Source organism: Argiope bruennichi, chromosome 3 (assembly GCF_947563725.1).
Source record: "Argiope bruennichi chromosome 3, qqArgBrue1.1, whole genome shotgun sequence".
NCBI classification, from domain to species: domain Eukaryota; kingdom Metazoa; phylum Arthropoda; class Arachnida; order Araneae; family Araneidae; genus Argiope; species Argiope bruennichi.
This window is the reverse complement of record NC_079153.1, coordinates 40,849,243-40,921,331: the sequence shown is the minus strand read 5'-3', so window position 1 is coordinate 40,921,331 and position 72,089 is coordinate 40,849,243. Positions and strand designations below refer to the sequence as shown.

At 29.6% G+C, this 72,089-nt stretch overlaps 3 protein-coding genes across 3 annotated transcripts; 2 read left to right on the top strand and 1 right to left on the bottom strand.

Annotated features, from left to right (window-relative positions):
* The first annotated feature begins 28,869 nt into the window (after nucleotides 1-28,869).
* Nucleotides 28,870-45,242, top strand: LOC129964299 (repetitive organellar protein-like). The gene is made up of 2 exons (XM_056079077.1): nucleotides 28,870-28,955; nucleotides 40,587-45,242. The coding sequence occupies exon 2, from the start codon at nucleotides 40,934-40,936 to the stop codon at nucleotides 44,453-44,455; it is 3,522 nt and encodes a 1,173-aa protein (XP_055935052.1). The 5' UTR covers nucleotides 28,870-28,955; nucleotides 40,587-40,933; the 3' UTR covers nucleotides 44,456-45,242.
* A 5,609-nt stretch (nucleotides 45,243-50,851) lies between these two features.
* LOC129963657 (serine/arginine-rich splicing factor 11-like) lies at nucleotides 50,852-54,404 on the bottom strand. The gene has a single exon (XM_056078152.1). The coding sequence runs from the start codon at nucleotides 54,025-54,027 to the stop codon at nucleotides 51,592-51,594; it is 2,436 nt and encodes an 811-aa protein (XP_055934127.1). The 5' UTR covers nucleotides 54,028-54,404; the 3' UTR covers nucleotides 50,852-51,591.
* Nucleotides 54,405-54,656: 252 nt separating this feature from the next.
* Nucleotides 54,657-55,451, top strand: LOC129963559 (39S ribosomal protein L30, mitochondrial-like). The gene has a single exon (XM_056078018.1). The coding sequence runs from the start codon at nucleotides 54,782-54,784 to the stop codon at nucleotides 55,400-55,402; it is 621 nt and encodes a 206-aa protein (XP_055933993.1). The 5' UTR covers nucleotides 54,657-54,781; the 3' UTR covers nucleotides 55,403-55,451.
* Nucleotides 55,452-72,089: the final 16,638 nt, after the last annotated feature.

The window sequence follows — 72,089 nt, the reverse complement described above, 5'->3', positions numbered from 1 at the left end:
TCAGACCTGATTCTGATTTAATTGGATGCAGATCAATTTAGATAAGGGCCTAATAAGATGCAGTTCTGTTTAGATGCGAATCTCATACGCCCTTAATTAGATGCATGACATATGCTGGCCTAATTTGATGCAGACCTGATTCCGATCTAATTAGATGCAAAACTGATGCAGATTTAGAGATGGATCTCAGATATGGATCTGATGGGGGCCTAATTAGATGCAGACTAGATGCAGGTCTATTTAGGTAATCTAATTAAATCTAATTAAATGATAGATCTGATGCGGATGTATTTGGATGCAGACCTGCTTCAGATCTGATAAGGTTCGGGTCTAATTAGATGCAGATTGATGTCGGCCTAATTAGATTCTAGTCTTATGTGCGCCTAATTTGTTGCATACCTAATGCAGATCTATTTAGATATGGATCCTATTAGATGCAGACCTCATACAGGCCTAATAAGATGCAGACTTACTGCAGGCCTAATTTATTCAGTTCTATTTATTTGTGGATCTAATTAGATTCAGATCTGATGCGGAGCTAATTAGATGCAGACTTGATGCCGGCCTAATTTTATGCGGAATTCATGCAGGTCTAATTAGATGCAGTTCTATATAGAAGCGGATCTTATTTGAAGCAGATATGATGCGAGCCTAATTATTTGCAGATCTAATTTGATCTATTTACATGCAATTCTAATCAGATGCAGGTCTGATGCGGGCCTAATTAGTTATATACCTGATTCAGATCTAATTAAATGCGGTCCTAATTAGATGCGCACCTGATGCCGATGTATTTAGATATTGATCTAATCAAATGCAGACCTAATTAGATGCAGACTTGATGCAGGACTAATTAGATGCTATTCAATTTAAATACGGAACAAAGATTAGATACAGTTCTCCTGTGGGCCTTATTAGATGTAGATTTGAATATATCTAATTTTTTTATAGCTCTAAATAGATGTAGATGTAATTAGATGCAGTTCTGATGCTGCCTTAATTAGATGCAGACCTGATTGAGAAATTATTAGATGCAGATCTATTTAGAATCGAGCCTAACTGGATGGAGTTCTATTTTTATGATATCTGATGGGGGCCTAATTAGATGTGTATCTGATCAGAGATGCACACATGATGCTGTATTATTATCGAAACTCAAAATTAAGATATACTTTTTATTATTTATTGTCCAAGCACCGACTTTCATTATCAAAGATAGGTAGATAGAAACACCCTAGATTTCGGACATGATATCAAACGGCCACATTTGCCTCACCATACGGCAACCGGAGCTAAGTTTTGCTGTGTTAGGTCAAAAATAATTTCAATCTAAGATTTACTTGCACCACTTTCAAAATAAAGAGATTTTTAATATTGTTAAGAGTTAAAACTTCCACCTCCAAAATACTAAAATCTGTTTTTGTTTTTATAATTTAATTAATTTTTTTTTATTTTAAATTGTTTACGCATAGAAAAGATCATAACAAGTTTTATCTATACAACCATTACATCCATTTTTTTTCAAAAATGGACTTGTCCTCTTAACTATATCGAAAATCTGTTGATTTTGAAAGTGGTGCAAGTCCATCTTAGCGATTGAAATTATTTTTTACCGAATATATTACGGTAAAACTTAGCTCCGGTTGCTGTATGGTTAAGCAAATGTGGCAGTTTGATATCATGTCTGAAATCTAGGGAGTGGCGCTCATATTCGATTAATCTTTCTAATTTTCGTGTAAATCATATTCGATTAATCGAATCTTTTCACAATAAAAGTATAATTAATGTATAATGAAATGTTATGATCAAAAATAAATCAAATTATTATTTTAAATTTTGCTTGCATATTGATGATAGAGCATTCTGATTGATTAGTTATATTTCAGAGTCGCAAAATTGTTATGTTAGCGAAGAAAATTGGAGAAAAGCGCTGGTCCAGTGGAGAAGGCTTGAGGGTTCCGTTAAAAGTTTCATTTTGCAGTATAGAAAAAGAGTACAGAGAGCAGTTGATGACCTATATGGGAGTCAAAAACTTTAATCTGAAATAAAAATTGACGAAATTGGTACAATGATTCTGACTGGAAAATTCTGTCAAAGTTTTTCACCGCAGAAGGAATGCAATGGTGTAGTGTTTTCGAAAATTCTCTCAAAAATCGGAGGAGGGCTGGAGGAGGGTAGCTCACTCTTGATGACATATTTTACGATCATGAATTTTCATATAAAACAAAAATTTTCGAAATCGGACCGATGTTTGGAGTTGGGCGGACAGATTAAGTGTTTTTTTATCATGCCGTCATGCCGGGTTTATACTTGGCCAGTTATTATAAGACTTCCAGTAGGCAAAAAGCTGAAAAATGCTGTTCGATGGATGGCAAGCAATTGTTCCGACAACAACATGCCGCTGTATTGTGCGTGCGTGTGTGTGTGTGTGTGTGTGTGTGTGTGTGTGTTATTGTGTATGCGTTTGTAGAATTTGGCGCATTTTTTTAAGTGAAAAAAATTCATCACTTATCTTAGATTAATTCCGAATACCTTCCTCTTTGTTCTTTTAAATGCGAGATAGTGTGTTTTTTCTCATTTTATTTACTTTTTTTTTAATTTTCCAAATTTAGGTATGTTGCTTTTTTTTATTTTACCATGATTTTTTGTGTAAATATCTATCATTTTACTACTATACGCAGTGAAAAATTCAGGAACGACAAAAAGGCATTTTATAGCCAAGCATGGATTGGCGCCTGAATCTATCTTATGAAATTGTAGCAAACATAAATCAGCCCTCTTCTGCGCATGTGCTGCCTACTGGCCGCCTTATAATTGGCCGAGTGTAAATCCAGCATTACATTAAATATCTATTGTAGATATCCAGCTCTAAAATTTATTATATTAATGCTTTTAACTACGTTGATTCAAGATAAGCATCAATGAAAATAATTTGAAAGGATACTTTCTTAACGTGTAAGAAATTAATTAGTTGATTCCCTGACTTTAATTAATTACATAGCAATTTTCTTAATATCAGAGAGAAACTCTTCCAATAAAGCCATCACATTCACTTGAAACTAATGATGTATCAAGAGTTCTTTTAAGATTCCAATTTCTTTCTTCTTTTTTTTAATTTAGATAATATTGTAGAAGGCAAGAAATTAAAAGAAAACTTCAAGTAAAAGAATTGTGTGTATGTTCTTTCATAAAAGAAATTTAATGAAAACAGTTTTTAAAAGCATACTAGAATAGTTCTGAACTTCATTTCTAGAATATCCAGAATTGGAATAGAATTATTTTTATTTTAATTATGGTCAAATCATTCGTTTTCAATTTATGAGTCACTGATACAGAAATTGTAGAATCTCAAAATCATTGACAGGTAGTGCCGAATTGAATGGAATCGAAATTTAATTCAATTAATTGATTCACTGATAATTAAATTATTAAATAGTGTATTATCATTAAGAATATACCAAAATACATTTTTTTTTTATTCCCAGCTTACGAAAAAGAGAAGAAATTATTATGAAACTCCATTTTTGCAAATATGGAACAATAATCAATTATCTCTCTAATAATTTATTTCAAGAAAACAGAATATTTCATAAATTTCATCAGATTGTTGATAATGGATTATTTCACAATTAAATTTTTGCAAAATTCTAAGTTGTCGTTTCGCTGTTTGATTGTTTAAAATCAAAATAGCGTTTCTTTGCAAAAACAGCTGACAAATTCTGCTCAATTAAAACAAATAATAGTTTAATATGATTACGATCACACAGCTTACGAAATCTTATTAAATTTAATTGCGTATTTTAATGCTTTCAAACAAAAGAGGAAATAACTCCAATGGTAAACAATGGTAATATATGTAAAATTAACGAAACAGAAAAAAATTACGAATAACATCAGTGTCTAATTGTAATACTGAATTGTAACTACTGGATTTTTTTTTTTTTTTTAGAAAAAAAATGGAGTTTCTATTTTTGCTAAAGTCGCAGGGTCAGTCCATGGATTTTCCGGAGCAAGTGCGAAAGCCTTCTTATTCATAGGATATTTTGGGTACCGGAGTAGTTTGCTGTATGATTACCTTCGCAGTGGAGGCACATTGGTGGCAAGACCTTTGGTTTTGGACAATCCTTGGATTTATGGTTTCAAGGTTACTTCATGCATACAGGATTGCGACGGCAGAAACAAAATGGTGGAAAAATTCTTAGAAATTATAACATTGTCCTGGAGTTTGTTTCCGTTGGAGGGTCTCTATCGAAATACACATGACCGATGGTCTGGAAGGGTCATTTGAAAAAGTGGTAGATTGGTATTCGTTTGGGCATGACGTAAAGGGTGGCAGAGGATTGGGGTAAAGCCTTCGTAGTTCAACTGTGCTATGATTTCATTAGTATCATAGTTTGAAGGAATTCCTCTGATGACTATCTTAAGTTGTTTTTCGTCGTTTAGTTCATATGTATGCAATTTCAGACCATCTTCAAGGACCTTCTTTTGTATCGCTCTATGAGCATCGCTCGTAAGAGGAAAAATCTTTAGTTCATTACTTGATATCGACCCGTGATATTTTCTTTCGTTAAATTGCACAATATTTGGAGAAGTTTCGGAATATAATTAGGGCCGTCTATTACTATTGGTGGGACGTATTTATTTTTGAATTCCTCATTTTTGCTTTCACTATGTTAGAAAGTTTGGCTATTTTGGAATTGTTTCAGATTTGGTTCGTCTTCCAAAATTGTGTTCTCATAATCTTTTCCAGACACGCAAGCACTATCTTCGTTGTCAGTTGGCATAATGTAATCTATTTCTTCCTGATCATTGTGAGGTGGGAAGTTATTTTCGAGTTTAAATCAAATTCGTAACTTTTTTAGTTATTTTTTCCTCTGGATGTTTCCCTGCGATTTCATTTGTTTTCAATTAAAGTCTGTTTCATTTTAGTTTGTTTCATTTAGTAGGTTGAGCTAACTAGGTTGAATTATCATCACTGCTGCTATCATTATTTGAATTTTTGAACTGGATTTCGGAATTTAATCGTATCAATAAAAATTTTCGATTTTTCGAAGTGCAACTTTCAAAGCAATTTTATCTATTTTATGAATTTTGAGCATAACATCGAGAGTGCTATCAGGTTCATATCCTAAGTATTCAAGCCCCCTATCACATTTCCTTTGTGAAATGTCTAACTCTTCTATGTTGTCATCAAACTTTTGGTGAATAGTGTTTGTCGTATTTTCAAATCGCAATTCGTACTAGTTCTTGTGAAATTTCTATACTTCCAAATTTCCTGTGAAGCTACTTTGTTTTATTTATAGGCCTTCCGGCCTGTGCTTAAGCACACAGAGCGAACTTTTCCTCTGTTGGATTACCTGATGGAACGCATGATGGATAAAATGGCACCTGAAGTAGTACCTCTCAAAACTTTTCTGCTTTTGATTGTAGCCTAGTAGATGTGTACAAATGTACCGACTCTGAAGAGTTAGACGTTATGCAAAATAAAGGTAGAAAAATGCTGTTCGGTCAATGGCAAGTAATTGTTCCAACGGGACAAAATATTTTTTTTTTTTTTCTTGCTGCGCATACATTTGTAGAATTTGCAGGCTTTTTTGGGGTGAAAAAGATTTATCGCGTATCATAAGTTATTATTATTTTTATTTATTTATTTTGCTCTTTTTGATGAGAGACTGTGCTTTTTTTTTCATTTTATTTGCCATTTTTTTTCTATAGATTTCCACATTTAGGTATGTTGACCATTTTTTTATTTTATGCTTCTTTGTGTAAATATTCATCATTTTAATACGATACACATTGAAAAGAAAAATTTGGGGAAGCCAAAACAGCAACTTATAGCCAAGCATGGAATGCCTGAATCTATGTTATGAAATTGTGGTAAACATAAATCAGTCCGTTTCTACGAATGCGCTGCCTACTGGCCGTCTTATAACTGGCCGGCATAATTCAATACTTAAAAAAATGATCCAGATGGAAATATGCAATGCCAGGTTTCCTTTTTACGAAAACAGCACTACAAAATTCCCATGTTTGACTGTTCTGCATAAATAAGTCTTTTAAATTATTGTTATTCCATGAATGTGAAGATTGATGTATGAAATGAAAATGTGAAGGACGATCTATTTCATTTATTTAATATATTATCATATTTGAAATATTTAAATTTCAAATAAACTTTTTCTTAAGAGTTTTTAATTTTTCCACTCTCATGAATAAATAATGAAAATACATTATTTTACTATTGACAGAACTGGTTAATATTCTTTTATTATTATTATTATTATTATTCCAAGTCAAAGCAAATGGCAAATTATTCTAAAAAATTAGTCTATAATATTTTCAATAAAGAATTATAAATTAAAAAAATAAATGCACTTATAAAAATTTAAAAATAAGATGTCATTTTACTGCAAATAACAATTTTTCACATCTTGAAAATAATATATAATATAATTTTTTTTTATTTTCACGTCAGAAGGTTAGAATAAAAATATTCGAATATAATTACTGTATTAAAACCAATGAATAAACCTGGGCCCTTTTGTAGAGAAGGTCGGCTCTGTTTCAGAATTGCATCTAGAGAAGGAGCAAATAGTTTCTGAACAATCATTTCTCTTACCACCCCTGGAAATCTAATGGTAGCCAATACTTGAATTCCTTTCAACATTTTGATAAACAAAATACCGCAGATATGATTTATCAGCAAATCTTTGACCATCGTCAAAAATATCATCAATTTAAACCTATTTTTACAGATGGCTCTGGAGGTTTCGATCACACTTCTTTGACTTGTATTATTTCAAATTATATAGTAGCTAATAGAATTCATTCATTTTGTTCCATTTTTATACAGTAGAAGTAACTGCTATTTTAATAGTTTTATCATTTATTTGAAATTGTTTTGCAGATAGTATAAAATACTCAATGATTCACTCAGAACTCTGGAATCCCCATTGTCTTTACAAGCTCGCAGCCATCTTTTGTTTTTCAACATTTTAAACTTCTATGACAAATTTATCTAGAAAGGCTTTCAAATTATTTTATGCTGCGTCCTCGTACATGTGGGAATTTCAGGAAATGAAAAGGTTGATATGGTAGCTAAATTGGCTTATACTTTATTGACAACACAGATTCCTCTTTCTGATTATAAGAAATATATACTATGTCACATTTTGCATTCCAAATGGCAAACTGAATGGGAACACAGATTCGTAATAAGCTTCATACAATTAAGCCTACAATAGATCTCTAGCGCATGTTAAGCAGCAGAAAACAGGACACAATTTTAACTAGGTTGGGATTGGGCTGGGACACTCGATTCCCCCACCATGGATTGTTGATGGAGGACCCAACACCATTTTGCTCAATTTGTGACAGTCCTATGTCTCTTTTATACATTCTTGTAGAATGCCTACTGTTTTCTTTACAGCGTCTTGCATATTTTCAGAAATCTCACTCTGATTTGGAAGAGCTGCTTTCCAAAACTTCACATGTTAACCTTTTTAGTTTTCTAAAAAATATTGGTTTTTCTAATTATTTATAAACATTAGCCTTGCTTACCATTTTTTACATCATTGTTACGCTTTTTCATGACTCACATTTTTACGCTTTTAGATATTTGGATTTTGTAGATATTCTCTGTTTTGAATTTATTATAAATTGATACAAATATTTTAATTTTATGAATGGAGCACAGCTTAGGCAAAGATGGCTTTTGTGAAATAAAAAACGCAACTCAAAGCTACCAACAGGCAAGAAAAAGGATGATTCTCATAGATGTTCCACTTGTTTAAAAAACATGTAGTGTTGATTGCTTAACGCTGATTGTACCTTACCAGACAACAGACAATCCCCGACCCAAACCATTCCCATTTGTACTACTGTTCATTCAGTTCCATTCCCTTCAGGAAGAATCGTGGTAACATATTGACCATAAGGCCTTTAATCTATTTTGTCATATGGCGACGAATTATATTATGAATTTGCAAATTTTTGTCACTATAATTTTTCAAATTCAAGTCATTATACGATTCCTCTATCAGATCTATGATTGTCAACACTACTGATTTTCTGTATGTGTGAGTTCTACAACACTTCTTTGTCAAATACATATTTTAAATTCTTTTTAATTTTTTTTGTGATAAAAAAATATATAATTCTTACGTATATCTAAAAAAACATTGCAGTTGTTGTTACCATAAATACACGTTCTGCATGTTCTGAATTTGATGCTTGTAATGAAATTTTGTGGCATTAAAACGCAAAATGAAAAATTAGGTGTGCGGTTTTGTCAAACTAAATAATAAGCTCATTATTTATTTGTTTTCACACTTGAGTAGCCTCTTAGCCGATGCAATTCCAGAGAACTGCACCGTTGCCCAGGGAACACCACGTGGAGGTGGGCTACTTTCGTTCCCCGCCCACCCACCCTCCATCGCTGCATCCGAAGACAGTTCTGATCTGAAAACTGCATCGGGCAGCCGACGACAGTTTTGATGTTAAACTGCGTCCTTCTGCGACCGGTATCTCACGGGAATATCCAAGGCTAAGCAGAACTGGTAGATCGCAAAGGATTCTACCACTGGCACTCCGACAGGAGCCATCCGTGCAGGCAAACCCAGAGCAGAACACAGCTTGTAGACCGTATAGGATTCTACAACAGGGATATCTAACTTCTGGGTTGCAGATGGAGCCAGTTTCGCTGGAAGTTCTAAAGCCTGGCAAATCCTAAATACCATGTATGAGCGAACCACAGGGACGGATTCCACTCTAGTCGCAGGTGGATCAGATGGTGTATAAACATCCTGATCCAAATCGGGATCGAAAATCAGATCTCCGATTGAGGGTAAGTGGGGGAACATGTAATATTTCAACAGTTCCCAGATCGCCCAAAAGACGATCCACCCAATGATGGCCGTAGCCTCATTGAAATAAAACGCACTAAGCATAGCTCAGCAAAAAAGTCACACAACGATCAGTTGCAAAAAGAGAAATGATTCTTAACAGAGCAGCAGAAGGTGGATTCATTGTTTCATCTATTATATTGTTTGTATTTTGTGCGTTTTTATAACATTAAACAGTAGTATTTCTGCTAACAACAATAGTAAGAGTGATTGTTGAAACCTTCTGCATCCAATAACAACTGAAATTTAACCACTGATTATTACTAAGTTAACGATGGAATAAATCTATTAATCAAGCATAGAATACAAACAAGATTAGGGGGGGGGCAAAGAGGGGAGTTAATATTTGATTAAATTATGTGGGTTTTAATTTATATATATATATATTTCGATCGAGATTGAAATTGAATAAAATTTGTAAACAATGTATTGAGTAAAATTTGAGAACAATATTATCTTTTCACTTAATAAATTAAGAAATAATTACTTCAAATTACATAAAACTATTGCGTACAACTTGTGGCCGATTGGTATGAGCGAGGATAGAACCTGGGACCTTGTAGTTCGCAGCCCAGTAACATGACCACAATACAAAAGCAATTGCTCGTGTAGCTTAGCTGTCAACTGGCTTATAAGCTTTCACCACAGACTGTCCCTCCAGTGAGTCGAACGATATGGCTGTTGAGTGGTGATGTATTTATTAGCTGTTGAATATAATGTGCCTGTACCCATTTGAGTAATTGAGTAGCGCCAAGCGTTACGGTGAGCGTGTATGGGTTGTTGCGTCAAGTGAGTCTGACGACTTTGGTTGCGGGTAGATGGCGCCACAACAGCTGTACGAAGGTTGAAGGTTCATCGTCCGAGGTCACCAATCGGGATGTGCGAGGATAGAACCTGGAACCTTGTGGGTTGCAGCCCAGTAACATGACCACAATACAAAAGCAATTGCTCGTGTAGCGCAGCTGTCAACTGGCTTATAAGCTTTCACCACATTACAAATAAATTATAGATTGGGTGCAACTGTAATACGAATACAATAGTAAAAATTACCTCAGATTACATACAACGAAAATATTATTCACAACTTGAAAAAATGTAGAACATTTGTTTATTCATAAAGTTTAAAAATTGATATATTCCTCTTTGTTTATTTCAAGAAATTCAGGAATTTATTTCTTATTTGTTAAACTAGAGCCACTGGAAACACTCAAAAAAGGATCTTTCTTGCCTTTATTTCAATTTCTTTCTCTGCTGGCAAGTGCAAAATTAAATTTAAAAAATAATTAGAAATATGATAGAATTTGGTATGAAATGGAAACTTCCAATTCATATGGGAGAAAAATAACTTCTTGAAGCTCTCTTTTCCCTTATTAATAGTGGGTTGTGAATGTACCAGTTTTTAATTAAAAAATATTTATATATAAAAGTACTGAAAGTTAAATCTCGTTCTTCTTCAGGAATTTCTTATGAATGCTTCGTTACGACGAAGCAGGTATTAAATTTTCAATACTATAATCGTTTGTCGTCTGATTTTAACCGTCAGAGTTATTGATGTCATTTTTCAAATTCAAATGAGGTTCAGATGCTACAAAACAATTTCGATCGAGAGCCGAATATTCCTATCGCCATCTATAATACGTGCTATATAAAGAAAGTACCTACTCTGAAAGTACCTAGCCACTGAAGGGAAAAGAGAAGTTTCAATCTCTTAGACAGTAATGGAAAACTCGCTTAACATGGCAAACTACATAGACAAGGAGTGGCGAATCTTTATGGATCAACGTGCCATTTTTTCTAAAGAAATGTTTAATGAGGTACATACGTGTCATCAAATAGTTTTGATTATCAGGAAAATAATGAAACTAAATTTCACGTACAACTCAAAACTCTTTATTTACTATGAAAAAATACATTTTTCACTGTATAGTAGTAAAGTTTTTAGTTATACGTGAAATTCAAATTAAAGTAACATTAATGTGACTTCTACTGTTGCAGATTGGATGGCAAATAGCTTATATTAGGATTGTAAGATGTAACTTTTAACAGAATGCATGCTGAATTGGAGTCATCTGCGAAACGGTCTCTAAGCGAGTCTTTAATGTTATTCATCTCTGAAAATAATGACTCACAGGCAGAGGAAGATGAAAAATTCCATGTTTCCAAAATTTTGTTACTGGCAATCTTACTTATATTCCTTATTAATCTTTCTGTTTAAACTTTTTTCTTGTTTCAATAAATTTTTGAATCCATTTTGAACTAGACTGGAAATCAATCAGTTACATTTCAAATTCTTCAATTTCCAATCGAATCGGAATAAGTTCAGTTTATCAAATGAAGTCACATCAAGGTACGTAATAAACCTTAGGGTTTCCGATCATTCCTTTTACTGAGAAAATATGGCTGAAAATTCCTTGATTGAAGAATCAATTACGGAATAAATTCTTCAATAACTTTTTCTTCGTCTGGTTTCTCATTTACTTCTAAATCTTTGGTATTTTTTTTTTCGAGTCAGGGAAGTATTTATAATTTCTTGTAATAATATTGTTTCTGAAAACATGCAGTTTAGCGACAAAAGCACGAATAAGATCCATCATGATGATAATTATTTTATACGTGCCTTTAAACTTTATGCTCAATTCATTGAAATGTTGACATATGTAAATAACATCAATTTTGAAAGCCAAATAACATCCAACAACTGTAAGTATTTGCCCATCATTTTGCTGAAACTGTCCGATTTCTTCTAAGCAATCAACAAATGTTTGAAGTACGATCCCGCGGCTCAACCAGTGAACATTATTATACCATTAAGCCATTACACACCGAGTTAACTTCATCCAACAAAGCATCAAATTTTCGCTTATTTAAAGCATGCGACGATATGAGGTTGACTTTTTTTGTGATTAACACCATTACATTATCAAGAGATGTTAAACCATTCTTAGCACACAATATCTTCAGCGCGACCGATCACTCGCATTTGTTCGTAATACTTCATAGCGAACTTTGTTATTTTGAACTAAAATGTAAATCGTTTTGATCGGCAGCGTGCTCAAAATATTGTTACGAATCTGTGATGCGGCTTCCCAGCATAGTTGATTCTATAGGAAGTCCCAGAGCTTGACGACGAAGTTGGCGACTTTGGCGCCAAAATAGATTATACCCGAAACATTGAGAATTTTCCCGATCCGTCCAGTAGGAGCCGAGATACGCCTCGTACGTTCCTGATTGGTTGAGAGGCTTCTAGCCCCGCCTCCTGAGACCTATAAAAGAAGCTGCCGCTGCCGGGTCGTCGTGAACCAGAGTAGTCGGGATCGACAGTGAAGAACTGGTCTTCCAGGGATTAGCGGAGCAGCGACTGAGTCAAGCTAGTGCTGAACTAAGCTGTGCGCTACTGTTTGCAGTAGAATTTTGTTGTATGCTGCACGTCTCGGCTGAAGATAATCGTCTTTTGTGCTGTATATACTTGTCGTCTTTGTGCTGTCCTGTGTGTCTTCGTGTAAATAAACGTCGTGGTTTTATTTTCTACTGCTGATTGAGCGTTCTCCACACCATATAACTCCCACTATCCAAACGAACCCGGGAAATTTCGTAGCAATATTGTGTCGCGTGCCATCAATGGCACGCATGCCACTGGTTCGCCATCCCTGACATAGACTATGGCGCCACTCGTCGTAATGATCAGAACAATTAATAAATATGTCACTCTGACTTAGCGGAAATAGTTGACATTTCATTCTTATGATAATCATGCCAAAAACAAGTTGTTTCTTTATCAAATTTTATAAAATTCAAGAAACTATAATAACTTACTACCCATTTTCAACATTTCGGCTCGAACAATGCATTTTTGAACCAGCAATTTTTATCAGTTTGTGTTCTTTTCTGACTTAATTTCTGTATTAAGTAAAATCCCTTAATAATAATTTTGTAATATAAATTGATACATAAAATTAATTCAATAATATTTACCCTTTTTTTTTTTTTCAAAATAAGCATTTTTTTAAATCATTTTTTTTTACTCCAGAGGATAATTAATTTTTATTGATTAAGGTAATATAGATTCAGACAGATAGATAACTCAGATTATTATATTAACATCAACAGCAATCTGTTTTTAATAAATTTATGATAACTCTTATTTAAATTAAAAACGTTTTAAAAATCATTTTTGAAGTTTACTACCTTTTTGAAACCTCAGAATAAATTACATCTTTTTAACTGTGTTTGTAGTATACTATACTCAAAATAATTCTAACACTCAACTGAAAAAAATCAAAATGTCAAATAATTTTATTGAATAAACATAGTAATTAAAAAAAACCAATGAAAGTAAATAGCATTTCTAACGCATAATAAATATTCTATAAAATAAAGTCATATGTAAAGTTCAGGCATTTGATTAAACGATTTTGTTAAATGAGGATTAAAAACTTGACATATAAAAGTTACATATAAAAATGCTCAATGCTTTTAACTTTTAGCAGATGCAAATTCAAGGCAGCTGCAATGATTCAATTCCTAAAATAAATAAATAAAAATTATAATGAAGATTAAATTATTCAATTTTAGTTTCTTTTTTAAATAAACCTCAATCATAATTTCCATATTTAATTATTATGAGTAAATACGACATTTAAATCATTGTTATTCCATGAATGTGAAGATTGGTCTTATGAGATGAAAATATAAAGAATGATTTGTTTTATTTTTAAACAATTTTATTTAACCTATTTTCATATTTGAAAAACTTAAATTTGAAATAAATTTTTTTAAAGAGTTTTTAAATTTTGCACACTTCTGAATTAATAACAACAATGCACTGTTTTCATACTGATAGAGTTTAGTTAAAATTAATAAACTATTTTTGATTCTTACATGTCAAACCAATTGGAAAATTATTTTAAAAAGTTAATTTTATAAGTCCATAACATTTACAATAAAAAATTATAAATAAAAAAAAACATTTACAGAAACTTAAAAATTTATTAAAAAATGCCAATTGCAATGAAGACAACAAGTTTGTTTTGAAAATAATATATAATATGGGGTTTTTTTAACTTCCTCGTCAGAATGTAAATATATATATATATGTAGTGTACGGAGCGTCCCCCTAGCGGCGTTAGCGGTAGGGAGCGTCATCCTAGCGGCGTTCCCGGTACGGAGTGTCATCCTAACGGCGCTCGCGTCGTCTCTCAACAGCCAATAAGAAGCTATCTGATTCCCGCTCTAAGAACTGTGTTCGGTACTGTACTAGCGTCCCTCGATGTAAAGCGGTCCAGCCGTTCGTCTAGTTCATTAAATTTGTTTATGTTTAATTAGTGTGTGATTCTCTTAATATGAGCCATCTCTACGCATTAATCTCAATCGGGCTTTCCCCTAGGGCCCGTGAGAGATATTTAATTTGATATATTATCCGATTAGTAGAGGCATGTTTTTCGAGCCAGAGTTAACATACCTCTACATGTGGGGGCTCGGCCGGGATGCAATGACCTCGGAAATAGAAAAATAATCTTCGATCGTGTAAGAAGCTGGGAATTTCGCCATTAGTTTTCGTCGAATTATCTTCGGATCGGCAGTGGCCGACAAAATATTTCAAGAAAAGTCTTCGGATCGGCAGTGGCCGACAAAATATTTCAAGAAAATCTTCGGCTCGGCAGTGGTCGACAAAAATTTTCAAGCAAATCTTCGGTTCGGCAGTGGTCGACAAATTTTTCAAGCAAATCTTCGCTTCGGCAGTGGCCGACAAATTATGAAGTTCCTGCATATTATCTCAACGGATATAATTGAAGAAGAACAGGTAGGAGAATTTTCTATATCATTTTGATTAAAGAATCTTGCAAGCATTTATTTTAAGATTTGTATATTTGTGAATGACTTTTTCAAGAAAAAGAAACTGCTTGAATGTGTTTATTTTAGAAATTTCTGTTTTGAAGAAATATTAGCATTATTATTATTATCGTTATTATATTAGCATTTGTTATTAAGAAAAATAAAGGCATATTCAAAATGTTTAAAAATACAAAAAAGAAAGATTTAATTATTGTCGCTGAAGCAATAGGTGAGGTAATTCCGGAAAAAACAAATATTGTGAAGCTTAAACAAATTATAGAAAATAGCCAAGCGGCTAAAGATGATTTGGAATTTGTTAAAGACATTATCATTTCAACTGTAGAGGAACGCGAAAAAATAGAAGCAGAGGAACGCGGAAAAATAGAGGCCGAACGAGCGCGTGAAGAGGCAAAAAGAACGCGTGAAGAGGCAAAAAGAACGCGTGAAGAGGCAGAAAAAGCGCGTGAAAAGGAAAGACAGTTTGAATTAGAAAAATTAAAACTAACTTTAGCTCATGAAGAAAGTATGAGAAACGTTCAAGCGACCGGAATAAGTAGTCCTAACGGACCTCCTCAAGAAAATCATGCGGAGTCCATCGAACAAATAATTAAAAGCATCCGCACATTAACAATGCCAATACCAACTAAATCAGAAAATTTCAATTTGTTTTTCAATATTTTGGAACGTGCTTTTGAAACAAAACAGGTTAAAACTGAATACAAAGCCGAAGTCCTTCTAAATTTGTTAGGTGAGAAATGCCGACATGTTTTGTTATACGCGAACGAAAGCGAAATAAAAGATTATGACGAAATCAAAAGAATAGTGTTAAGAGAATTCCAACCATCTGCTAAAGAATGTTGGGATAACTTTCAAGCCGCCAAAAGATTTAAAGGGGAAAATCACGTGCAATTCGTCTCAAGATTAAAAGCAAATTTAGAATATTATTTGGAACTAAGAAAAGTGAAAGATTTCGCGACCCTTTGTGAACTAATTGTAACCGATAAATTAACCAGCACTCTTGACAAGGACACATCCGAGCACATTTTGATCAAACAAGGCTCCGACTGGTTAAAACCGCTGATGTTAGCAAAAGAAATAGACATTTACTTTCGCGCAAGAAATAAAAGTTTGTTTTGGGAAGAGAGTAGATATACACATGACTACAGCTCAAGGCCGCGCGTCAATAATTCCCGCCAAAATAATGATAATGTACACGGTGGAAATATTGATAGGAAAACTTGTTTTAAATGTAATTCTACATCGCATTTAATAAAATTCTGTCCCCAAAATGTTGATGCTAGACAACATAACAATCAGGGAAGATCCCATAACTCAAATCCTGTAAACTCCGTGTTAAAATCAAATGAAATTCCACAAGAATTAATAATCGCTGAGTTGGAATACGCAGATATTATTGTAAACGACGTTCCTATTAAAGCTTTGGTTGATAGTGGAAGCGTATTAATGATTATTAATCCTAAATATGTAAAGAAATTAAATTATGTAGGACGTAGCACAAAAATTAAATTAGCGAACAGTTCAATTGTCAGTCTTCCGTTAGTGGCGATAGATATTAGTCATGTTAATAAAAAGTCAGTAACGAAAAGAGTTTTAGCAGCTGTTGATACTAATATTTCTTTTGAATGCATTTTACCATCTAATAGTTATTTAGATCTTAAAAATACTTTTCCCAATAAAAATGATAATAATTCAACTTCTCCCATAAATGAAAATAAAAAAGATTTCGATTATGAGATAGTACATCGCTCAGGTAGTCAAATGCGTCACGTTGATTCACTTAGTAGATACCCAACAGTCATGACTGCACTTTGTGATGATTTAACAGCGCGAGTGCAAGTGGCACAGATGTCAGATGAATATATAAAAAAATTGAAAGAATTATGTAAAGATAACAGTCAAATTGATTTCGTGGTACAAAATAACATTCTGTATAAATGTCAGGACAACCGTCGTTTGCTCGTAATACCTGAACTAATGAAACACGAAATAATTAAGAACGCGCATTCAAAAGGGCACTTCGCCGTGGAGAAAACTAAAAACATTATCGAACGTGACTATTTTTTCCCGAATATGCAAAAAAGTATTGAATCGGTAATACAGAACTGTGTTGAATGCATCCTAGTCAACCGGAAGCGTGGTAAACCTGAAGGGTTCTTACATCCTATTCCGAAGGAAAACTTTCCTCTAAGTACTTACCATGTTGACTTTATTGGACCCTTAGTGTCAACCAATAAAAATTATAATCATATTCTTACTATAATAGATGCATTCTCAAAGTTTGTTTGGTTATATCCTGTTAAAGGTGTAACTGCAAATGATGCAATTACGAAACTGCAATTGCAGGAAGCAGTGTTCGGAAATCCTATGCGCATCATCACGGATAAAGGTTCCGCATTTACCTCCAAGGAATTTACAAACTATTGCGCGAATCAAAATATTAATCACATTCAAATCACCACAGGAATACCTCGAGGAAATGGACAAGTGGAAAGGGTTCATGGAACTCTTATCCCCCTGCTTGCCAAACTTTCCATGAATGATCCCACGAAATGGTACACTCATGTTCAAGCAGCACAACGTGTATTTAACTCTACTGCTCCACGGAGTACAAAATTTACTCCTTTCGAACTCATGATCGGTGTGCAAATGAGGCATAAAAATGACCAGAAAATTCTCGATATCCTACAGGAAGAATATGAGCAAATGGTCATCGACAGCCACGAAGAAGCGCGACAGAATATCTTGCGCCTTCAAGAAGAGAATAAAAGAGCTTACAACAAGCGCAGGAAGAAAGCTACTCAATATAATCCAGGTGACTTAGTGGCCATACAGAGGACCCAATTCGGCAGTGGTTTGAAGCTTCGCCCGAAGTTCCATGGTCCCTATCGCATCACAGCGAAGAAGCCACACGAGAGGTACCTAGTGGAGAAAGTGGGAATCCACGAAGGCCCCAACCATACTTCTACAGCAGCAGATTATATGAAGCCTTGGTCTACAACTGCATAAAGCATCTACTTTACAAAATCTAAAAATTTTGCAAAAATCTAAAATTTTCTTTTTTGAGTTTTTCAGATTCTTTCTCAGATTGACGAGGACGTCAATATCATCAGGACGGCCGATTGTAGTGTACGGAGCGTCCCCCTAGCGGTGTTAGCGGTAGGGAGCGTCATCCTAGCGGCGTTCCCGGTACGGAGTGTCATCCTAACGGCGCTCGCGTCGTCTCTCAACAGCCAATAAGAAGCTATCTGATTCCCGCTCTAAGAACTGTGTTCGGTACTGTACTAGCGTCCCTCGATGTAAAGCGGTCCAGCCGTTCGTCTAGTTCATTAAATTTGTTTATGTTTAATTAGTGTGTGATTCTCTTAATATGAGCCATCTCTACGCATTAATCTCAATCGGGCTTTCCCCTAGGGCCCGTGAGAGATATTTAATTTGATATATTATCCGATTAGTAGAGGCATGTTTTTCGAGCCAGAGTTAACATACCTCTACATATATATATTCGCATATAAATACTGTATTAAAACCAATGAAAATATCAGAGGTAGAGATATTTATCCATATGATTAAAATAAAAGAAAAAAAATTATATACACTTGCCAGTCTGCGCACAAATGCATAATAAACATTCAAGAGCCAATAAAAGCGCACTATAGTGAATATATTAATTATATTAATTTAATTTTTATTTAAAATATTACTTGAATAATTTATTAAATATCAATAACAATTTCAGAAATAAAACACACATAATTCTAAAGTAATAATAATAATAATAATAATTTAAAATTATACAAAAAGTTATCAGAAAATTTAGCGTGCAGATGAAAAAAAGTCTTCAAAAAACAGCTTCCATGAGCTGTCAATAAATCTTTAATATCCAGTTGGATAACCTGTATGTCTAAGTTCAATGTTCAAGTCTCTCTCTCTAAGTTCTCTAATCTCAGTTGAAACATTATTCTATTTCATCATAATCACTCTTTTCAGCATGAATTTCGATATTATGTTATGTTGCCGAATTTTGCATTTCAATAAGTCCTATAAATTTCGATGAGGTTTAAGACTTTCAGTTGTGGAGGAATATGTAATACGTATTTGATATTGTACTACAGCCAAAGCTTTACGTTATGGACAGTGTGTTTTGGATCATTGTCTTGCTGAACCCAAATATCATCCCCAAGGTTCAAATCTTATGCACTCTGCTTCAAAATTTCTTTTAATGTATTCAGTTATTCCATATGATTTAATGTGGAGTCTATAAAAGTTAATCAACCTGCTCCATTTGCTGCCACACACCCCGAAAACATTACGCCACCGCCACCGTGTTTAACTGTAGGCACAAGATTTTGCTTCTCAAAAGCCATAACTAGATTTCTCCACACTAGTTTACGCCCTTTGATACCAAAGATACAAAATTTGCTTTCATCAGAGAATGTTACTTTTCCCAAAAAGAAGGTTTATTTACTCACTCATTGGCAAAATTTAAACGTTTTAGCTTAGCTACACGGTTTATGTAGCTGGTAAGTCATGATAGTTCAGCCTTTTTCAGTATTTTCCATATAGTGTCTTCATGAAGAGCAGTAATCTTTAGAATTAAACGTTCGGATTTCAGGATGTGCCTGTTTTCTCATCACGTCAGCTTAGATGGACGGCCATTACGTGGCTTTGAGGTAACAGATTTCGATGATTTGTAATTTTTCATTACTCTTTGGATAGAAGAATGAGTTCTTCCATCTAACTTGTCAATTGCTCGAAGAGTTTTTCCTTCATTCATTAGTTTTAAAATGATTTTTCTTTCGTCCGGAGTCATCTTTTTTCTTTTAGAATCCTTTTAGTGAAATAAAATACTTACTATCTTTTAAAAATCTTCAAAATACAATTTTAAATTTACTTAACCACACTTAATACTTGTTTGCAAGTGTGTATCATATCAAAAAAATAATGGAGGCTAAAAAATAAAAAATTAGTTTTCAAATATCTTTTAATTTGTACATGTACACAAACTTTTTCTGGTAATTTTTTGTGGAAATTTTAATTATTATTATTTTTATTTTAAAACTATGTGTGCGTTATTTCTAAAATTGTTATTGATGTTTAATGAATTGTTCAAGAAATGCCTCAAATAAAAATGAAATTAATATAGTCACTACAGTGCGCTTTTGTTGGCTCTTGAAGGTTCACTGTGCATTTGTACTCAGTCTTTTTCCGGCAAGTGTAAGTAATAATAATAAGGAAAAATTAAAATGCCATACTTATTCCATAGCAAAAACGAAAGCTATACATTCTTTATATAAAGACGAAACACATATTCTAAAATTTACTTATTCAAAATTTTCTTGGTTATAATATATAAATGAATAAAAATGTAATTCTCTTTGAACACGCTTGCTTTCATTCGAATATATTATAAATAATACTCAACCAGAATCTTCACAAATAGAGCATTTTGGTTTGCTCTTTCTTAACGGATTTTTCATTTGCTTAACTTTCGCATCCATCCTGAAAAAACAAGCTAGACAGAGGAAAAAATACAAATAAAATAAGAAATCTAAGCAAAAAATAATAAATAAACATAGAATAAATACTAAAATGCCAATTAGTACGCAAAATATTATGCTTGTCGTCTCAACCACACAGCAACAGGCGTAACACCAACAATATGGCGGTTATGATTTCAGTTTGTAGTTTTGAAAACTGCGACTGGGTAAACTGTGACCGTTTATCAAATTCCTACATGACATTCTCTTTCTTTGTAATGTCAACGTTTCGGATATTCTAAAACTTCTTACAGAGGAATTTTAAAATGCACCTGCTATACAATATTCAGCTATGATAATTATGATATGATATGATAATATATATGCCCTGCTAAGAATTATATGAACTGTAAGGGCGCATACACTTTTTCTTCTCGGAATTGCTCAGTCTGCAATTAGAAAAAGAAATTAAAAGCACAAGAAAAGCAAATATCTTATTCCAAAGTCTGGAAATTAATTTCCACAAACCCCTGCAAGCATTAACTACGCTTCCATAACTCAGATTTTAGATAAATATATAAAACTCCCGACATAGCAAACGATTCCATTACTTTAGAATAATTTTCCTTTTCTAAAACACTTTTAGTTTCTAATGAATTTACACATAATCCATCCAATATTCAATTTGAAAAGCATAATTTCATGATAACTTTCGATGCTGCCTTTAGCAAAGGATTAGCTTTAGCTTCAAAGGATCTGGTTTTGAAACAATTACTAAAAGGATGAAGTCGGAAAAAACAACCTAACCTAGCTTACAGAAACAATCAACCTAATGCAGAAATTTTTAAATTTTTGGTGAAAAAAAAATGTTTTTTATAAATTTTAAACTCAGTTAATAAGCAGGTTGATGAAATTTCTCGTTCCCCAGGGATGACAAAAGATGCAAATATAACGATGAAACTAGGGATGACGAATATTTTAAGAGCGGTTATTACGTAGCCAATATCAAAAAGTCACAAATACAAGTGATCAATACTTTTCAAAGAGCGGTGTAATTCAAATCCTTGATACGATCTTACTGGTGATATTTCGATTACAGGTTTTGGATTACGATAGAAAGTAACAATCGATACGATATCACTGAAATTTGCCGGAGAGGTGACTTTACTGGAAAGTAGCAATCGATACGATCTGTCCAATGGAAGCTCTCGAAGGAAATCTATGATTGGATTGAAAAATGAACGGACCGGTTATTGAAATTATCGTATCGTATCAGTGAACTGCATATCACTGAAATTTATCGGAGCGGTGATTTCACCGGAAAGTGCGAAGTCACCGCTCCACTTTATGGGAGTGACCGATATTCGTATTTGATGATGCCCTATTCCATACAGATCATTTTTAATTGCTCGTGACATGATTGACTTTGATTACATGTATTCTATTTACTGCTGGCGCCATCTATTGGTAGAATATAGGACAAAAGTAAACATTTTAAAGAAATGACATATATTTCTAACTCCCCTTTTCCAGAAAATGGTTCACTCTAATAAATAAATTAAATAAATAGTTTTGAGAAAAAAATTTTAAGAAGTAAGCTGAAACAGATAAATTAATTCAATCACACGTTACTTAAATTAGTAAATTAAGTATTAATTACAATTAATAAATTTTATATTTAATATTAAGTAATAATTTTTAATTAATAATATAATTGAAATAACAGATATTTGGAACGCATATTTAAAAATAACAATAGCAATATTATTTGTTATTCAAAAAATCGTGTATTATACATCTCTAGATTAAATTAAATTGAATGTACTAACTCTAACTCTGATACTATACTAATAGGTATCCCTGGTAATAAAACTAATAATGGAAGTAAGCTGTGTGCAGTCAAAGATAGCACTGAATGCCTTTTGAAAGAAATATTGAAAAGCAGCAAAGCTTCCTTTGATAAAGTTACCCTGAGGCAAAAATAAAAAAAGAGCCCACTCCGATGGGTTGATTTTAAAACCTTTTATCCTAATGACAGTACCTCTGCCAATGATAACTAAGGAATAATGTAGGAATTCCACGCAGTTAAGGGAATTTTGTAATAGTAAATTGAATAATGAATTTTTATCGATCTATTTTAAATATTCCTTCAGTGAAACCGTTATGTCACATATCTTTTTCCAAAGAGAATCTTCGAGGGACGTGATTTGACAATTTCTTCCAGTAAAGAGTAAATGCTCATGACCTGAACTCTTAGAGATTATTTGGGAATAAGTGAGAATGAATTCAATTGGATGTTCAAATGGACATTTGAATTCTCGTGAATGTGTAATTTCTGTACATAATTAATATTTTATCAGAATTATTTTGAAACATTTCTTATATATTTTTTTATTTGTTAATAACAATTGCTTTGTTTTAGTTGAATGCCAACAGCTTGATTCGAAGAGAGTGGTAAAAGTGGCAACGATTCGAAGATAATGTAAAAAATGAGTTCACAAAAGGCCAACTATTGCACTCTACAGTTGTCTTTTTGCTATTCTTCCGGAATTGTCCTAATGTGAACAGTTGAACCAACATGTTCAGGACAACGGCAAATAGTTGTCCCGATGAGATAACTATTTGCCATTGTTCCATTGGGATTGCATGATATTGCTGAGGAAAATGTGGGCATCTATTGCTCCATACTTAAATGGTTAGAGGTGATTTCATTACTATCAGTAAATATGATGGGTGTTATAGTAACTATCTCTTCTTTGATAATGCATTTTTTATTTAATTCTCTTATCAGCTATTGGATTCTCATCTTTCATCAATGTTCCTGACCCAAGAAATTTGAGATACGTGTAAACTTTATAATTGTTTTGACTTTCACCTAAAGAGTATTGATATCTTATCTGCCATCACAGTTGGGATTCGGAATTAGAAGTAATTTAATAATTATAGATATTTGAAATTGAAAACAATTATTGAATTGATTGGAAATTGAAAATGGCTAAAGATACTGCAGTCCTTCCCACAAAGAAACTCACTGCGTTAAGAACTTCTGTCACAAAAGTTATTTCATAATTAAAGAGGGAAATAAAATAAGAGGCCCCTAAATATGGCAATATTAAGAATTTTCAACAACTAAAGTGCAAATTTGAATCTTTGAAATTGATGGGTAAATAATATAAACTTGTGTTTCAGCCTTCAGAACTCGAAACAGTAGAACAATATAGAGAAAAATCCATTCATAAAATTTTCGAGCAAAGAAAGTTTTACGAAAATCCAACCAATCTAATTGTGATTCATGTTCAATAACAGAAACTGTTAAAATAATAGAAATAGAAAACCTAAAACTACCAAAAATGAATATTCCAAAATTTTATGGAGAGATAATTCAAGGACTTTCATTTTTGAACACATTTGAAGTAATCGTTCGCTATAATTTGTTGATAAATTTACATATTTGATAAGTTTATTAGGATCCATAGCTTGGTGACAGTGAAAGAATGCGCCATTACTGCTGAAAATCATGAAACATTTGAGCAAATTTTAAAGGATTGATTTAGAAGAAAAGGCTATATAACAAATCCGCATCTTCAGAAGTTGTTAAGCGTTATTCTTTTAAAAGTTTGAGCCATGTTAAACGATCCGATTTGGGCAATTTTTTGCCATGTTTCTAACACAAATAAGAAGTCTCGAATTTTTAGGTATTGCATTTGAAACTTTAGCACTTTACTAAATTCGTTAATCTTAAGCTGCTTGATTTGATTGATTTTGAACCCAGGAACAAAGAAGAAGAGAATAAGTTGGATAAATAACTATAACTCTGAGTATAAGTTGGATAAATTGCTATAATTCATGAACCAAAACATCAGCTCTCGAGAAAGAACGGTATCTTCACTGACAATGCAATGCATTCTACCATGAAATTAATAAAAGATTTTTTAAAAAAAAGCATTAAGGACGAAGCTATCCATTTACCTAACTTATACTGTGACGATAATAGCAGAATGAAATTTTATACCCTCAAATATTATTTAAGAAAGAATCACTCCTGGCGGTTGCCACAGCAGCAAATTTTATTGCAACTTCTGGGAAAGTAGTAAAATTTGTGCTTAAGCATCCCTGTTCAAAATGCCCTAAACTAGTGAAGCCCCATTGAATAAAAAAAAGAAGAAGATATTTTTATGAGAAAAGGAATTGTTTCAGGTGTTTAAAAAATGTCGATATTTATTTCTTGATTATAGAACACAATTGAACCCCTGTGTCTTAATGTATCGTGTTTTTTAGAAACCATTCAGAAAATGGAAATGATGATAAAATGGCAATGGAACAGCATTTTGCCTTTTCCATTAGTTCGCGCTTGAAAAAAGCCATTTTACAAATATTTGTAATATATGTTAAAGGATAAATGTTAGATGCCTTTATAAAAATAAGTCTTGAATCTGGTAACCAGAAAAGCAACATAAATAAATTTATTGCTTAAAAGCTGCCGTTAAAGTGTTTGGGAGAAGAAGCAACTGCCCACAAACTGTTTGGGGAATCGAATGCAGAAACACAAAAAGTATATAATCTCGTTGAAATATGTTTTCAATTCTTCTTTCAGATAGATTGGAGTAATGGATAAAAAAAGAATTTGTATACCCATCCCAAAATTAATGAATTACGCATAAATGAATGAATTAAAGGAGCATGGAATTTTCTTCAGTGTAATTTTTATGGCGGTGAGTTATTGTCTCTTTCAAAAGGAAATCAGGAGCCGATGTGACTAATAGTAATAATAAGCTGATAATAATTGTAATGAATTATGGTCTATGATGCTTTAGATTTTCACAGTTCATTAAGAGTCATACTAGTGGGTTTAAAAATGTAATTTATTTCCATTATCTCATAGCTTTCAATTCAATAAAACTACTAAGTGAAAACTGAGAGTGGAAATTCTGAATAAAAATTTTTCAGAAAATTGGAGTGCATATTTAAAAATAACAAACTGATTATCAAAACAAACTAATTTTTTAAAAGTAATTTTATAATAAATTTAAAAAAGATTTATCAATTTTTCTTTAAAAAAATTGATGTAGTTCAAATTTATTGTAAAAATTGATGTAAACTAATTATAAAATGAAAAAAAATATTATACATTCTGCAGAGGAAGCGATTTTAAATGCATTAGAAAATGATATATATATATATATATATATATATATATATATATATATATATATATATATATATATATATATATATATATATATATATATATATATATATATATATATATATATATATATATATATATATATATATATATATATATATATATATATATGTATATATATATATATATATATATAAATAAAATAGGATGCCAGATTTAAAATTAACATCCCTTCGTAAGAGTTTAATTTTTTGTCCTGCTCCATTTATTTGCTACATGCAATTTAATACTTTTTCTTGTCTTTTTTTTTTTTTTTTGTATATTTTAATGCTACCTAAGATGGCGGACTTTTAGAAAATTAGTGCGATTTTGCCATATTAGGGACAGATCGGATATCAATCTTTAAGTCTTACCAATTACAATTAATTATTATTTTTGGTAACAGAGTCAGTCCCCTTACTTCGCCGAGGATGCCAATAGTGCAAAGTCGCTAATCAAAATGGCGGACCAGAAAAACAATACTGTGAAACTGTTATTGTTACATAACGTTTTTATTAAAATAATGAGATTTATTAGTTATGTTTGTTTTATATAAGAAGACTTCTTTTGAACCTTTATTAGTCACAATTATTGAATCTCCTTTGAATTCTAAAATAAAGAACTTTTGTAAACCGGTTGCGCCAATGTCTACGTTAAACAAAATTCGAGCACGCAATGCTTTCGGCATCTGAAGAAGCATCGAGTAGAATTTTTTTAAAAAATACATCCTGCAGCTTCGTTAGCAGCAGGTGAGGGGGGCCTAGTACTTCGTAAGCTCTTTAAACAGCGTCCGTTTCAGTAGCTAAACTATTAGAAACGGATGCTACGGATTCGCAATTAGAGACTTCTAAAATTAATGTTAATTTACTCTACATCAAACATATAGAGAACAATCTAGGATATATTGTTAATAAACGGAAACTTTTTAAAATGGAAACAACGAACCAAAACCAGGCTCTGTACAAGCGTATCCAGATTGTTTGATCATTTCAATACAAATGCAAAAAAAAATAAATTGTAAAAGATTTTTTAATTAAAAAATTTCGAATATTGTCAGCTCAAAAATGATCAACTTTGTTAAGATATACAATGTACTTTTCGCAATATTGGTCATCATTGTTTAATATAGAAATTTCAGTATTCTTTACAATTTATGTAATGTTATACAATATTCAGCTTTGTAATGGAAAAACTGCATTAATGATTTTTTTAAAAATAAAATCTGAAGCAGAATGTGAAGCTCTTAAGAATAATGTGAATTTCACTGATACGCTACAACACACTGAATATGTGACTATGTGTTTATAGTTTCTGCTGCATGAAAAGCTGATTGTTAGAAATTGGATCCAGTTTTGATTTGGTGGTAAATCAATAATTCGTGATAATTGACTCTTACAGGGTGTTCGGGTATCTTAGGAAAAACTTGCAGAATGAGAATATTGACTTTGATAGCATGAAAGATACCCAAAGAATCATACCTTTGCGATGCATAGATTTTGATAAAAATGCAATTGAAAAAAATTTACATCACATTCATTCAAAGAAGATCTTTGAAATTATTACGAATACTGGTATTTAAAAATGACGTACTTACACAAGTAGCTGCTGCAAACGATTACAATGCATTTCGAGAAATGACCATATTAGCACAAAATGCGCAACGACATTACGATATTTTTACAATATTATCCAGAATTCAGAATATAGAACAACATCATAGAGCTGTCATTCATTATCTTATACTATTAAGGGTGCTTACGCTATTCATTGAATATGGCACATTATACTATTCATTGGATATCGTTATGGTGACTAAATTAAAGACAGCCACCAAATCATTTTTTAAAGTTATTTGAATTTAATATATTTATTCTTTTAGGCGTTTAAAAGGCCCAAAGAATTTTTCAAATCTGGCAAATGTAGTGTCCACACAACTGAACCCCTCACCCAAACCACAGTAGTTTTTAAGAGAGTCGAGTGACAGTTGATTCTATGCCACACAGATATATGCCTATCAACTGTCTTTTTTAAAACTGATCTCCATTCGTAAACCTTTGGGGTATAATTTTTATTTGTTATATTTAAAATTTTTTTCATCTATTTAAATATTTAATGAAATTCATGAAAGCTTTTTTACACCGGATGTGACATTATCTTTGTTTTTTTACTTTTTTCTTGAGAGTTATTATATATCATAGAGATATCGTCGCTTGAACAACTTTTATGAACTCAAATCAAAGATCCTTATTCTGTTTAATTTAGCTGATAATATCCGAGTACTCAGTATATCTGCCACTAATATGAATATCAATAATAAAGGCATTGGTTTAAATCTAAATACAATTTAATAATCCATTAAATATAAATTGAAAAATTATTTTTCTATAATTATTCTAGTATTTGGAACTATTTACATGATATCTTTATAAAATATATTATTTACATTCCGTCTTAAAAACTGGAGAATAATTAATGAAGATAAGAATCTTTTGTGAATTTACAAAACAATAACTTTTTTTTAGATACTGCGGAAAAAGGAAGTAAATATACAACTCAAAATAAAAACAACGCTATAGAATTGCTCAAAAAATACTCGTCTTCAGATTAGAGTATCTCTACTCTGTTCATTCTGGTGTTTTGTACACCAATTTGCTCCAATGGACTTTCGTTCTTCTCTGAATCTAGTGCCCTTGTCGATAACCCCACCAGCAAATTTTGCCTTGATTGAGTTTCTACTGTTTTTTCTCACTTTCGATGGCTTTCGGGTTTTTTTTTTTTTTTTTTTTTTGAAACAGCAGCAAATAAAATGGACATTTTAAAAGGAATGACTTTTTTTTTTTCGTTCTTTTAAAAAACATTTTATTCCAATTAATTAATGAATTAAATAAATGGTTTTGAAAAAATAAAATTAAAAAATTAAGTTTAAATAGATGAAGTAAAGCACTCACAATTTTCCTAAATTAATAAATTAAAGATTAATTACAATTAATAAATTTTATTATTAATAATAATTAATATTTTTTAAAATTGTGATTGAAATAACAATTATTTGGAATGAATGTTTAAAAATAACAATAGAAAAAATATTTGTAATTCAAAAAGTAGTGAATTAGGCATTTCTAATCACTAAAGAAAATATAGCCCTGTAGAAAGATTATGAAACAGTATAATAAAGTAATTTCCGTACATTTATTAATCTTTATTTCATTTTAGTTATGCATTTTTAAAAGTAAATGAAAATTACAGTGATAATAAAGCTATCTGATGGTAAAATAAACTCTATTTGAGGGAATAAAACATTTTTAGACTTAATCCCTGAAAAAGCATTTTGGAACTTTATATCTTAGGTTTTTATCTCCGCCCTTTTTTCAGAATGAGAATCTTATTGGATGCTGGAGCAATTCTTCGCCTCGTGCACTGCATTTCACCTGGCTGCGCAGTTAACACTTTTGTTTTTTCGTGGCGCGCTGTTCGACTAAGCATTTTATGACAATTTGAAACAAATTAAACTGCGTAATTATAAATGCTTCTTTTATGGTTAGTATTTTTATTATGCTCTTATAGCATATTTTAGTGTAATTTAATTATATTGTTTGAGTTTTAATTGAGCTTTATGTGTTTTTATAATGTAAATCTCTTTTAAGCATTTATAATCATTTGTTTTGTTTTGTAATCTTTGATGATAGGTCTTTCTGCATTAATAATAGGCTTACTAAAATTTTTTAAGGATTGGGGAACAAAAGTGAATTGATATAATTAATATTACTTATTAAAGGATATGGAAGCGATTAAAAAATAAAACTCCTCCAACTATATTTCAAATATTTGCTTATTACTAAATATATTTATTAACTTCAAAGTTACTGCTAAATTGATAGACCATGAATTCAAAAAGGATGGCATGCGAGATATGATCAGGTTATGAGAACGATTGCTCAAAGGTGTTTTAAAGATTTCAGAAAATAGTTAAAATAAAACTGATGAAAAATTTTATTAATTTTTAATGGTATTATTCATCTAGATAAAATGTAAATTTATACAGATTTTTAAAACAAAATTTATAGCAACCTAAGCTAATAAAAAAAATCTGCAAAGTAATATGGTTCATATTAATATCTTAATTTGTAATATTTAACAAACCTCAGCTTTTTTTTAAAATTTAAACATTTGAATTCTGCACATGGAGGAGGCTTAATTTCATTTTCAGAAAAATATTAGTTCTGTTTGTAGATAAAGAGTTTTATTACTCTGAATTCCTCATCTCAAAACTTATTACAAACTGATTTATACTGAGAGTATTTTCATATTTTAGAAACAATTTGATGAAGTTTTAAAAAGAAAATGCTTTGAAATAAATATGTAATTTTCTGATATCCTTTTATTTGAAATGAAAAATATTATTTACTACACTTAAATTTTTCTTTCAAAATATTGCAAGTAAAAAGGTTGTAGATTAAAAGGTATGTTTTTGAATTTTTTTAAAAAGGAGTATCCTATTCCATAATTCAAAATGGATTTTTGAAATGCACGGAATTAAAATTTCTATGTGCAAACTAAGCAAATTTATTAATCGGAAAAGGAAAATTTATCAGTTATTATTTTTACTTGGGAAGAAGACTGCAAAAGAATATTTTTAAAAGTTACTATTGCTTCAAACATTTCTAAAGTCAAATAGGCCATTGACAAAGAATTCTGCTATAGTGGAAGTCAATTGCAAAACCATTGAATGCATCTGTAGTAATAATAAATAAAATGATAAGTCAATATTTACAACTTAAACAAAGGTAAAAAATATATGTTTACTAACTTTTACTGAGGTGCATGATTAAATGAAAAACAGTTTGTAAGACTCTATGAATATTATTGAACATGAGTTAAATGGAAATACATCTTGATTTTTGGTGATGTATGGGTTTACCTAATTGATGCAACAAAAACAGGTTTATTTGCTACTGAAAGTGAAGGGGGGGGGGAGAAGACAAACCTATTTCTAACGATGCAACAAAAGTTTCAATAAAGTTCTAAAGTGGGAAGTAAAATATAAGAAATATAGGAAAACAATATTAAAATCAATATCAAGAAAGTTTTATATCCAGTTACAACAGAAATTAAATTTCTTTGTCCCAATAACTTTCTAAAGAGCAAAACTTCATTAAAGCAAAGCTACATTTTATACTTCGAAAAATACCTCTGTATTTTTTTGAAAAAAGAAATCTGATGCAGATATTGTATATATATCTTTTCAACATATTGCTGCCAAGTCTTCTGATGTTTCACCTGTGGACTGTTATGTCATTACAAAGAACTTTTCCCAAATTGCAAACTCGCTGCGACTGACAGATGTTGGAAAGTCGTAGAAGAGGAATGGAAATCAATACCCTTGAAAATTTTATGAAAAGTCTTTTGATCATGGAAATCTTAATGTAGATTTATAATTTAGAAAAAAAAGGGGGGGGGCTTTTGGATTGGATATTAAAATTTTTTACATTTTAAGCATTAATTTAAATAGCTTTGAAATCATTCTAAAAAGGTATAAGTATCCTTTGTATGCTAACTGAACTACTTGAACAACTTGCTATGCTACTGAAATGTTGAGTTTGCATTGGGGCCAAAGTTATAATGATTATTTTTATTCCTTATTTTGCCCCATGTTAAATAAGGTACGTAAATTTTCGAGTCCATTTCAGCATATATGTGATAGATGTATTAATTTATTAACTTTAGTATTTGGTTCTGCTTGTGATAAATATAAATTCATTTTTTATTCACTATGATTAACTTTATATAAAAAATGCACTATTTATAATTTTCTACAACTATTTATTAGAAAATTAATTTAAGACTTGATTTTATGCAATATTTTTAATCCTTGTTAGGTGTTAATTACGTATTGTCTTGGCCACATGAACAAATATGGAAAGGCATCGTGCAATATTTGCATCACCCATACTCTCTTCAACTGTTTAATGCACTATTATTCTCTGTAATAGTTTGTATTCCTAACCAGAGATACAAATATGTGCATTGTTATCTTGAGTTAACTTGGACTTTTTTTTTTCAGAATTTATCGTTATATTTTAACCTAATAAAATATTTGAAATTTCTATTATCAAGTTTCAAAAATAGTGTGGTTGATTTTGAAAATGGTTTGTAGAATGATCAAATTTATTTCAGGTTGTTTTTCTATTCACTGTTTCAGATGAGTTCTTGTCATCAATGCATGCATTCTCTGTTTTATATTATACTCTCATCTTTTATAAAGTAGATTTTCAATGTTTTCCCAGAGTAAGAAAAAAATTTTATAATTATAATTTTTTATGAAAATTATTTTAAGATATTGGAACAATTATTTTCTATGCATTTTGAATTTAATTTCCAAAATTTCAAATTTCTGACTGCATCTTATCTAGAAAATGAAATTGAGAGCAGGAACCAATAGCATCCAGGCTTGATGATTTTGGAATCTTAAACAATGAAATAGCACCTACTTTAATGATGGAATGGCCCATAATTTTAATTTTCATATTATTGGATTATTTGTGATAAATGACTAAACCTATTTTAAATCTTTGTATTCTTTTCTTTTTAAATTTATTTTGCAATGGATAAAAATCCTGCCCTTCCCACTTCCCTAAATCAATGACTAAATTAAATATTTTGAATAGGATTGAGCTTTAATTTATATTTTTTGAGATCATTAAATAAGAATTTTGATGAGCATTTTGAAATCCTATTGGAAAATAACCACAAAGTATGTCTATAATAAAGTTCATTGCGTTCTAACATTTGTGTCCTCAAAAATTTCCAGTTAAAATTTTTTAATTATTTTTAATTGAAAATAGTTATTTTGAAATTCATTTAAAGTGAAAGTATACATTTCTAATAAACAATTTTCAATCTAAATTTTGAAATTTAATAAATTTGTTTAATTTCAAATTCATTCCCAATTAACATTCAAAACAATTTCTGTTGAAAAATTGACACATAATCTGAGATGGAATTTAAATATCATTAAAATCTTTTCTCGTTTTTTAAAAATTGAAATGTTTTTTACTCTGTTAGAATTATGTTGAGTCAGTATATTGACCTTTCTGATTTCTGAGAAGACATGAATTCATGATGATCAGATTGCAAGCATGCACTTTTGAAAACAATATTTTGGTAATGTTTGTATACCTAATTAAATAATAATTAGTAACACAACCAAGCTGTATGAGACTTCTGTCAGATGTTTCATTTAGGCCTTTAGAAAATTAAACTTTCGCTTCTTAATTTAAAAAAGTAGTCTTTTTTTTTTTAGCTAAAAATAAGTGTTTGTTTTTTTTTAAATTTAATCTTCTGTTTAAGCAATTATTACATAATGGATGATGATTTCCTAATAATTTTGGATTTTTGGTATTTTGACAGACCTCCCAGCTTGTGTTTATTAATAATAGTAACAAAACATGGATGAATTTTTATTAATCTTGATTAATAGATTTTGATCTTTTCTTTTTTATGTTTATTGTTTGAATAGTTAGTTGTTTATTATAAAATAAGCAGTTTTGAAACACAGTGTTGTTTTTAAAATATATGCATCTAACAGGGTTTTTCGGGTAATTTTTAAGAAAAATATTAGTACAAAAAGACATCCTCTTATAAGGTGTTTCAAATTTTTAGGGACACCGTATAAAAATATAAAATCGGAATAATTTTTACCTAATATCTGTAAAAACTTCTTTGAAAAACATGAAAAATTAAATATAATAAAAAAAATCTAAAATAATTAAATAAATATCAATGCTAATAAAAGAAAATAGAAAAAAATGCCAAATTTGTGTTTCAAATTTTTAGGGACAGCTAGATGAGATGGTATATAAATTCAAGTTAAATCTTTATTATTGCTCATTTTCATTTACTACCAGTTTTAATAACTTAAAAAGCTTATATTGAAAACGTCCACGTTAGTACTTAATTTTTTTGACGAAGAAATATGGCTAAAGGTAAATGGTTATCAGATCTTGAAAAAGGCCAAATAAAAGCTTATTACAACAAAAAAAAGTCTTTGAGAAATATTGCAGCCCTCATAAAATGTTCAAAACGTGCTGTGGAAAATTATGTGAAGCAGTTAAATGGGAAATCAACTGCCATTCAAAAGCGAGGACCTAAGCCAAAGTACGATTCACGTACCTGCAGGGGAATTTCAGTAATGTGTAAATGGAAAAATCATCAGTACGAAAAGTAACAAAAGAGTTGAAACTGGGATGTTCTTACACTACTGTTTGAAGGTCAATCAAGAGCAATTAAAGCATGAAATATGCGAAAAAGGCTTGCAAACCACCACTTGCCAAACAACACAAATTACAACGTTTATCCTGGGCAAAGGAATACATGCATTTCAAGGATGAGTGGATAGAAGTCATCAGGGGTGTTTGTGCTCCGGGGAAACCCCGGAATTCCGGGGATTTTGAACTTCGATACCCGGAAATTCCGGGGATCGTCGTTCAAAAGGAAGTAGGAATAATAATGAATTATTTATTTTGATATGGGTAATTTTGTTTGCTTTGAAAGCAGAAAACGCAAGGTCAGTGTGTGTGGTGAAAACTTTTCCTTTCTTTCTCCAAAGGCAGTGATAATGCGTGAAAAGGGGGAAAAAACTTCTTTTTTGTTCTTTCCTTATTGCGAGTTATGACTCATTCCCCCGGTTCTCGGACATTCTCTTCTGGATTCTTTTCGGCAAGTAGGCGCGGTAGAAAAAAAAAGGGCGAGACTTCGTTCGACCAGATGTGCGATCACGTGACCTGGGTTCAAAGGTCTTAATTTTGCAAAATTAATGGTTATTAATTTTGCAAAAAAAGTAATTAATTGAACTTTTATAATTAGGCCATTCAATACTTCATAATCGTAATTTTTCATTTCTCCCCCCCCCTTCTCGAAACTCCAAAATGTCGGTAGTAAGTCCGTAAAAGTTTCAGGGGATTTTTTGGGGTCCCACAAACACCCCTGAGTCATGTTCAGCCACGAGAAGAAGTTTAATCTAGATGGGCCAGACGGTTGGAGATATTACTGGCATGATCGATCTAAGAAAAGAACCAGAGATTTTCTCCAAAAGGCAAATGGGCGGTGGATCTGTTATGATTTGGGGAGCTTCAATGGTACGTGCGAACTGGCATTTGTGAATGAAAGAATGGATTCTGATCGATACCAAGAAATGTTACAAACGCATTTACTTAATGCAGGACCTGAAATATGTGATCCAAATTAGACTTAGCTAGTGGATAGATAATGCATCTATCCACTGCTCAAAATCAACAAAAAAGTGGTTTAGAGATAACAATGTGAAAGTTATGGATTGGCCAGCTAGAAGCCTCGATCTAAACCTCATTGAAAATCTATGGGGTCTTTTGGCAAGAACAGTTTATGAAGGAGGGTGCGAATTTGATTCGAAAATGCAACTTCAACAAGCTGTAATGAATGCTTGGTATTCTCTGGATCCAACACTTCTTCAGAACCTAATATATTCCATGCCAAACAGAATATATGATGTTATCAGAAAAAATGGTGCTAATATTGAATGGTAAAAAAGTTTAATTTGAAGTTTTGACGCTTTTAATTCCACTGTCCCTAAAAATTTGAAACATAAAATTTGTGCTACTCTTTTGTTTAGTTATTTCAAAGTTGAAATTTCTTTATTTAATCTAAATTATCTTATAATATTTATTTTTGTTATTTATCTAACTTGTTTCAGAAATAAATGTCAAATATTTATTGTTTACGCTTTTATTTTCATTTTTACTGGTGTCCTTAAAAAAAATTGAAACACACCTTATGAAGATGCATACTGAGCCTCACAGACCTCGAATAATTTTTCTTGACAAAATAGAATATTACAATTGACTGTTGTACGAAAATGCGATTAATAAAATGTAAGAAACTAATTTCCAATTTAATGTCATTTCGGAAATTCATATATCAATATAAAATATCAAAGACTAATGAATACTTTTGAGGTATTCCTGTGCAAAGCAGATTTTTTCTTTCTCAACCCTATCAATTAGTAAAGAGAGGGTTCTTTAAATCATAGTTTTCTTCTTTTTCATAATTAATTTCAAAAGCAAACAGTTCACTTTTCAGTAGCTTTTAAAAAATTCCCTTTTAAATCCATGGGAGTAACACATTCATCAAAATAAGGTAAAAGAAAAACATTGTGAATACATTCAGAGTCTCTATAGTTTCAAACTGGAAATCGTATATCTTCACATCAATTTATAATAGACCATATAAAGGTATACAGTTCATACAATATCAGTTTTCCCTTCATATTATTTTAATGTGTTGGGTTTAATACAATTTTCTTGAATTTATAGTATATTTTTTATCCACTTTTGAAAGTTTTAATATATATTCATTTGCTTTGAAAACTGATTAAAACTTGTTTAATTTTATTTTTGTTCAGAATTACTTTGATTATATAATTGAGAAATTTTTTAAATATCTTTTATTTAATTTGTTTCATGTTTATAATGATGAAAGTTAATAATTTTTCACTATTTCATGTGCTAGAAATTGTATATTGTATTCATTTATGCATTCTTGATAGTACTATTTTAGTATTTTGAGAATTTAATTGTTATCAATTATATTACATTTTGATTTCATATCAGTGGTGCTACTTGATAATAACTTCAGAAAAAAATTCATCTTAAAATCTAAAAGTGGGGAAAATAATTTTTAAATATTTGCTCTTTTGTACACTAACGGACCACTGCTTAAGGCCATAGACAGATTAAAAATTGTATTAGCTTAAATGTCAACTAAATAAATTTCTAAAAATGTAAATTGTATGAATTAAAAGTATGAAGGTAACATTAATGCCTTTTCAAGTATTTATCAGTTTCCTGTTTGTTTCATTGTTAAGCTAATTGAAATACTTATAAATATCGAGCATTTGCTTAACCCTTTAGGTACATTTGATGTATCAGAATGTAAGGCATTTTTTGAATTAATATTCCAATTTTTTAAAAATACTAAATATTTAAGTTATCTTAATATCATGAATAATATGAAATAAATGAATTTTTGCATAAAATCTGCTTTTAACCCTCCATATGCGTATCCCGCGATTTCTCAATCAGCTAATTTTCTATTGCATCCCACATTTTTCGCAGTTTAGGCTGTTTATTTTTACGATACAGATTTTTATTATATCATATTATTATAGTGCAACATATAGTATCAGTTCACTTTGTTTGAAAAATATTTGAACTTATTTGCAAGCATTGCATCTTAAGATTGATTTTTAAAAAAATATGCAGTCAGAGGGTAAATGTTCAAAAAATTGTGCTCCAAATGCAATAAAAAAAATGTGTATTCAAAGGGGTTAAATACAATTTCATGCAAACATGGATGCTATGTAGTCAGCAGTTATAATAAATAAAATATAAATAAACATTTTAACTAAACATTAATAAAATATAAATAAACATTTTAACTAAACATTAATAAAATATAAATAAACATTACTAAAATAAAAAAATGATTTACACATTGGTGAATTTAAAGATATCTAAATCTACTACTGAATATAATCTATTCAATACTTGGAATTTTTCATTAATAATGCAAGTCTTTGGAGAGTAATAGAGGGGTTATTCTTGAACTGTGAGAGATTTTGATTGGAAGTTTATTATTTTATTTCAAACAACAACAATTTTTTTGTTCCTGTTAGTTTAAAATGTTTCTATCCTCTACTTGTTTTCCTTTCTTCAAGTTTTTTTCCCCGTTATGATTAATAACTTTACAGTGATGTAATTGCTGGTATATGATGGGATTATATATGCGAAAACAATTGCTTGTATCTTCTGCTGAATTGAGGTATATGAGTGTAAAATCTGATAATCCCAAAATGAAAGGCCTATAATAATTTTTTTCTTCCCAGGCAATTTTATTTGTACCCCCCCCCCCTCTCTTTTTTCTTTTTTCTTTTTTTTTGCTTCAAAATTTTCATGGATCTTTCATTTTTATTTCCATTTTTGATTTGTAATTCTTGCGATCACTTATTAAATCAGTTATCTTCTCAATTATCAAAAGATATGAGAGAGACGTTCTGTGTCTATTTCAATAGTATTGGTTTTATTTCATGGCAAATAGATTTGTATAATCAATACTTATCTTTATTTATAATAAATTTTCATTTTTTTGTAGTTATTACCTGTAATGAAGTTAATTGTAGCTGATTATTGTAAATATTCTATGATCATGGTGAATTATACATTTCAAATGATTAATGATTGCAAATAAAGTACTGAATACTTAATGGGAGGAGTGGGGGAAGTCATACTTTGAAGTTGTTCTATGCTTTGGTTGTTAAACTAGAAAATACTTCACAGAACAACAGTATACCTTTAACAAACGACTTTTACTGAAAACTTGCTTAAAATTGAAACTATGAACAAATACAATTTTCCTCCCCTATACTGTAAATACAATATTGACCAAGATGCTGGATAATTGAAAACACATGAGGAAACTAGGTATTGGACTTTTAAAGAAGTATTAGTAGTTCTAAAGAGAAAAATATGTTTCAGGAGCTAGCATTAATTTTTTAAGCTATAGAATATACAGCAATTATTCAGATAAATACTTTGGATTTTAACTCTTTCCTTGCTGTTGCAAGATATTAGTGACAATGTAACAAATTCAATCATTCAATCTGCTGCAATATTTTATTAAGACATGAAAAAGTTTTTATATTATAAATAAGCAGATGCATGTTGTGCTAAGCTTGCATCAGAACCAGCACCCTTAAAATTAGTCAAGCATATGCTTCAGGAGTGATCAATTTAATTCTGAATTATGGTATGTGTAAATAAGAATATGTTATAGGATTATAAAATTGAAATAATTTTTTTCCTGTATTCTTAATCCCCCTCCCAACTTACTCTTCTCTCTCTGGACAATATATACAGAGAAGACAAATAACTTGTACTTGCTTGTATTAAAAGTGAATGCTAAATCGTTATTTAATAGAAAATATGAACAAGGAAATTGGTACATAGAATATTTCAACTAAAAATAATGTTAAACTATTTTTTTTTTTTTTTTATCATTTTACAAGACTTTATTTGCAGCTGAATCAGAAACAACACTATTGCCAGTAATTTCTGTGTTCCCCGATTCTTCAAAATATGGAGAAAAAAAAAGTGCTATGAAAATTTTTTTAAGAGATAAAAATATGTTTAAATGGTTGAAGTGTTTTCTGAAAAGTCTAATGGTACTTATATATTAATCACATGTCATTGTCAAAATTAATCAGATTTTAGATATGAAAGAACCTATAAGTGCATGATCTTCGCCTTTTTTTGGCAATATATAGCTTGCATGTGGTTCATATATATGATATTTATTTATCATACTTATTTTTACTTCTTTCTGCACTCTTGCTTTTTGATATTTGGAAACAAATAATATTTTGGAGCTCAGACTGTAAGCAAAATATTGCTGTAACTAAAAATTGGTAATTTTTTAGATTATTTTCTTTTTTTCTATGTATATATTGAATTGCTTTATCATATAAATATAGTTTAACACATGTAAACATTTTTCTAGTTTGAATTTAATAACTTTAACAAATTGCCTATTATTTGAAAATATGATCTTCTGACCTTGAATTAAAAAAAAAACTTTCAAAATCATGTATTACGTACTTTTATCTAATTCATGTAATGAGGTAGGTTTGATAGTGTGTATCATCGGAAGATGCATTGCTTTACCTTGTATGTATATATGCATTATTTGATGACTTTTGTTACAGATTAGGCCAAACAATGTATCTATGATTTACATTGAAAGCTTCTATTTGTAAATTTACTACAAGAATACTAAGTTATATAGATTTTTTATAAGGTAAACAAAGTAGAGAAAACCAGTAATAGAAGAAAATTTGTATTTTGTTACAAGAAATTGTTTGCTAGTTTTTAGAAGGCAGAATTATGATTTAACTCTTTTATAAGGATATATATTCAAAATAAACATTCAAACATATTGGTTTTATGTTAATTAATTTTATAGAAATTCTAATGTGTTAACTATATCCTTATTAAGAGATCTCATATTTTTCCATTATCCATGTGCTCAATATTCATATATGAATCATGGGTAAGCTGAACAGCCTGAAACAAAATTGCCACTCTGAAGCAAATCTAATTCATACAATGCATGGCACAAATGAAATGTGAGCTGTCTTTATTTTATATGGTGATTAGGAATTTAATTTTTTTATTTTGGTTGCTATTTGTGAACTTCTGGCTTAACTAATGCAATTGGTGAATTTTTTTGCTTAGCCACATATCATTGCTGAACATAGTGAGTAGACTAACAACATCTTTTTTTTTTTTTTTTTTTTTTTTTGTATATGCTTAATTTTTGGAAGCAATTAACATGACATGTTTGGTAATTATTTGCTGTCAAGCAATTAAGTATCAGTGATTATTATATTAAAAGTCAATAATACTAAGAATCATTCTTGTCAAAGCACAATGTCCAATTTTCACAAAGGTTTTCTTCATATTTTTTTTTTTTTTTTTTTTTTTTAGGATTGAATGGAAACTAGTGGTCTATTTTGTAAAAGCATTTGCTTTCAATATAGAAAAAGCATAAGATTACATTTTCCATAATATGAAACACTTTCCTTATCAGAAAATAACCAATATTGTCCCTTAGTTTTTGTTGCTTTTTAAAAATTATGTCGATGTTTTCTAAAATTGTATCTTTCATGTTATCTCATTTTTATTATTACTGATTTTATTTTCTCATTATTTTATTAAATGAAATAAAATTGTTTAGCTTTTGAATTTTTTTTCAATGCTTCATATATATGTTTGAAAACATTAAAACTGGATTTCTGATTTTTACTGATTTTAAGTTAGTGATAGGTACATCTGAGTAATAAGCTTCCATATATCTTATGCATATTCTTGAGATATGCTGTTGTGATTTTAAAACAATAATACTAAACGTAGTTAATTCATAATTGTTATCAAATGAGCTATTTTGTTTCCATAACTGCTCATGCTTTAACATATACCTTAGAGCAGATCAAATGAAATGTTTAATGCTACAAGTGAATAGATTTTTTTCATTGGTTCACTGATAATTTTCATTAATTTTTTTCTTTTTCTTTTATCTTAGAATCTGAAAATTTGAAGAATATTGGATTAAAGATGCTGTATCATATGTATTGCTCAAGGATTGAAAGCATTTGATTGACAGAAATCTGGAAATTTAAAGAATTCTAGATTAGACATATTACCACAGGAAATATTGAGTGTTAAGCCGAAAAAAAAATTAAAGAAAAGAAAATTAATGTGACATCAGCTAACCAAAATAGAATTCATCACATTTTTCTTTCTTTCTGATAATTTACAAATATTACCTTTTTCAGAAGTAAATACTATTTTCTAAATCCAGATAAAAACTAGCTACATCTCAGTCACATAAGAGTTTTATTCTTTAGAGAGCAAAATTTCTTGAATAATATGACATCAAAACATAAAACTAATGATATGACTGAGACTTTTCTCCAAACTGAAAATCTGCAAACTGCAGGTGTCCATGATTCTAATATAAAAAAATACAAAGGTAATTCTTGTGGGATTAAATATGGTTTATCAGAACTTTCAAATGATAAAACTTATTTAGAAACTGAATTACCAGCTAGAAAAAGATTTAAACCTGAATTATTTAATACTGCAAAATGTCTAAATAAAATCTATAAGGTGATAGGGAATGAGGATGAATCCACAAATTTTGTAAACAAGGAAAAGTATTCTGGTGAAGTATCTAATATTGTGTCTGGTGAACAGGAATTTGAAAATAATCTCTCTGAAAAAGGATTTTTAAAATCTGACTTAAATGCAGAAATAAACCAACAGAGCGAATCATCTGTAAAGAAATTTTGTAAATATAATTCAGTTTTCCAAAGCAATATTTTGGGTAATCAATTTAAATTGAACTCAAATGAAGTGAATGAATGTAATTTTAAAAAGAAATCAGAAAATCATGATTTTGAAATTAATTTAGAAAATGACTCGTGTAAGAATCTTGATAATGACGAAATCTCAAATCGAGGTACTGAAAGTGAAACCGAATTTGATGAGGAATTCAACAAGTGTTGCAAATTGTTAAATTTAGATGTTCCTAAAATTGCAGTTGTTTCAACAACTGACACAAAAATTGAAAGTGATAACTGTGGTAGAAAATTTTTTGAAAACACCAAAATAGGTAATCCTAACTATAAAAATCAAAATTTGCATACATTATACCCCCTATCAAATAAACTGGTGTCTAGTTTAAAAAATATGCCAAATGATGAAGGTATTAGCTTAGAGACAGTTAATTTAGATAAAAAATTAGAATTGCAAGACGAATTACTGAATAAAAAGAATAACTGTGAAGATAATATGGAGTTCAAAGATGAAAGTAACTTAGTTTTATCTACTATGGTAATTTCCGATTCTTTTTCAACAAGCTGTAATAAAAATTGCATTAATATGAATGATAAAGATTTTCATGATGAGATTAATGTAATTGTAGAAGATAACAATTCATTTGAATCAGAATTTAAACATAATGATAAATATAATTCAAATCTTAAATTAAAAAATATCTTAAATTTAGAGAATTCATCTATTTGGGAGCCAAATTTTTTTATATCGAAGAGTCAGAATTATGATAGTAAAAGCAACTCTGAACATCTAAATTTAACAATTAAGGACCCTTTGAGTTCTGATAGATCAAAATTCCAGGAAACAAATCAAATTATTTCTCACAATAATTTAAATGTTGATAAAGATGAAGTAGGTAAACGTTCATCTACAATAAATGATTCTGGAGATATTTTAATATTGTATGATGAAAGTGATCCAAAAGTGACTTCCGATGAAACCAAAGAAATCAGTGAAACTAATGGATCTGAATCTGCACATGCAATTCTGGAAGAAACAAGTAGTAAAAATGAGATTGTTTTCCATGCTAGTCAAGAAAATGATAGTAAAATTAATGCATATACTAATAATGAAGTTGAGAAAAAAGATAATTTTATTTTCAATAAAAAAATTGATCCATCAGAAGTAACTTATCCACTTGATGATAACAAAAATTGTGAATCGCCTGTTTTAGTTGGCACATCAAATGACAATTATATTGAAAATAAAACTGATCTTGATACCAAACTAAATGAATCATTTGTATCTGAATATGAAATCTCCTTATTAGAAGATACTGACTCAATTCTTAGTGAAGAATCTTTGGATTCTGAATATGAAACCTCTTTGTTAGAAGATGATATAAATATGGAAAATCAGAACGAAATGCATGAAAATAAATCTTCCAATGTTGATGAGAAGGATGAAAAAAGTTATGAAGGATATGCCAAAGAATTTAAAGTGGATGAAAAAATTCCTGAAGGGTATGCCAAAGAATTTAAAGTAGATGAAAAAATTCCTGAAGGATGTGCCAAAGAATTTAAAGTGGATGAAGAAAATGAACAAACTATTGGTAAAATTAACTTATCCGAAAAAGAAACTGATAAAATTATTTTCAAAATCAAAATATGCTCAGATAATATCTTTGAAACAAATATTGCTTCTTGTCCTAAAGAAAAAATTACATCTAATCATCAAATTGCTACAAAAACTGATTTGGATGTGACAAAATCAGTTCAGGAAAAAGAAATGCAAATATTCAATAAAATCGGATCAAGTGAAAATACAAATGACAAACCTGAACAAAATTTACCTGCTATAATTGATGGCACGACAACTCTAAAATCAGAGCAACCAGCCAATTTAAAGTCTGAAAACCCAAATGAGTTTGATGACATTCATATTAAAAGAGAGTTACCAGAAAATATTGATGCTAGTCATTGTCAGTTAAAACTTGAAACAAATAATGGATCTCAGACTTCAAATAAAATGACGTTAAATAATAACAAATTTAAAAACTCAAAAGAGGTTGCAATTATAACTCCAAATAAACATATTGCAGAGAGTGCTAACATCAATAAACCCATAACTGAAAAATCTGTGAAAATAGAACTAGATGTACTCAATAATGGTGAATTAAAACAAAATCTAAATGAGGAATATCAACTTTCAAGTGAAGCGGTATTCAAGAACAAAAAGAATGAAATTAGAAAGAATAAAGAAAAGGAATCTGTTGCTAATACAGAAAAGCAATTTACAGAAAGTACATCCAATGATAAAGTCATCAGTGAAAAGACTGTGAAAACAGATTCAAAAGTCTCTACTAGTGGTGAATTGAAACAGGATGTACAAAATATAATTTATGATTATTATGAAGAAGAAAAGGAAGATTTAATAAATCCAGGTTGGAACAAAATAAGAGAATTATCAACTGATGAAGAGAGATATCGGCAGGTAAGAGACTGTTGGAAATCTAAAAACATTCCAAATCCTTTCAAGAATCTTACATATTATTCATACCGAAAACGTAAAGTTGCTTGTTCAGAAAATAACAATCGTGAAACAAAGCAGCATAAACGACATGCTTCGACCAACTTAAATGATAAGAACGCAAAACGTTCTCGTTCATGTACTTATATTTTTGATGATCGAATAAAGTCCATTGAAAAAGAAAAAGAAATTAAAGCAAAGACCTTAGAGGATAAGATGTTGAATGAAGTCAGTCGTATAAATGAACTACATTTCCAAGAGGAAACAGTATTGGAGCGCTTTTATGGTTATAATTTTGATACCAGAAGGCAGTTCCAACTTAATAGTCTTAGAAGAGATTATGAACAAAGAGTTTCATCAGTGACAGCTAGATATGAACAAAAAATAAATGTTTGCTGTGATAAATACATAACTGAAATTAATAACTTAAAAAATAGCCGAAACGAGGTTTTGCAGTTTTATAGTTTTTACAAAGGTTTAAATACAAACGAATATAAAGATCCTACAGTTCTAACTAATTCTCAAATACAAGAATTGGAAGAAATTGAAAATATTTATAACCAAATGGATCTTCTTTATAAATAAATGGTTTCTCCAAAGAGCATTTTATGAGCTGAAAATGCTTATTTTTGTGCATTATAATACTAGAATTCAAAGTTAATTATTTGGATTTGTTAAGTGTAAAGAAAAATATAGAATAATAAAATGTTTAATCATATCAAAAGAATAATGAAGAAATTAAATTTTAAAATTATATTAGTGATCAAATCTGCTCTTTAACTACTCTCTTTTGAGATTGAATTTTTATAAAGTATAGCCAAATTATCTTCATGCAATATCGCTTCATTTCTTTAAAAAATAAAATGAATTTTTAGACAAAGATTAGAGCAAGGATTCTTTATTTACAGTAAATTTAGAGTATAAAACGATTTTTAAATTGAAATTGCTGTCTTTATGTCTTAAAGAAATTATTTAGAAAAGTAATTTCTTTAAGAATGAAATTACTAAACAGTGTGATAATTTTTTAATTGCTAGAATCAGACTAATGGGCATAATTAAATGAAGAGCAAGGTCATTTTTATAATTTAATTGACTTTTCTTATTTTAAAGAACCACATTTAGTATGGCAGCAAATAAAATGAAGGTAACTGAGTTTCTCTTGATTTTTTTTAACTTCTAAAGCACAAAGAAAATTGAAAATTACAGAAACCATTTTGAAATCTACTATATATTTTTCTTTAATAATCATAGAGGAATTGTATTTAAAATTTTAATGAACAGCAAAATATTTTCATTTGAAAATAATTACTGTTCATAGCTCTGAATTTGTAAATTGTTAGTGTTTTAACATTGAAATTGTATTTAAATTGAATTTCTGATAACATCTGACTACTTATTTTCTCAAGAATATATAAAAGATCATATACTTTATTTAGCCTAGATCTGTATAAATTTTGTTTGATGATTAAGCTAGATTTTAATCTGGTGTAATTATATTTTAGTGATTAGTTATCTTTGTAAAGATCCTATTGGATTTTTTTTTTGATGAGTATCCAATTTCTATCATGTTGTATATGCAACTAAAAATAAACATAATTTAAAATCTGTGCATTATTCTTTGGGCCTGATTGTCTCATAAAAACTACAAATCATGGAATTATATCTTAAGAGCTATTTTGAATGAAAATACAAAAAAAATTTCATAACATTACGAATTTTATCATATTTGCATTTTATTAAGCATTCTTAATTTATTCTAGCATTTTAATATTCTTCAATCGGATTATATTATAAATGTTGCATTCAGAATTTTTGAGAAAAGCAAGGTTAAATATTAATTTAAGAATATAGACTAAAATTGTGAAATGTCTGATACATATATCACAAAATAAAAAGCAAACATTTAATGATCATTATCTAAATTCAATCAAAATATAGGATGGGGTTTTAAATAAAATTTCTTCCTAAGTAAAGTCCGATGCTGTTAAATGAATGTCATAAAAAAGCTTATAATTATATTTATAAATGTTCTTAGTATATTAAATAAACATGATTATCGTTCATAAAGTATGCGCCAAATAGGTGGTTACAAAGTAATTTAAAATATATCAGCTACATTTAAAAAATGTTAAAAGAAGGATATAAATTTTATTTAAAATATGTATTTTGCAAAATCAACAAGTAATAAAGATTAGTAACTAAAAACTGAAGCTTTGTTATTATTTTGCATGCAAAATTTACAATTCTAATCAATGTCGTATTTTAAAATATATTAATACTTTTTTTTTTTTGATGATGATGATTTCAGCAAGTAAGAATCAATTTAATATTTTTCTTTCTCCAGTTCAAAATAAACCCTTTGTATTCAGCAAGTAAAATTTTTAAGTATAATGGAAGTATGTAATATTGTATTTTTTTTTTCATTCAAAATAATTTTTCCAATTTTTTTCAATACTTAAATTTATTTTCTATAAGATAGAATAAAAGGTTTATTTTCAATAGTTTGGGAAAAAAAGGGGACATTGAATGACAATTTGTTTTATAAGAATATCTAATAAAATATGGTCAAGTTTTTCCATTTTAATTACAAAGCAGTTTCGTCAAGTGAATTCCTACACTAACTTAATAAACAATAGTTAATCAATGACATATTCTAAGAGGATGGTTCTTTATAATATGTCATACACAAATGAAAGGAAGTATAAGTTTGTTAGAATAACGGAAAAAAATTGAAGAGGTATACCAATTAACTTCATTCTACTTATATATCTATATCATAATTAGTGTTATATAAAAGGATATACTCAATCTAAAAAAAATTGTGAAAAAAAAATGCGATAACTTCTTTAAGTTAATGAAACATTAATTCTTTACACTCAGAAGACACCTTTTGACATTATTATTATAAGTTTTTGATAATTTTTTTGTTTCTTAAAGACTTTAGATTTATTGCTGAATGTGCTAAACCAAGTTAATTAAATTTATAGCCGAAGCTAACTTAAATAGGCAATTTGTAATAATTGGTTAAATTTTCAAAATAATACATTCTCAATTTTTTTTTTTTACATTTCAAAAGCATTATATGGATTATAACATTAATTTAATAATTATGTACCTAATTATTTTCCTAAACACTAAAGATTAAAATAATACTAGTTCATTATTACTTGTTAATAATGCATTGTATTGCAATGTAAAACGAAAAATCTCGAGCATGAAAAGACTTCTAAATTAATTTATTTGACCCATGTACCTCATATTCTCTTATACTAATAATTTATAGTTTAATCCCTTGAACAAAAATGACTAATCTAACTAGCCATGAACTTTCTTGGCAAACAGACAATGATGTACCTGAGCCAGAAATTAATGACTCGCTAGAAATAATTTATGCTTTTTATGGCAAAAAAAAAAAAAGTTTATATCGATTCCTCCTCTTAAACTAAGAAAATAAATTGCAGTTCAGGAGATTAAGTTTTAAAATTTTAATTATACAAATCATTTCAATTAATCTTTTTTGCTAGTCATCTAACTGCATGTTAATTTTAACTATTAAAACAGCTGTTTTAAACTTTTCCTTCTCTGGTTTTGCATGAAAAAATTCATGACTCCATTTATAAAAATAGTACTTTAAATTAGAAGACATGATTCTTTAATATAAATAGTAGTTATCAATAGTTATTGAAAAGAAGTTGATTTCTGAATAATTTTAATGCAATCTAATAAATTAACTTTTTGTAAATTAATGTTGAATATTAAAAAGAAAAAAATGAAGTATCCCCAAATGAACAATTCATAATTGTAAAAATAATTGTTCAATCAATTGATGGTTGTCATTTAATTATGGAACAATTGCATGAAATTTAGTGCTATGAATGTAGAATAATTTGTCAGTACATGGATCTTTGGAACTGCAGGTGGAGACATTTTACTTGAATTAATAGTATTGTAATCTCTTAAAATGATGCTCGAGAATGAATAGCACTTTTAGCAGGTTGGAGACCTCAATAACACAGCCCCCCCCCCTTTTTTTTGGAATACTGGTGAACAAATGACTAGAATTAGCAGGTAGCATTGAGTTCTCTCTCTTTCCCCAATGTTTTCTCTTGTAGGGGTACATAAAAACCTAAATGTCCAGCTCAAAACCCATTGCAATCAGTTGACGACACCTGCTGAAAGTGAAGGCACTTAAATGATGCAAATATGTTTTGCAAGTCCAATAGTAGATTTATTGATGGTATCTGAACATATTGTCAAACACTTATAATTAATATCGAATTTCTAAATTTGTATAAATTCAGTTATAAAGCATTCATTTATGTAATAGTTTTTCAAAAATATCTAATTTTCCAAAAATACATTTATTTGTATCTTTCTGTATTATTCCACTTTAAAATCTATATAAAAAGAATTTGAATTCACAATTGAAGTGTAGCATTTGCTTGCATAATTAGTATCTTCAATAAAATGCACTGGGATGATTTTCAACTAAAATCAAATAACAACAACAAAAAAGTAATGTAGAGTAACTAATTATTTATATGTCTTTTGTTAGGCAGTTTAGTTTAAGCAGTTGGCAATGACTCAATACAAAATAACTAAAAAGTTAGGTGACAACCATTGTATTAAATTAGATATCCAGAATGACTGATATTTTTGTATAGGGAAGCAATAGTAAAGATCTTATTTAAAGAAATTTTCTATCATTTCTATTTAAATTAGGATTTTAAATGGTTACAAAAAATTAGTTTTCTAACAGAATTTACAATTAAAAAAAATCCACTTATCTTTGAAAAAAATTAAAAAGAAACTAAATCAAATTATTGCCAACTAAGCTTTTATAAAATAATCAATTGTCATTGATAATTTTTTGTTTGTTTGTTTCAACTTTTCTAACAGCACAACATTTTGACATAATGCTTTGAGCTCCCACAGAAAAAAAGTTTTAAAAGAAGGGACGGGCATTCTTCTAGAGATATAAATTAAACCTTTAAATTTCAAGAATTTTTCTCCATGAAACTTAAGAAAATATGTGCAAATATAATCAAATAATTTTTTGGATGTGAAAACGGATTAAGGAAAAGGCCAGTTTCATTGCTTTTAGAGTCAATAAAACAGAAGCTTAATATATTATTCACTGAATTTAATTCTACGCTATTAACTCCTTTTAAGTTTTTTACAGTAGCAAATATATATTTCAAATAGATTTTTTTTTTTTTTTTTTTATTGATCCATTATTTCAATACAGAACATACTGAAAACTAAAATTTTCAAGATTGTCAGCTATAATTAACAGTAATTTCAAAGGGGGGGGGGGAGGTATTTACTTTAAAACCATTTATCTCAGGTTTACAGTAAAGTTTCTTTGAGCATTTATTTTAACTTAAAAGATGAAATCATAGAAAATAACTTTTATATCATCAAAATAATGCTTGTTACAACAGCAGACTGATAGGACAGCAAAAGATAAAATATTAATACCTAAATTTAACAATCATAGATTTTATCATTTTGATCTAATAATTTTTAGTTGAGAACTAACTTTTAAGACAATGAACCAAATTTTTTTTAGAATTATTGATATCTCTAAAAGCTGAAGAATATCAGAATCAACATAGGAAAAAAAAAAAGCCAAATTTTATAAAATAATGTGCCGTGCTAAAGATAAATACTGTAACATAAAATTTAAAAAAAGTATGATTTAATGAATAAATTTATGTAAAAAATGCTTGAGATATTAAGAAAACTAGAATTATTGCATAAAAGAATCAATCTTAAGTAAGAATGATAAAATTCAATCATGAAAACACAAAACTACAGAAATGTGTCATGTCTGGAATATTTCATTCTTGATGTTTAACAATATATATATTATCTGCTTTTATACCGAACATGAATAAATCTGTTTCCATATTTAATAGGTAAAAGACTGATTATAAGGTAGATAACCAAATATTTGTCATTGTTAAGTCGCAAAGGTGTAATTCAGAAAAATTAATTACTAATATATGTAAATATTTTTAACTAAGAAAATTTGAAAATCAATTGTAGGAATATACTCTTACATATATAATAAATTGAACATAAGTAAATATAAAATAACAATTGATTTCAAGAGAAAAGTAATTAGTACTGCTTTATGTTTAGAAGAATAAAATGAAATATAGAAATTTGTTCAAAGCTATTTATTACTTTTTTATTTAAGTAAAAATTTTAATAAAAAGGTTTTAAAAATTTTATGATGGAAACATCAATTATAAATTTAGAAAGTCAATATTTTTGTTTTGGATTAGCTGCAGTTTTGAAATTTGACAAATGTGTGTTGAGTATATTTTAAATTTTTACTTGCTATACTTAAAATATTTCGAATTCACAGTTTTAAATATTTTATCTCTTTAAAATCAATGATGAATCATATATATAAAAATATCCAAATGATACCAATAAGTAACAAAACTCTTTCTAGTAAAATCAATTTATTTGAATTGGTTATTTTAAATCAAATGCTTTAATTATGTTCATGTTTTCTTCATTATGAATGAAGAATTATTTAAATAAAAATCTAATGTAAGGATGCCATACAGTTCAGATACTGAACAAGAAAGAGAGGGGAGAAGAAATATGTTTAAATGAGGGGAAGAAAAAATTATATCAGGAGGAAAAAAGCCACATATTACATTCAGTTTTTGAAAGCAATTTCAACCCATTCTCCAAATGGTGTGTATGTGTATATATATATATAATTGATTTCTTTAATTGACTAAACTGATTATAATAAATTTGTTTACTGTTTTTTAGTATAGCAAAATTTTATAATAAACTAAAAAATAGTCACAAAACAATTCAAAACATAATAAAATTGCCATTGCTTGCAAATTATTACAAACATATTTCTGATGCCTAATTTATCTGTTTTTATGTAAAAATGATGCATCTTAGATTTTTTTTTTATTAAGAAAACTATTTAATAAAGTTATTTTAAATGAAACCTCAGAGAATAAACATTAAAACATATATATAAATTTAAGAATGAATGAAAAAGAAATGGAATCAAAATAGAAACACAAAGGCTATCATTACATAACAGATTCAAACTATTAAAAATAATTATGTATTTTGAACATTTCAAAAATAATATTATGAAAACATGAAATACGAGAGAGAGAAACACACTATTAGGAATTTTTCCTTTAATTGCTAAAATTTTATTTTGTTTAAGGAAATAAATTCAGAATACATGCATGCATGAAAAAAAAAAGCTTTTTGAAATATAATTCACACATATTTTTTTAACATTTTCTGAAAAATATGTTATCATGCATATATATATATATAAAAAAAAATCAATAATTTCCTGTTACCCCACTTTGTAGACATAAAAAAGAAACAGCCCAACAAAGTAGTTTTGTAAGGAGTTGAAAAACATCAATCGGTTGAGTAACTAGCATTTACACATATTTTACAGTTGAATAAAAACATAAAAATAAACATGCATGAAGGATTAGATAGCCGAATTAAATCAAATCAGGAATACTTCAAACTATAAAGTGTGCTGTTACATCAAAGCTAATATAAGTAATAAAAACAGCCCAAGATTTTCAAGAATTGTAGCAGGTTCTTTAAAAGGTAGTCTGATATTAAACTATGCTTTGTCGTTAATAGTGAAAAATTTTACAACTAATATGCACTTTCTATATGCGAGTTCAAATTTTTCAAAACAATTAAACATCAGAATCAGACCCTCGCATATCACTGTCACTTCCTTTTCTTGCTCTTAGGCTAGAAATCTCCTTTTTCAAACCAGATACACGAACTTCTTTATCACTACCAGCTTCCTTGGTCATTGATCGTCGAGGGCTTCTAGACTTGGATCGTTTTGAAGGACTTCGAGACACAGACTTTTTCCTAGAACGTGATTTCTTATCGCTGCGAGATCTGTACTTGGATGGCGACCGAGAAACTGAACGCCTTGATCGCTTCCTTGGGGTAGATGACCGTTTAGATCGTTTCACAGGTGTGATTGACCTCTTGGTTCGTTTAGATGCAGGAGTGACAGATCGCTTTGAAGAATGCTTGCTTCTTCTAGGAGATCGTGACCTATGTCTTGAAATAGACTTTTTATCTCTAACACGACTTGTTTCAGGGCTTGACGAACTATCTGATGATGAATAACTGCGCCTTCTTCGTATGTTCCTCATAGGAGATCTAATTCTTTTACGATCTCGGGATCTTGACCTATACTTCTTAGGTGAACTTTTAGCTGACTTTTCAGTAGACATTCTACTCTTGCTACGAGATCTTGATCTGCTTCTTTCTTTTTCATCAACCTTATCATTCATTTTGGTTTCATTTGATATACTTCCTTTATCAAGCTTCAAATTGCCATTAGATTTATTTTCTTCAGGAATTATAGTAAGAGTGTAATCTTCTCCATCACTAGATTTTGAACATTCAGCATCTTTAGCCAGTGTTTCACTAACACTATTCTCAACAGAATCTGTTATTTCATTTTTTACTTTAGCGATTGGACTTTCAGGCTTTTCAGGTGAAGCAGATGTCAGTGCACATTCAACAGATTGCATAGTAGATTCATTGTCACTTCTTTTTATAGCTTCATCTCCAGAATGTGACAGTTTTGATGGTTCTCGAGACCTAGATCTAGACGAAGATGCATTTTTAGGTTTTACTTGGGGTTCTTTAGACTCAGCAACAGAAAGTTTGCTGCGAGACCTTGATCTTTTAGGAGATGATTGGCTTTTAGATTCAGACCTTTTGCTGCGCTTTGACCGTGTCAAGTGACTCCGAGAACGAGATCTCCGGCTCCTGGACAATCTACTTCTAGATCGAGAACGTTCCCCACGTTTGGATGCAGATATTTCACTTTTTGATCTGGACCTTCTGCTTCTTTTGGAACGGGCAATGCGGCTCCTAGATCGCGATCTATGGCTTCTTCTTGAACGAGAGTGTGGACTTCTCGATCGTGAACGACGACTTTTTTTGCTGCTTTTGCTTTTCGATTCACTGCGTTTTGAATGGGATCTCCTACTTCTTGAATATGATCTTTCGCTTCGTTTAGAACGCCTTGATTTACTTCGAGAACGTGATCGCCTAACTTTGCTCCTTGAACGAGAGCGTCTTGTTTTACTTCTTGAACGAGATTTCCTTCTTCTTGAAGTTGATCTTCTCCTCCTGTCTTTTGAACGTGATCTCTTGTCTCTTTTACGAGAAGACCGGCGAGAAGTTGAACGAGAGTGCCTCCTGCTACGGGATGAAGAACGCCTTCGAGATCGTGAAGATGAACGCCTCCTGGACCTGGAACTTTTCCCACTTATTTCAGGTTCAACAACTCTGGCAATTAAGCTTTCAGCCTCTTTCAAACGTTTCATAGCTTCTTCTGTTTCTTTTTCAGAAATAACCTCTGAATCCTTTTGAGGCTTAACAATTGCAGAACTGGAATGTTGTATCTTCAATTTACTACCTTTTAATGTAATTCCATCACACTGCAGAGCCTTAACAATCGATGCACGATCAGTGAATTCAACAAATGCAGACTGATACAAATTTTTATCATGTCCAGCCATTCTCAAATATTTTACTTCACCAACAACTCCATTGATAAAATCAAGCAATTGAGATGCTGTTACTTGAGGATTGATATTTTCAATGTAAACAGTTCTTCGAATTTCCTCAATGGTATTGGGATCTTGATCAGCTGATAATGGTGGATATTGAGGAAGGCCTAATATATCCAAATTGGTATCAACAGAAGTAATAACTAAATTACCATCAAGAGCTGCAATATCATTGCTAACATCCTTAAAACCAGATGACAATAAACCTGGTAAGGCAGCAGTTGGGTTTAACAAATCAAAAGTGGTACTATCTTCACTTGGTATAATATCACCTGGTAATGCTACCACTACTAATGCTCTATCAATAAATACGGTATTCGTTAAATGCAATGCAACTCTTACACTCCAAGATTCTGCATATTTTATATAACAAACTTTGAACTGCGGTTGTACAACAGAAACGGTAGGGTACATTCGGATATCTTTAATTTTACCCATAAAACCGAACAGCTTTTCAATCTGTTCAAGAGTAGCCAATGTCGATACATTGCTTACTTGGGCAATGAGAGGAAGATCGTCAGACATGATGACTTCCAAGATACCACTAGATTGTATATCTCACAAATATGAAATGAAAATAACACAGAGTAAATCAGTTCATAATTTTTCAATTTCAAAATATGAGTAATAGTTATAAAATGTCTTCAGAGTACATGAAACAATATATCACCAACTATGATGTGATCAATCAATTAAAAGAGATTAGTATAAAGCCACGATACACCGGCTCCAAAAAATAACTTAAAACTTTTTTTAAAGTTTGAATTTCGTATAAATTGAATACGATGTACATTTAGATGAATAATGTAATATTATCAACAATATTACTCACTAATTTAAGATAATAATGATAAAAGTAGAAATTCTACCGCTCATTTACTTTTTGGCGTGAGTGGAGTTCCAAATCCAATGGATGCCAACTAAAAAAAAATTAAATTCCTAAATGACAAAGAAAATGAAACGACATTTTCAAAATTATATTCAAATGAAAATATAAATTAATGTAATTGTGATTTAAAGCATGAAGTTAGAAATTTAAAAAAAATATTGAATCATTGTAGAAAAAGGAGGTCTCTTTCTTAAAGTTATATGTTAGCTTACATTTATCTTACCAGATGATTAAATATAGAAATGCCTTAACTGTGACTGTTCATTTCAAGTAAATAAACTTTTGTTGTGAGGTTTTTCAGTTAAATGTGCAAAAGAGATTATTTATTTTCTATTTTAATACAGGGATCATCTTTTATTCTTACAGTGCTTGTATACACAAATTGAAATCATGATTACAAACTGCATTTTTCGTTTTAGAGGTATGTGCAACACATATACTATTTTAAAAGCGGGCATGGCTGCCCAAAGCAAAAAGGATTTCGAAGCTATAGAAATCTATAATAAACTTAGGAAGAAGCCTTTAGCGGATACATCCTATTCAGCTTCTGAGTTAAAAGAAGCACAATTTTACTTTGACAAAGTCCGAGAGTTTAGAAAACGATCCGAAGAAGGTTTTGAGCCTTCAAAATTATTCATGGTTTGGAAAATCGCATCATTGGTTGGGAGACCTATTTGGGAAAAAGAAGCCATTATAAAGTTAGGTTTGGCAGATCATAAAATAAAATATGCTATTGTAATGAATACAGCATCTAATAACAAATTTTTGTGGTCAATAAAACACCTAATTCGTGTAAAACCGATCACATTTCCTGACGGTTTTCCTACAGAAGATGACTCTTACTGTACCTTTTTGAAGCAAACTGGTGAATTAATTATAGCTTCACGTTTGAAAGTTGACCCCGAAGACTTAGAAAGAAATTCAGACTATGAAAAAACCAAGTTAGATCACAGAACTGTGAGAGAAAATCTAAGAATCAAATGGAATCAAGGCTATCCACTTATGTATTAAATGTTTATTTTCAAGTTGTGTGGTTCGTTAATAAATCATATGGAATAAATTCTCTCTGAAATCATTCATTCATTCAATTTTGTATTCTAAGCATAGCTTAGTAACATTGAGGAAATGTCTTTATTAAAATAACATTTTCAAATTAAGATTTCTTAAACACATTGTTGTTATTATTTTTAACATTCATGAATTTAAATATTGTGATTCAAGTATTATATTCAAGAATTTTTGAAAATCGTAGTTTAAAATCAATATTAATTATGATTTTTATTATGTTTCAATGATATTTTGTTAAATCATGATTCGAGCATTGACTTCATTTAACTTTTCAACACAGACATGGGGTATTTTTGACCTCATCCTTTCTTCTTTATTTACTTTCTTCTTTATTTAGGAATTGATAAGAAATTTATACCTATTGCTGCCTAAATCTTCATGGAGGAGCCAGAAGAGGAAGGTTAAAATTATAATAAACAATATATCTCATTTTTTACAGGAGGCTGCTTGTGCTAGTGTTTCAGATTCTTTTAATGTTATGGTTCTGATAGTGAGCAGCATAAATTCAGACATATTCTCAGATGTGTTTCTACTGATAGACAAACTGATGATAGCTCAGGTTCATCATAGATTCATGAAATTTTGGAAAATGATCATGATACAGAATCAGAACAAAATGCAGATTCTGAAAACGAAAGTCTGATTGAGTCTTTTCCTGCCTGTGAAAAAAAGTAGCAAATTCTTATTTAAATTGCATTCTTTTATAATGTGTATAAATTATCTTGAAATTTATATTAATAATTTATTTTTTTCTGAATGAGGAATGATAAAGGTATTTTTTGAGTATGTATATAAAAGTGAAAGACAAAAGTTATGAATTTTCAAAATTGTATACTCAAGCATTTTTTTTTCTTTCAAAAATTTTTACTGTAAATTGTATGTAAAATATTGATTTTCCAATTCTTGCAATATTTTTGTATAGAAAAAACTAATCACATTAATCAGAAATAGAAAGTTTTATATGAATTGAATAGGGAAAAAGGAAACAAATGCAGAAAAAGCTCGAAGAAATGGGTTAAGTTATTTTAATTTTTTTAATTGAGAATCACATTTGTATCTTAAATAAGAACATATTGGCATGGAGAAACATTTATATGCTCTGGCCATATTTTATTTTTACACAAATAGTCAATAAGATATGTGATAAATGCCTGATAATTTGGGGTGAAAATGATTCCAAGCATGTGATGATGTTTTTTTTAAAAAAAGGGTGCATGGGCTGATGGCTTAAAAGCTGCAGTTTAAGAATCAGTATTAAATATCATGAATTGCTGATGGCTTTTTAAGATTATTATTTTAGTCAGATGTCTGTTTTTAAAATATATGTTGTAAAAATTTTATTTATAAATATATTAAAAAATTTACCGATTTAAATCTGTGTTCGATTATCTGAAAAAAATGTAATTTTTAGAAGCTCTGTGGGATTACATTGTCATTACTTCCTAAAATTTTTTTTATAACATTGAGGTATTGTATAGTTCTTTATTTTGCTGTTCATTAGCTGGGTATGATGCAATCATATTTAATGAATAAATAGTTAAATTTTATACATCACTATAAAAATGAGGGATAAAGTTTATAAAAGGCCAAAGAAAATAAAATGAGAAAATTTTTAAAACGTCTATATTTTTTTAGAAGATGAATAGTTCTATGGATATAGCAAGTCTTTTTTTTTCTCTTCATCAACTATTCTATAATTGTCTAAAATTGATTAAAGTTACTTTTGATAATCATATAAATATATGTTTAATTATTATTGAAAATTGACATATCTTTTTCAATGTTCTTTTTAGATTGAGAAAATCAGCATTGTAGCTTATTTTCATTTAAATGTCTTATTAGTTCATTATTAGCTTAAATTTATTATATAGGCTTACTAAGCTCTTTTTGCTAACCAAGATTTTAAATTGAAATATTTTAGACTGAACATTGACTGATTAATATAAAGATAGAAGAACTAAATTAGATTATGTGTGTTAATGCAATATTTGAAAATCAATAATTTTAAAACTTGTATTTAAGACGAGAACCTTACATTTAAGACTATAAATCTAAATTAATGTGTAAGGATTTTTAATCCTATAATGTTGGCTCACATGGTTTCAAACAATCAGATGAGAATTATATAATAGTGTTAATTTTGATATTATACAGTTAAATTATGTTCTCCTGTATTATTCTACTCTATTAATAATATAGAAATTATAGAATTTGTGTGTTAGCTGTCTACAAGCCAGACTGATTTGGAGCTATGAGATTTGGCACAAATAATCATTGGACAATGAAAAATTGAGACCATGCATCGACATATATAAATATATAATGAAATTTTAACTAAAGAATTTAAGCAAGACTTTAATATTTTCCTACAATATCTTCCAAATATGTCATTGCAGAGAAATCATTTTCTACAATTTTAAAATAAAAAAAAAAGACCTTTTTAATAGTATTTAATTTAAATGCAATTTTTTTTTTTCTTAACTGTTGATGGTTAAAAAGAAAGGTTTCTTTAGCATAGTTTCCATTATTTCAGTGAAATTCAATCATGTTTCATTGCATAATTTTGTTCCATTGTTAAAAGCCAAAAATAATAATAATAAATTTGTTTATTTATTAAATGCAATTTGTTTATTTATTAATGCAGGAATAAAATAGTGAAGTTACAGTATTTTAAAAGATAATGTGCATTAAAAAAAAAGATGACAGTTATTTTTTTAATAACACTATGATGTTATGAGACTTGATTTCATTAAGAAAATAAACATTATACATTAGCACATATCATTAAGCAATAAACATGATATGTGTAAGACTATTAAAATATCTTGGCTTTAGTGTCTGTCACAAGTTAAGGCTTTAAAATAGTTTGTTTCGGATATCATAAACAAACTATTAGAAGAGATATAAGGAAAATGAAACAGAAGCAATTCTCTAGCAAGCCTGGTTACTGAAAATGGCTAGTATTTAATGAATGAAATGAAGGCAGTCCTGTTTTTCATCTTTAAGGAATTAATGTTTTTTTTTAAAAATCATCATTGAAATATGATTATTTTACACACCCTGAAAGTTAATCTGGGGAAAAAACACACACACATTTAAGTTGATTATCCAATTTTATATTTATAGTATTAGATGAAGTTCATCTTATGTCAGTTAGAGAAAAAAAAATGAATTGGTTATATGACAGGCCTTCAGATCAATTTATTGAAAATGGAACCAGATAAAAAAAAAAATTTATTGATACATGAAATATCTCATTTTATAAAAATTTTTAACCAATACATGTATCAAAAGGAATTGAATGGTATGCAATTCAAAATTATATTCTTGGAATCAAATTTGATTCTCAGCATTTTAATATTTTTTATTATTTGTATTTATAAAAGGGAATATTATAAAAGGCGCCTGAGTAAAAGTGAGATGTTAGGTTATATTATATTATTTCATGAAATAGAACTTTGAAATATTTTATGTGGAGAAAATTAGTATAAAATGATAATAGAAGAATCCATGAGATGTTGCTTGTTTTGTTGCACCTGTTTCACTTAGTTACATACCACATCTAACCATTTCATTTTAGATTTCTGAAGACATGTACAGTACTAGAGAAATTTCCAAGTTTTACCTCATGAAATAATCCTGAATCACAGCCCATCTTTCATTGGAACTTGTGGTGTATTTTTAACATTCAGTCTGGTATTTATTTAAATAAATTAAATGTATATGTAAAACATGACTTGAAGAAATTGTTGCAGAGCTCTTTAAAAGATTTTTATTATCCATAATTGAACATAATAGTCCAATTTTTAGGTTTTCTCCCCAAGATTTCTTTTTCCAAGCTATGACCAGAGCAATGCAGTAAATTTAATAAGAAGGCAAGAAGGAGTGATCATGAAAAAATATTTTGAACTTATATTGTTTTAGAAATTTTATCAACTCAGAATTTTGATTCCACAGGAAAAAGAACAGCTCACACAACTTAAAAGTTACAGTGAAGCCAAGGTTCAAGTGATTAGGAAAGTATTTTTAAAACATAGATTAATTAGAAATTATTATTTAATTTCTATTATAATTTAAGTTATAATTTTTGGTGGTGATAGATATGGTACATCTGGGAAATATTCCTAGAATTTCAGAGATTTTGAAATAAAAATACATTTTATTATTTCATTTTTTAGCATTCATGCAATTTATTTTATTATTTTATTAAACATTTTAATTATGTTAATTTAGTGTTTATTTTTTTGCACCAAAATTTCTTTTTGAATAGAGTTGATATTGCAATATTTTATTGCTTTCTTGGAAAAAGAAGCTTTTTATATATTTAATTTCCTACATTCAAATTCTTGCTCATAATTATATTTGTAATTCTTTATCATCATATTTATAGTTTACTTTTACACATTTTCCTAATATATGCTTTAACCTTTTCATAATAGATGTGTTTTTTTTACGTTTCCACCAGTTGTTTACGTAATTGATGCAAAAGCCTTATTCTGTTGTTATTCATTATAGAGGTGAAATTTGTCTTCTGCTGAATGTGCAATTTCTATATATTAAAATTATACAATATAAAATAATTTATAATATTCCTTACTTGATTTTTTTTTTTTTTTTTGCTTAATCTACCTAGAAGCTAATTTATCTTTTCATTCACTCTATATTTAAATTTATTTTTAATTCAAACATAACAAAATGCATTTTATCATCTATGTATTTAAAATGGGAAATCAAAGAACCAGCCTTCCAGCATCAACTACTGTACCTATTTCGCCAATTTTTATTTTACATGAAATCTCATAGTTCCTAAATATATCATTATTGATTGCTTATCTCTCCACCTACAATTTTCAAAAATATCTTTAAAAAAGAAGCAAAAATTACTTCACCATACTTTCTGTATGAAAAGACAGTGTCAGAATTCTCTAGTAACAGTTTCATCAATTTTTATTAAATACGAGGGTTTATTACCATAGATAAGTAATCGGTGGCGACTTATAATGGGTTAATATTTGTGCAAATATGTAGCAGTAGTAAAATGTGTTACTTTATGGCAACAAAGTTAAAATCTTGACACTTTTCTTTGTGATATGCTTTAAAAATATATGTATATTAATAGGGGTTTGTAATAGGTTTTTATAATATTTCTATGTAATAGGGATAGGTAAAATTTGTATATCTGAAGGGGGAAAAGTACTGCCTGAAATATATGGGGGGGGGGGGAAGAGGAAGAAGAAAAAAGTACTGTTTGAACAGACTGTTTATTTAAAAGTATTCTGTTATGGACTGCATATAATTTTTAATTGTCACATTGCATTTTATGAATATTTTGTAATATATGAAGTATTATAAGATTTAGGAAACTTATTCCTTATATTAGATCACTTGTCTCCTATATCCATATAGATAGTAGAGGAATCATATAAAAAGTTAGATTTCATAATTTTTATAAAATTGATTTTTTCCCCTTTACATTTAAAAATACCATAGCATGAATGTTTACCTCTTTTGAAAGTTTTAAATTGAAAATACATATATTTGCGAACGGTGGCAAAAATAAAGGCCCCGAGAAGAATTTCGCATACTTGAAATCATATCAACTGATTTAAAATTCAAGGGCTCTGTTTAGAATTTTTTTTTAATAATTGTAATCGAATTAATAAATATTTTTCAAAATTTAATTCGTTTTAATTATTAGATCAGTTGATTTGCTTCCATGTATGCAAAATCTTATTATAAAGAAAAATCTCATTATATTTTTTAAAAAATGAGAAAATTCTGTATTATCTACCAAATATTTTCTTTGTATTACCTTTATCTGGATTTAATAACTAGATGGTAGGGATTCTGTAAATTGGAATATTACACTGATAAAAAAAAACTTCGATAAACACAGGCATACATACTTGATGTAAATATGGAACTTTTATAAACTTCTTAGTTTTCAACATATTTTTTTTTACAAGCACTTAGTGTAATGAAAGTTGATGCTTGATTAATGTGAAAATAGAAAATTTTTTGTGATTTTTTTTTTTTGGATTTCAAGATTTTGCTTTTTGTAAGCACTTAGTGTAATGAAGGAGAATGCTTGATTAACCATTTTAATCTGTCCTCTTTACATTTTCTTAACTCGAAATTTTCATTTAATATAGACAGAAACGTTCCTGATCCTAAATTTAGATTCTAAATAAATATTAAAAAAAAAAAAAAAAAAAAAAAAAAAAAACTTAAAAAATGTGCGAGTGTGCAGTCTGTTCATTTTTGAAGCAACATAATAACGCAGATAAAGAAATTGAATAACGGACTTTTTGATGAATTCTGACCAAAATTTGATTATAGATTCACAATTTTGATGATGATCAAATATTTCATTCGTCTAACCTTCTTCGGATTTGATTATCGCTTTCTCAGAGAGACATAATAATAATAAATCGGTTAGGTTTAAAATATCGATATTTATCGCTCAGTTAGGTCTAAAATATGGATATTTATCGAAATCGCGAAGACGAATATTTGTGACGATTATTATAATTCCTTTATATACATATATATAAATTTTTTTAGTTGGGGAATGTAATTGTTAGAAAATAAATGTATCTGTAGAGAAGAATTGTCGCCTAAGCCACTGCCAAAACTTTAATTGTATTAAATACTCAGGTCCTAAAATTTGGACCCAGTTGGCATTTTTTTGGACGATTTCCTCATAAAATAATTTTTAAGAGAAAGCGTTGCTTGGTTACAGGTAGAGAACAAGTGTTTATATTTAAAAACCAAGCAAATTCTATACTTTTTTTATGCTACTTTAAAGTAAATATCAACATAGGTTACCATGTCCTTAGATAGGAAAGTTGTTTGGCGACAATTTAATATATTTAATAACTAGCTTTAGTGGTCTCCACAAAACTCTCTCGGATGCTCTCTAATAAAGGTGTTATCCCAGAGAACGTCTTGCATGGCATTGGCATACAATAGTTAAGAAATACTGGCATGAATGTAGCATTTTTATTGAATCTATCATGCGATCCTTGGCGAGTTCTTTTGGCGATTAATCCTGGCATGCGGATAATACTATCCGAAAATCGAATTTGTGTTTTAGACACGTTTTCTCCAATCGATTGAAAAAAAAAATATATTGACTCAAAACAGCGCTTGTAGTCACAAATTCCCATACCAGATTTGATATATTTAAGCCACTGAGTTTTTGAGTTATCGTGTTTACATATTTCTGAAAAGAAAGACCGACAGACAATCGACTTCTTGTTAGATTTAGTTCAAAATTTGATTGGTGTCTACTCTATAGAAATTAAATCTGTGTACCAAATTATATCTATTTAGCTCTCTTCGTTTTGAAGTTATCGACCTAACGTATAATCGAACAGACAGATTTTCTTTAAAAGGATTTTATTCAAAATTTGATAGAAATCTACAAATTTAGTGTAAAGACCGTATTCCAAATTTCAAACGTCTAGCACAAAGTGTTTTTAAATTATTTTGCACAGACAGACAGGCATTTTCTAAAGATGTGTTTTTCGAGCTCAGAGAAGTCTAAAACCTAGAGATTCGTCAAAATCTCGAGTTGGAATATTTTGACGATTATTATACTTTCTCAATACTACGTATACGAGAAAATAAAAAAGTGTAACATTAAAGTTAGCTTTTTTTGTTTTGTTTTTCTTTGTTTAAAAGTTACTGGACTAGACCATAAACAGTTGCCTACATTGGTCTGTTAAAGTCAATGAGGCTATTTTTTTTAAATCTAGAATTAGAGGGATAGATGAAAAAGAGTAGAGTGGAGATGGACTAAATATGGCAAGCTTTGATTCAAAAAGAATAAAAATTGATGTTTCTTGGATTTTTATCATATGTGAGTAGGGTTTGACGGTTTTCAAACCCGGTTTTAAAAAACCGGTTTTATAAAGTAAATTTGTCACATTCGAAAACCGCTTTTAAGAATTCAGATTAATATGTAAAAATTAATTTTGAACTTATTTAATTTGCTATTCATTCTATGCAACGGGCAGCAAACACATTTTTTCAACGTTGCAAGTTGCGTTGGCCAGTGCTTGTGCACTGCACAGTTGCGCCTCGAATTCGTCAATTTATGTTTTTCATGAACATCCCTTTTCACTTTTTTTTCTAGGTGAAACAAAAGTTTGATAAAGTTCATCTCTTGCTCCTCGTCGTATGTTTTGTCTATCGGTACGAAATCGGTGCTAATAGAAACGTCAGCAATTTGACTGGCTCGTTTCGAAGAGCGTGTGAAAGGAATAAATAATTCCCCGTTTTCTGCTTCTTGATCACAGTATTTAATGATATCATAAATTTTTCTTCGTACCACTCCTGAAAGTTTTTTACACCACTTGAACTAGCCATATCAATACGAAATATTCAGTTAAAATAAAATGCTGTCAGAAATGACATAACACTCATATACACGTGAAAAAAAATAGAATTAAAAAAGTATCTAATGCGAGAAATCCAAGGTCAAATGTGCTCATCGTTCCGCGTCTCACCCCTTAATGAAATGGAATTGTCGAAATGTGGTCTCAGAATCCGATCCGTCTCGAGTCACGACAGGTTTGCTTAATATTGTGAAGGTGAAAACTGGAAACAAAAATATAAAGTTGTTATATTTGGGAAAAATAACGTAAGTATTAAGTATGTTTACTTTTTATGTTTATATTTTCTATTTTGCATTTTAAAATTTAAATTTTATTATATAAATTTCTTCTATCAAAAATTAGTGTAAAATAAGAATTTCTGGCTTCTGTTTAATGGAATTTTAAATAAAACAAAGGGTGTTAAAATATTCCATATTTTCTTTCGCAACGTTTTAGCATAAATTATGTCTTTAGCAAGCATCAGAATTAGATTAAGAAGTGTTTTTTTTTTAAATTCCTAGAAAATATTAAATTAATTTTAAAGTGCATTAATTTAATAATTAAAATAATAAAATTGTAAAATAGACTTCAAAAATATTTATTCAATAACTTTAATTTCATTTTTAGATAAAAATGAGTAAGTCGGAAGTTAGGGATAGTTTCGAAAAGTTCGGAATAGACAAGGCAATCTCAAATCATTGTAATAAAATGTTGAGCTGCAAAGTATCATCTACGAGCAATCTACATAATCATTTGAAAGCAGCTCATAAAATAATTGTAGGAAATAATATAATTGTTTAGTTTCTTGAAGACCCTGAAGAAAAACTTACAAATCCAAAGACACTGAAAGCTGAATTTTCATTATTTGAACAAGCGAATAAAAGAACAAAAAACTTAGATTTGTAATTTGATGCCAAACTCAGTAACTAGTGAACGAGTATTTTCAATTTCACGTTGTCAATCAAACGTTGCGAAACCCTATATGTGAGGAATCGAAGCAAAAGGAAGAAATGATATATGCTTAATACGGTTGGGTTCATATACTGCTTGTTGGTCTGAATTTGAAAATCGAAAGATGATTTTGTGCTTATAGAAAGTGATCGTATTTTAGAAAGTGATCCAGTGACTACTAGTTTCTTTAATACGCTGATAGCCGTGTGACTTGCCTGTGAATCGCATTTATTATCTAATCTTACCGAACCATCTATCTAATTAGATTATCCCTTTCCTACTAGATGGCAGAAAAGGGGTAATTTAATTTGATTGGTAATCCAAATATCGGGCATGAAATCTTGATAACGAACATGTTAATCAGATAGATGACTTTTTACTTCTTTAGAGAATATTTCATAAAAACTTATAACGATTTATAATTACATTGATTTCAGAATAAATAAGCCATAAAAAATTCTACTGCTTATTTACTTAAAATTACTTCTTAATCATTATACACTAAAAAATGTTTAGGGTGAATTGAATTTGTCAGCTTGCTTCTAGATGCACGTTGCATGAGTATTTTACATTATGTATAAGAATTTATGTCTGATTTTTATTTGAAATTTATGCTTCAAATTTTCGAAAGAATGACTCCTATTTATCTTTGTATATAATGTACATTTTCTATATAAAATTAGAAGCTTTTATATCTGTTTTATTTCTTTATTGAATCTTAAATTTAAATTCTTGGTTTTTCGGAAGACGAGAATTGTAAGTTTATATCCTGGTACGACAGAGAAAAATCGCTATAGTGCATGTCGATATAAAAAATAGGTTTGAGTTTACTAGTAAATTAAGGACGTGTTGTTCTTTTTACGATCTTTTTATGATCTTGTTACAACAGTCAAGTCCATGCACTGATGAAACATTTATGATCTCATTGCACTGGTCTAAGGATCGTTCTTATAAAATCTTCTCATCAATGATACGTTTCAAAAATACCATGCATTTCCAAACGCTTTCTTTCAAAAACCCTTGTTTTTGAAACAAAATTAAATAAATAGAAAAAAAACCATGAAAAAAAGCTGCTTTTTAGCAGAGAGGATATTTAAGCGAAAACATAAATTCTTAATAAAAAAACAAAAATCATAATAGCTTGAGGGTCAAATAGAAATTCTCTAAATAAACTAGAATCGTAATCCAGTTTATTTAAAATTCTAATTTTTATATATCTAGTGTTTATGAAGTTTTCTTTTTTTATGATATTATATTTATTGCAGCTTAATAACTTTTTTGTATTCTTTTCTATGTCTCCACTTTTTTACAGTTTCCACTTTGACCCCCAGGTGTTTGATTTTCTACTTTCATAAAGTTTCCACTGCAGAAATTCAATTTAGTTATTATTTATGTGGAAAGTTTTTTTCTTTGTTAAAAACGTTCTTTTTAAATACTATTTTTAACACATTCTTATTTCTTGTAACTTGTTTCTTGTACGTTGTACGAATAGAAAGTTTGGACGATTTTTTTTTTTATGATTCCTGGTCCGGCAGGGTTTTGAAATTTCGGACACATACATTATTGACGACAGTAGTCTGTTTTTATAGTTTAATTAACAGCTGATTTAATTAAATGATTCCATCCTTTTTTGACAATTTTAATAATTAATAGAAGAACTGATTTTGAAATTCCATTGTATTCAAAATTCGTATCATTAAATAAATATATATTTTTTAATTTTAAGCTGATGTAAAATTTATTTTTATGCTTTAATATTTTCGGAAGTTATAGCTGAAAAGAATCAAAATTTCGTTTAATTTTTTAATTAATTAAAATTATAAATAAAATTTCAAAAAAAAGTGCATATTCCTATTTTTTAAAATATAAATGTGCGAAGTTTGGGAGCTCTAGGTCAAATGGTTTAGTTTGTAGAGAGGAAACACACATGCACACGCACGCATTTATCTTAAATACTACTGATTTATATTCAACTCACTGAAGGATACTTAGGACACATTATACCAACACATAGATAGATGCACACGTACACATTCTTCTTTAATATATCTAAAAATAAGTTCACATCTGTATTCTAAAAGAATTAAATTTAAAGATATTTTATATTTATCTTCATAAATATTCGAAGAATAAATATTTTGATTCGCATACATTCGAAATCTTAGAAATTTTACTAGGACATTAAATTTCGTGCTAACTTTATATTAATAATTTTTTTATTTTATTTTTAGAATACGTTTTTTTTTTTATTTTCTTGTAATATTTTAATTTCTTATATTAAAAATACTGCATCTTTATTAGCAGTGAAATCTTACTTTGTCAAATACTATATTTCTGTGTTAAAAAGGCTTGGCGCATTTCTTGGAAGAATCACTCGTTTTGTTTTTGATGAAAATCGAAATTTTAAATTTACTATAATTAATTATAATTCAGATAAATATTATAGTTAGTACTATTTTTGTATTAATAATAAGTTTTTCTTTTTTTGTATTCTTATTTAAAGAATATATTTTCTTAAATTCTTATCTTGTAATATTTTAATTTTTTTCATTAAAAATATGGCCTCCTTACTAGCAGTGAAATCTTCTTTCTTTGTCAAATACTATATTTTTGTTTTAAAAAAAGCTTGGCGCATTTCTTGGAAGTTAATAATAAGTTTTTTTTTGTATTCTTATTTAAAGAATATATTTTCTTAAATTTTTATCTTGTAATATTTTAATTTCTTACATTAAAATTACTGCATCCTTACTAGCAATGAAATCTTCTTCCTTTGTCAAATACTATATTATTGTGTTAAAAATGTTTGGCGCATTTCTTGGAAGAACCACTCATTTTTTTTTATGGAAATCGAAATTTTAAATTTACTATAATTAATTATAATTCAGATAAATATTATAGTTAGGAAAATTTTTGTATTAATAAGAAAATTTTTGTATTAATTTAGAAAACCTTGCCGCATTTTTTAGAAGAACTACTTGTTTTTGATTGAAATCGAAATTTTTAAGTAACTATTATTAATTATAATTCAGATATAATAATAACAAAATATTGTATTATCATCGGAAACACTGAAATGTACATAATTTTAAAAATCTAGGGCATCATGTGAGTAAGAAATACCTAATGAAATTCAATGTTTATAAACATGATACTAGTCAGGTAAACCCTTTAAAAGGCCATTTTTTTCTGGTCATATTATGTTAAAATATTTTTAGGCTTGAAATTAGAATAAGAAAAGGGATTCATTTAGCTTATTAGATAAATTTAATTTGATTAATTAATTAATTTGGTTAATTAATAATTAAGTAACAAATCAAGACGCATCACTTTGTCTGAGATAAAGAACTGAAGCCTCTGTTTCTGACTTACTAAAAAAATTTGCCAGAACGTATGCCAACCTACATAATTTCATATAAAGATTGATAAATTTGGTGGGAAGCATACTTCCGACGGCCCTAGAAAGGGTTAAATAAAAGTGGAAATTATAATATTCAAAAGATTTCGATGATAAATATGGAGTAGATGCGAAGCGTTATGAAAAGTGCTTAAAAAGTGCTTAGATTTGAAAATCCTTTTTAAGCATCTTAAAAGTGCTTAGTCTTGAAAAAAGTCCTTAAAAGTGCTTAATTTTCTGGAGAAGTGCAAAGACGGCATTTTATTCGTTTTTTCTCCGTACGTTGAATACGATAATTTGAATGCATAGTGGTAAAGGCATGTTTATCAGACATATAATGGAAGAAGACCAAGAAAAGGGAAGAATTCGGCCTAGGAATCCAGAGTAAAATAGATCCAGGGGTGCCAACACATATTAAGATTGCGCCCATGAGACTTTTTTTTTTGTTTTTTTGCTCCTTTTTTTCCTTCTCATTGCCATTTATTAAAATACTGGAATAGTTATCCTGAAGGCAGAGTAATAAAGTAAGCAAGGTAGAGAAGTACTATCCTTAGAGTAATAAAGTAAACAAAGCACATAAAACTTCCAGAAGAGAAAAGTAAGGTAATTCCATGAAAAACGAAAATGTTACTTTAGAAAATAATATCAGGGGTGGACGAGTCCGCTACTGGTTGCTAATAGCCAGAAAAGGTATGAGCAGCCACATCTGTGGGAGAAAACGTAACATATATTTCTATTATTTAAAAACATGTAAAAAAAAAGTCCCAGAAAGCTAAGCAATTTATATTTTAAATATGATATTTTATTTCACAAAACATAATTTAATGATAGCTAAAATAAAATTCGTTTTTCAAATATTAATTTATTATTATATCAATTTTCTTTTAAAGGCAAGAATATTTTAGGTGACTATTCATTGGCGTGTAACGAACACTTTGTTGTCTGTCTCTCTCACTGAATTTTGGTTGTCTTTTATTATAACATTCCGCTGTCATAAAATAATTTAATAATTCGAGTTAAATGCATGTTTCTGCAATAAGTATTGTCAATAAAAGAGATCCACCCTTAATGGCAGGCCATAACAAATAATTTGCCGAATATCCAATTATTACTGCGTAAATTATCATAACAATTTTATCTCTCTATTAATCCTGTAACTCACGTATTCCGAAAAGTACCGCTTGTAGGCGAGAAGCTTTTTCTACCGAGCCAATCGATATTACACTCTTTTATCATCTTAATCTCTAAATAAAGTGGATAGAGAAGAAGAATATGAATTTCCCGTATCACAAATTCGACTCTATTAAGCTTGTCACGTTTTCCCACGCAATAAAGGGCATAGGAGCCAAACTGCGACACGTAGAAAGATCTTAAGGAGATTAAGAATACAAACGGTGCAATATTTCCTATCTAAGCGCTTGTTACACGAAAGAGGATGAAAGGATTTCACTTGCGTGGTCTTTTCTAATATTGATTGAGTTAAATACTGGAATACTTCTATAAAGCAAATAACAAGAGCGATTGCGTTGTTTTCAAATTTCAATATTTATGGTTTGTTATTGCGAATCTGAATAATAAGTTTAATAGTTTTTGTTGTTATCTATACTACTATTATAAATGTGAAAGTTTGGATGGATAGATGGATGGATGTTTGTTAGTTAATCACGCAAGAAGGGTTGAACGGAATTGGATGAAATTTAGCACAGAGATAGATTATAGTCTGGAATAGGACATAGGCTACTATTTATTCCAGTTAATTGAGTGGTTAATTATTTCTTAATTAAAAACTAACTTTCCCGCCAAAAATCTGAGGCCAAATCCTGCCAAAAATGAGTAAGGCTTCAGGTTTATTCCCCCCACACTAATGAGGTTAGGCTTAATATCTTTTCGACTGATTATTTCAAAGGATTCTGTTTATTTTCTTGGTGTTTGATGCATTTAAAATTAAACATTGTTAATGAATCGATCTTTCGGATTCATTCTGAAGTACTTTTAAATTAAAATAAAACAGATTAAAGGAAATTAAAAATTTCTAATCTGCATTGCGTTAACCCAACTCAACAAAATTTCCACGCGAACAAAGTCGCGGGTAAAAGCTAGTATAAATATATATAGTGTATTGAAATGTGTCACAATTTTTCATTGATTTACTAGAATAAAGTCTCTTTTAGGAATTTGTAAGCATTTATGAAATTGTTCCTCTATTTTTGAATTGCACTGAATTTACCTCTAATTTTGAGTTTAAAACTAAACACAGTGACACGACAACCCATGTGGGTCAATGCCTACAGTGCCCATATCTGCTTTCTTGAGTCTGGGCCCTGAGGTACAAGGCATATGTCCAGGCTTGGTGGTCAGCCTAATGCGGAGCCCCCAATGTTTAATTCCCAAGCATGCTTGATCTTCTGTTTATCGACCCACTGAAAGGATGAAAGGCTGAGTAAACCTTGCCCAGTTCGATGATCGAACCTCGGACCTGTGCGTTGGGACGCCACCGGGATTCAACTTTGAGTTTAGTTTAACTATATTAACGACCCGTTTTAAAGCAACACTAGGACTACTTCATAATTTTGAAACTAGAATCACATGACGAGGAGGACAGTTGAGCTGGCAACCCCCTCTCCAAATTTACATTCCACATGAGCGGGAGGACGTTTGACCCCGACGGATTTAACGTGCAACAGAATCGCTTGAACGGCGGTCCTTCAATGGAATCGAGACTCAAACCTGAAATCCTCCGATTTCGAAGCCGAGAGTTTACTACCAGGCCATCGCGGCCTCTCTAACTTCGAATCACTGAGTGTAATGGACTAGCGGTAAAGTCTCGGTTTCTGTAGCAGAATTTTTAATGTTCGAAACCTAATTTCATTACGTATTCACAATGCATGCAAATTTAAAGAAGTGTTGGTTTGATGCTTATTAAATGTGTCATCAATGGTCAAATGTCTCTTCTCGGATATAATGAGGAGTCTGAAGAGGGAGACGCCTTCGTCATTTGGCCACAGCTCAAAATTACGATCTGTTCTTAAATAGCACTTCAAATCGAGATATTAATATAATTAAACTGAAATAAAGCAATTTTTAACTATGTTAAGACGACGAGGGCAGCGCTTGAGTTAGAGTGGTTTTGAAGTTTGGAAGAAGGAGCGTGTTCAAACATTGACTTTGCCCTCTTTTCAGGATTTAAAATTACAAGATTCGTCCGAAATTACACTTGTGTACAAGCATCAACAAAACGAGATATTAATATAAATAAAATCAACAATTCTTTAATTTTGTTATCGAACTATATGGAATAAATTTCGTATATGGTTTTATTATTAGAATTATAAATAGATATAAATTTTTTAACCAAATCCATTAACGGACTGAAAATCAGCCGATTTATCGATTCGTAAGAGTATTAACACAAAAAGTTAAAAGCACAAAAACAGGTCGTGCGCTAGGTGAGTGAAATAAATAAATAAATAATAATAAAGGTGTTAACCCAGAGAAGGCTTCGCATGGAATTGACGTGCAATAGTTACAAAATATTAACTTTTGGCGTAAATTTAGCATTTTTATTGAATCTCTCATATCATCCTTGGCGAAGATTTTGGCGATTAATTCCTGGCATGCAGTTAATAGTATCCGAAAATCAAATTGTGTTTAAGACGGGTGTTTCCTCCCGATTCAAACAAAGATTTGGCAGAAAACTGCAGCTGTAAGCACAAAATCTCATACCAAATTTCATATATTTAAGCTATTGCGTTTTGAATTAACGTGTTTATGTTTGTGAAAATACAGACCGACAGACTATTAATCCGTTGTTGTTGGATTTGGCTCAAAATTTGACAGGTATTTACATTATAGATATTAACTCTGTATACTGAATCTTATTTGTCTAGCTTTCTTCATTTTGTAA

Excerpts from the sequence above, each read along its gene's own strand:
- LOC129964299 (XM_056079077.1), top strand. The coding sequence starts at position 40,934 with ATGACATCAAAACATAAAACTAATGATATGACTGAGACTTTTCTCCAA.
- LOC129963657 (XM_056078152.1), bottom strand. The coding sequence starts at position 54,027 with ATGTCTGACGATCTTCCTCTCATTGCCCAAGTAAGCAATGTATCGACA.
- LOC129963559 (XM_056078018.1), top strand. The coding sequence starts at position 54,782 with ATGATTACAAACTGCATTTTTCGTTTTAGAGGTATGTGCAACACATAT.